The following is a 72089-nucleotide window of genomic DNA, read 5'->3' as shown; positions in this document are numbered from 1 at the left end:
TGTATCTAATCTTTTTTATTTATTACAAGAACTCACCACTGTTGGCCAAATATATAGTGAGAGAGCTAGTGCCGGAGTGTTTAGTAATATTGGATAAAAGGACACGCATTGGTAAGTAGTTTATTGTAGGAGGAGAGAATATGATATGGTGAAGCCTCTAATATTATTGACATTGCATCTTAATGGCTTAAAGGCTTGAATACAATTGCACTCATATAAGTATATTTATAGGTGCTTGTAGATGTTTTTAAAACTAGAATAATCTAGGCCTTTGTTTGCCTTATCTACACAAGATTATTATAGATGGTTCAAGGCTTTAACTTAACCTAGACATTAATAGAACAATCTCGAAACATGTAGCAACTTTATGTTATTCTAGTTTTCTCTAATGTATTCTAGAAATATCTAGAAATGTGCATCATATTTCAACACTCCTCCTTGATGCATATTTCGAAAACTTCAAATGTAGTACGTAGTTGTTCAAACATAGATTTGTGCTATCATCTCCTCCTGCATTGATACTCTTCATAGTTGATCAATTTGACAGGTGTTACCTCCACCATGATAGAAAATATTTGGCACCTCTTGTCTTAAGAGGATCGGGCTGTTAAGCTACCTGAACTCCTCTATTGCCTTCTTTGTTTTGGGTTTGAACTCAAACATAGTAGAGCCTGGTGGGGACATGTACTCCTTTTGTTTTGAGTCATAAATTGGATTTTCTAGTTTAGTTGGATAGTAGAGTTCATGTTGATGACACGAAGTCATATTTTGCTATGCCTAGTTAATGACCGAATGCAGCTCTGATACCACTATTGGAAAAATATATAGCGAGAGAGCTAGTGCTGGAGTGTTTAGTAATATTGGACAAAAGGACACGCATTGGTAAGTAGCTCATTGTAGGAGGAGAGAATATGATATGGTGAAGCCTCTAATATTATTGACATTGCATTTCAATGGCTTAAAGGCTTGAATACAATTGCACTCATATAAGTATATTTATAGGTGCTTGTAGATGTTTCTAAAACTAGAATAATCTAGGCCTTTGTTTGCCTTATCTAGACAAGATTATTATAGATGGTTCAAGGCTTTAACTTAACCTAGACATTAATAGAACAATCTCGAAACATGTAGCAACTTTATGTTATTCTAGTTTTCTCTAATGTATTCTAGAAATATCTAGAAATGTGCATCATATTTCAACACTCCTCCTTGATGCATATTTCGAAAACTTCAAATGTAGTACGTAGTTGTTCAAACATAGATTTGTGCTATCATATCCTTCTGCATTGATACTCTTCATAGTTGATCAATTTGACAGGTGTTACCTCCACCATGATAGAAAATATTTGGCACCTCATGCCTTAAGAGGATCGGGCTGTTAAGCTACCTGAACTCCTCTATTGCCTTCTTTATTTTGGGTTTGAACTCAAACATAGTAGAGCCTGGTGGGGACATGTACTCCTTTTGTTTTGAGTCATAAATTGGATTTTCTAGTTTAGTTGGATAGTAGAGTTCATGTTGATGACACGAAGTCATATTTTGCTATGCCTAGTTAATGATCGAATGCAGCTCTGATACCACTATTGGAAAAATATATAGCGAGAGAGCTAGTGCTGGAGTGTTTAGTAATATTGGACAAAAGGACACGCATTGGTAAGTAGCTCATTGTAGGAGGAGAGAATATGATATGGTGAAGCCTCTAATATTATTGACATTGCATCTCAATGGCTTAAAGGCTTGAATACAATTGCACTCATATAAGTCTATTTATAGGTGCTTGTAGATGTTTCTAAAACTAGAATAATCTAGGCCTTTGTTTGCCTTATCTACACAAGATTATTATAGATGTTTCTAGGCTTTAACTTAACCTAGACATTAATAAAACAATCTATAAACATGAAGCAACTTTATGTTATTCTAGTTTTCTCTAATGTATTCTAGAAATATCTAAAAATGTGCATCATATTTCAACAACCATTGTGGCTGGCCTAGACAGGACGTGGAGGAAACAGATATCGAGAAACTCACTTATATAAAATGCGTCGTTAAGGAAACGTTGCGTCTCCACCCTCCCACCCCCCTTCTCCACGAAACTGTGGAGGACGCGATAGTTGGTGGTTATTTTGTTCCTAAGGGCTCGCGTGTGATGATATACATGTGGGTTATAGGAAGAGACAAAGACTCATGGGAAGATTCGGAAGAGTTTAGACCTTCGCGGTTTTTAAATTCAAGTGTACCAGACTTTAAAGAAAGTCATTTTGAGTTTATTCCATTCGGGTAAGGTCGAAGGTCTTGCCTCGACATGCAATTGGCCCTTTATACTTTTGACTTAGCTTTGGTCCATTTACTTCGTTGTTTTACTTGGGAGTTGTCGAATGGGATGAAAATGCTAGTGAGATAGATACTAGTGATGTTTTTGGACTCACTACTTTGAGAACAAGTCGACTCATTGCTGTTCCAGTTAATTCCCTCTCTAAAGCAACAAAACTAAATTTGAAAAAGTCCAAAATACTCTTAGCTTCAACAAGAAATGGTGTGAAGTGTGTAAGAAGAGCTTTTGGGAGGGACTTGTTATTTTAATTTTTCTTATTAATAATTACAAAGAAGACTGAACGTCCAAAAAAAGAAAATTGCACCAAGATCAACCGTGGGATAGAAACCTCCCAACACATCAAGTGCTAACAAATGACTAATTTGAATGGAACAAGATTCATAAAAACAAATATTTGTATGCAAGGAGCAACCAAGAACAGCCAACACATCTACACACTGATTTTTTTCTGATAAGAATGACGCACAAACACCGTCCACTCCATCTGACGGATACGACAAATTTTGTCATCCAAGAAACTCCCATTCTTATTACCATTGAGAATAAATATAGATACATTGATTCTATTAGTAAATAGATGCATTGATTGCGTAGAAACCAGATCATCAGCTCACCAAAAGGTTCCCTCTCGTCACTATCACTATATACAAGTTTTAACATCCATTGTTTTTTAGAAATACATGGAAATAATCAAAAATTAACGTTGACTTCAAAACAGAAAATTGATGGTAGTTAACTACCGCTAAAATTTTTAGTCATTTCTATGTATCTCTAAGAAACAATTAATACTAAAAGAGCAATTTCCATATATAAACTATATTAATTTAACTAGGTCGGCCATGTGTAGGCCGTTTCTATTTTGCTTAGATTGGCTTATGTGATACTCTCTTCGGTCACATTTATAAGAAAAAAAATAATTTTTTAGATCTATTGATAACTAATGTATTTGGTCATAATTATAGGTTAGATACATTAACTATTTAATGTACCTAAAAAATTATATTTTTCTTATAAATGTGATTGGAGGGAGTATCATTTTAAAAATTGTAGTGACTAAATATATTAAAATACAATACGGAATTACGCACACGTACATGTTTTTGTGATGTATATATTGTTGAAATTAATTTGATGACTAATCAAACTATTACTATACATGTCGTCTAATATTGTGAAGAACATTCCTTCAGAAAGAAAAAAAAAAAAAGAAAAAAAACATAAAAACATACATTTGTCTAGAAAAAATAAAGAACATGCATAACATTTTGATAACCTTGGGATTTATGACATCTAATCTATCAAAGATACTAGGAATATCTTTTTTTTGAAGCAGATACTAGGAATATCTAGATCTAAAGTTAATAGTCTTTCCAAAACGACAACCCTATAATACAAAGAGAGAGATAATGAACACTTATTGGCTTGTGATTCTTCTTCAATTAGGACCTCCTTATACTTAGATGCTTTTCTTAAAAGGGAGAAGATGAATTATAAGTTATCTCCGATATTTTGGATATCATATCATATCCTATATATAAGATCTTCATCAATTAATTATTTATCCCTAAAAAAAATCAATTAACTATTTATTTAATTTATTATTTATATAGAAATCTAATTTGTTTTATTATTAAATTTAATCACTAATCATTGAAATCTTTTAATCGATTAATAGTTAATATAGAAACATATGTTCACGTAATAACATTTAAATATAATTATAAAAGAAGAAACTAAGATTCATAAAAAAATATTAACTAAAAAAACAATATTCATTCATTCAAATTAGTATTGTACATGAAAATAAAAAACAACATAGTAAAGATCCATTTTCGTCTCATGGAAAATTCACAAGACCCAATTTTTTTTTTGATTTAACAAGACCCAATTTAGTCCAAGAGAAAATTAAAATAAAATTTCAATTTAAAGATGTTTATTTCATTTTATTTTTTTGGCATTATGTTTATGTCATTTAATAAATACGCATATTTCTTTCTAGCATAATTTTCTATCAATTTCTCTCATAATCAAACAACTAAATAACCTCTTCTTTTTACTTTCTTTTCTCAATATTTCTTTTATCAACCAAACAAAATGTAAACAAGACAATGACTAATTTGTTCCAGTTTATTTCATCAAAACTAAAAATTGTTTTTATTTTTCTAAAGAACTAAATTAGATCTTGCGAATTTTCTCAATAACTAAAATGGTCCGCACTCTAAATTTTTAAAACCAACTAAACTTAGATCATGCAACTACTAAAAAAACCAAAAGTAACTAGGGAAATTTAGAGAGGAAAAACGCGAAATTCCCCTCTAATTCCGCCACTAAATTTTATGACGATAAAATTTGTGAGAAATTTCATTTTTTCTGTCACTAATTTTCTTTTTCTATATTTTAAAATCTAATTCCGCCTAGCATTCTTCCACCTCTATTGTTAAGAAAACAATTTCACCAAAAATCATCAATTTGTGAGAATAATATATCGTGGAAGCTCATTCACTGATTTTCAGTGAATGTCACATCTTTTTAAATCCTTTCTTAAACTATGCCACAAGATTTATCAAACCCAACCAGAAAATGAAATGTGGTTTCTGGGATCCCATGTGATTGCATAATGATAGATTGAAAGGAAAATACTGTGAGAGGGGAATGTCACTACTTTTAATAAAAGGGGCACTACGATCCCAAGATTTATGTTAAAAACCACAGCAAACGTATTTGAGGAATGAATAAAAGAAAATGGAAAATCTATTATAAAATTGACACTGAAATCAGACATATAAAATACAATAAGAATGAGTATGCGTTGGATTGTATATTAAAGGAGTAGTGATATTTGAACTATACTTTTGGGACAACCTTGTTGTTCTCTCTTCTCATTGGTCAAAAACAACAGAGAGAGAGAGAGAAAGGAAGAGAAAGAATATGAAGATAATGTGAGTATAAGAGAGAAACGTGTACATGATTGTATAAATATCATTTCTCATATCAAAGTAAAAAATACGGTGTTGATTTTTACTTTTTTGTTTAATTATCTAGCTGTAAATCCATGTCTGTTTGTGTGAGCTTGTCACTCACATCAGATATAGTAAAACTTATTCTATTTGTGGTTCTAATGCTTAATAATTGTCTTCTCATATTACATGGTAAATGATTTTTGAAAGAAAAAAAAAGTATTCAGATCTTCCGAGAGTGTGAGAGTTCTGCAATCATGTATTGAATATTGTTTAATTGAAATCAGAACTTTCAAATTAAAGTTTGATAAATAAATCAAAAGATCAAATTTTAAGTAAATTATTAATCGAAATTGAAAAATTAAGATCTTTATGCGATCATTATTTGACCACATGGAATAGAACCTTATAATATCACATATAGTCTCCAAAATGTGATGTTTCAATGTCAAGACCTATTATTGTGGTGACACATTCCATTGTCACAACTCACAAGGAAGATTATTGTACGACTCTTTTTTCTACTTTGTTTTATGAGAAGTGTTATTTGAACAATCAATTTGGTGATAACTTATTTGACAACCATATTTTACAAAGAAAAAAGTGGTATTGGCACGGAAACCATAGTAATAGAGAGATAAAGTAAAAAATAATGTGAGTATGAGAGATAAAGTTGTTGCAAAAATTGTCACTAAATGGATGTTCAAATATCATTTCTCTTGTTTTATTACTTAGCGGTTGAATTTATTATAAGACAAACCAATTGCAGAGGCGGATACACATTTTGCTATGAGATCCTTTAGTGTGTGTATATATATACTCCCTTTTGCAATTATTATTATTTTTGTACATATAATATATAGTTTTGGATTATTGTTTGGATAGAGGCTCGTCAACCAAAGGAGAGGTATTTCCCTTTTCAGGGCTCCTCCTTTTCTTGCCCATCTGCATTTTTCTCTTTTGTCTTTCTATGTTCCATCACTTCCAACATAAAAGCCTATTTTTTTTACCAATATATTGCTTCTTCCTACTTTCTATAGTGTCATTCAGTTTGTGCTATTTTGCTTCATCTTTTACAATCAGTCCCTTCACTTCTCAGATTCTCCCTTTCTTGAACACCTTTCTCTAAAGAATTCTCCCTCAAATGAGGAATGAATATCATCAGCATGTCATTTGTGGTCAAAGATTCAGTTTCATTACCATTTCTCTTCTCTTTCTGATTGTTTCAAGCTTGACACAAAAGGGACTTGTAACTGAAGGTAACATGTAAAATTTTTAGATCTTCCAAGTAGAAACTATAACTCCTACTTCAACTAACATTTTCTTTTGTTTTTCTCTTCTTCTTTTTCTCTTACAGGAAGAAAGACTTTGAACCAAAATGGTTTTCACCAGGTAAATTTTGTTTACATATGAAAAATACTTCCCTACCTCTTCTAAATTTTTTTAATTTTTTTTATTAATTAAATTGTATCACAAATTACTATTTTACAATAGTTCTCGAGGTATTTTACTATATCCCTTGAAATTGCAGTCAAACTCTTACCTCTGAGCCGACAACTTGTTTACTCGGTCTTTTCTAATTAAGACGAGTGATGTAGGAAGAATTTAATTTATGTTGATTTGTGCAGACATTAGGTGATAACAAGGTGATGGTGAGGAAGCAGATAGGATCAAGGCCACCAAAATGTGATACAAGGTGCAGATTCTGTGGTCACTGTGAGGCTATTCAAGTTCCAGAAAATCCTAGAGCAATGACTGGAAAGATCAACCCTTCAACTCTGTCTACAGTAGCTTATGCTAGGAGGCAAGATAATTCCAACTATAAACCTATGAGTTGGAAATGCAAATGTGGGGACATTATTTTCAACCCTTGATTTGATTTGTTCCATAATGTAGTTCATTTAGATAATCAAGGATGTTAATCAATTTGTTAACTCTGTATATCTATATATTTTTAGCTCTTCCCTATTTTTACCTAGCTACTAGTGTAAAGTGATGGTCATTTGATTGAAACTTTGTTTAAATTTGAAGTTATGGTGCTTAATAGACGAGTATAATGAAGATATGATTATATCTTGAAAAGGATTTCGTCTAATAATAACTATTTTCAAATGAGTGCTAAAAGCATTTATTTTAACATTTTCTTTTTCAACATTCACTTTTTTATTTTGTAAAATCACGTGAGTTCCACCATTTTAAGATCGACTTTTAAATGGTAGGACTCACAAAGAGAATGTTAGAATAAGCGTTACTAACATTGCTCATCTTTTCGGTAATTTTTGATTGAGACTTCCTGTTGACAATAATCTTTTGCTAGAGCCAAACCCTGTAACATGAAGTCAAGAGGAAACAACAAATAACTTGAAATGCTAAGTTAACCTATTCTTATTGGAGTTTTTATAATTTTATATCCTATTGGTATCCTCCAAAATATGAAAAAAGGTTGATTCTCTTCTACTTGTCCTGACTCCTGAGGGAGTATCAAGTTGCTTTCAATTAAATATTTTATATTTTATGTCCCATTCACCAAAATTATTTTAGAACAAAAGCTCAATCACTTGAACGAACTAAAATAAAAAATAAAATTCAGCCTTATTGCTACACCCATTAAGTCCAGTGTCATATATGATTAGGCTTCATAATTACTTAATTAGTGTCTAAAACAATAAGGAAAAAAAAATAACTTTTCTTTCTCACAAAAAAGAAAAGTAACTTTTCTAAATATCTATAACTACTTTCCAGTTACGCATCCAATGAAACATGAATGGTTAAAGAAATGTGAGACAAGGTTGTTGGACACCATGCATATGTGTATAATCCGGGAATGGATTGTCTCAAGCTGTTTTTCCTCATGTTTCTCATGTGGACAAATCTTCATATAATTCCACCCTTACCTTTTTTTTATCTTTAGCCAAATCAAAGGCTAAAAAAAAAAACTGGACTCTCATGTCAATTGAGACAATCCTCTCCCATTCTCCTGTCACTTCTTCTTCCTCAATTCTAAAATCTAAAAGCTTTTAAACCAAAGCATCTGATTGTTCGCAACAATGTCCTCATTTAATGGAAATGATTAAAATCTACGAATTTAAAACAATAAGTCATTTATCTCTAGCGTGAGGTGGGACAAATGGACACTTGCATGTTGTTCATTTCTTTTTCTTTTTTTTGTCAAGTAGTCTAGTGGCTAGAGAAATTTACCTTAAAGATGAATAAGTGGGGTGTCCGAAGTTCGAACCCCGGCCCTTGCACATATTGTACATTATCCTTACCAAATGAGTTAAGCTCATGGGGACGTTGTTCATTTCTAATTATGCAACAAAATGTGTGGTTTGCAATATCACAAAATATAACTTAAAGGAATATAATGCAACATAAGATAACTTAAAGCCTAATAGTGCAAACAAAATCTGTCATAAATAAGCAATTAAATTTTCTCAAAAAAATAAAAATAAAAAAGCAATTAAAAAAATAAACTTTTTTTTAAGGAAAAAAAACTTAAAGGAGAAGTCTAAAATAATAGTTAAACTTAAAGGACTATATGTGTAATTTTGCATAACTTTTTTTTATAAAAGATTTGTAAACAAATCTAGGTCATACCTTATTCTAAATTTCAAAATAGACCTGCACTATTGTAGTCTTGCTAAGTATGTGGACTTCATAAGAAAGTAACAAAATGAATATTGAAGAAACAGCTACTTTTTCATGAACTGTAATCAACAACACTGTTTTTTTGTTTGTTTACATTAATAATGTAACAATGTTCAAAATGACACTTCTGTTACAACTTTTGCGGGCAGAAAATGATTAATCATCAATGCAATGTGACTCTTTGACTCTACTGTGTGAGTATCACTGTTATGCTATATTGTGTGTTCAAATGGAGATTGGCACTGATAAGTATAACCAGTAGATGATTGATATGAACGGCATGGCTAAACTTTTACCAATGCCACTAGAAAATTGCCTTTCTCTTTTTTTCCAAAACCGTGCTAAGTAAACTACTGTATTCAAAATGACAAGACAATAAGGAGTCACATGATGTAACAATCTTTCCATTATCATACATGTTGATTGGTATACCAATAGTAAGAAAGCAGGAAATGATCAGGTGCTGTTTTGAGTATTGCAAAATGTGCGGGGGAGAGTATTACAGGACTTCCTTTCTTCATTTTAGGAGTTTGAAATGATAGAAGAGAACAGTTTTCTTTATCATCACTTTACTCATCATAGACTTCTTGAATTCCTTTCTCACATGAAATGAAAAGAAAAGAAAATTGTTTGACAAAGTCACAAAGCTGGTATATGATCAAATCATTAATCATTAATTATGAGATGTATGTATGGTTTTAAATTGCGGTCGCGTCACGTGATGCGACTGCAAATGAGCTAAACGTTCGGACCACTAAGCGACTTAGACATCATATCTCCACTTAAAATCTTAAGGTATATGAGTTCTCTCTATTATATATTCAACGTTTCCTCCATTTCTAGCTTACGTGAGACATAATTACTCACACTTGATTTCCAATAGTGTCTTACTTTGTTTTTATACTATAGATTTAGAGAGTATTTCAAAAATTACACGCATTATTTTTCTATCTTGCTTTGTTGTGGTATTATAGATTTAGAGAGTATTTTAAAAGATTGGAGATATTTTAAAGTTATAGAGAATTGATAATGAGATAGATATGAGATCCTACAAAGAAAATAGAAGATATGTAATTTATAAGATAAACAGTAAATTATATTAATATTTTATGCTATTCAAAATAAATTCACACCGCAGCAATCACAATATGCATCGCAATAGTATAGTATTGTCTAAATTGATTTCTATTCACCGGTTTTATGTGATACAATTGATAAATGGTGGGACTTTAAGCATGTGATTAGAGATTTAATTTAGCATCTAGAAAAATTAGTATTACTTTTTGTTTCAATAGAGAAAGGAATCCATGATAATTCAAAGTTTAACTAATATTCGTTTCAACCATAGTACTTCATTGGTTTGTCTTAAATTCATTGACCAATTAAGCTTAATCATTTTTGTATATAATAAATGGTTGTTATTTTGAATATATAAATGGTAGTTGGTCCATTATAGATCAAAATTATTTGTACCATACCATACATGTGTTTTTGAGTATTCGTTACAAAAAGGTCTAGTAATGTCAATTGATTTCACGACTGATTGATATGTGCAGGTATCTTTTATCTCTAAATATAAGCTGCAACATTATGGCTTTTTGAAAAATCAATTTGTCGTGAAGCAAATTAAAACAAATGTGCAAAAATATAAACATAAATTGATCTGGTTTGGCACACAACATGAGGCAAAAAAAACTAATTATTCCTTGTTCTTTTTTAGTGAATAAAGCTAATTCTATGACAGTTATTGCATGGTATTTGTACAGTTTTATAATGACAAAATCATTATAAAAGTGAATGCAGAAAGAACAGATAATTATCTCAAAGTCCAAAGAAAAAGATAACAGAAAGAACAGACCTTAAGGTTAAAACAGAATGCATAGATCTAAACAATTTTTTGTTGTCATTTTTAAGTTTAAAACTGGAAGAGATAACCATAATTTATGGTTGAGAAGTTGTTATCAAAAAAAGAAGAATATACATTGTAGCTAGCAGCACTATAGTCACGTGAGGTGTGAAGCAAGGAACCACACGAACACCATATCTTAAACTAGATATGATATGATAAAAAAGAATGTTGGTGCAAAGGTCAAGATAGACAGTACAGAACAGAACTGAAAAGCTTTGTTAGGGACCACTGGAAGAAAAGGAATTGTGATTCCAATTCCCATAACCTTTTTTCTCAACTTTTTTTGTGCTGTAAATATCAGTAACATGGTTTTGAAGTGTTACCCCATCCCTGTTGCGTAAGTGTACTGCTCTGTCTGAACTACACAGCACTCATACTCTAGTTCCTTTCTGATGTTGATGGCCCTGAAGCTCCAATAAGTCATAATTTCATAAAGCAAATGGTTTGGTTTTATAACATGTTTATGTGTGCATGGTTTTACACCAGCAATTAGCAACACTCTACTTCTTTTCTGGCATTAATCACATTCTGCAAAATTACATCTACACACTTGTGCCAGTGAATCTTGATCACCCAAATAATCCCTTTACCAAATACAGCGTTGGCTTTTATACGACAGCAACAGTGTGATGGAACTACCACCGTAGTGAAGCTCAGAAAAAGGTCGAGACCATTATTGTTCTAGATTGGACCAAGGCCCATACGAGTTGGACCTCTACGCCTCAGGTCCAACTGTGCATGGATTCTTCTAGAGGGTCATAGCGACAATATGATTTCAATCGACGATAAGTTGTGTATTACAGTGAAATCTACGTGTTTGATAATGTTCTCAAATCTCGATAGACTCTCCCACCACTATATAAGAATTTTTTTCCTCCACATACAAAGAGCGCGCTATTTCAATTTACATCTCACTAGTTTCAATCTCTCACTGGCACGAGCATCAAAGTGTTTGTAGATAGTAGGTACACAGTGGAAGGCGACTACTCAAAATCTACTGTACACCACACCACACCACTGGAGACTTCGAGTAGTCGCCTTCCACCACGCTTCAACACTTCCCACACAATTTAGATTCAGCTCGAATCAATAATGAATTTTATTGTAGACATTTGCAAAAGACTAACTCAATGAATCAAAGCTGTCATCTCCAATCACACTGAAGCTTTTGTTGACAGATGTAACTTAAACCGGCTAATTGATTGAGCCTTTATTTTATATAAAATCTTCAGTGCCTTTTATAGATCTTAGCGGTCTTGTTGGCCAGACCGTGATATTTCTTTGTATATGTTGTTTCTTTGTATATGTTGTCTGTTTTCTACTGTGCCTAATACATTCTTCTATTTCTTAGGTGGAAGTTTGCCCTGGATATCAAGCCCTGTTCACATTTTCTTTTAATTCTATATGGTTTAAGCTCAGATTTTGGAACTAAACATGATGTCATAATACTAATAGCACTAAACTGTAAAAAGGGCAATGCAACTCATTGAGAATGGGAGGTATTGCAACACTAAAAATTAGTACAGGAAAAGTCTAAACTCAATATCCATCAGACACTACCACTATTTGAAATTTTATCTTTCATAGCTAATCCCAAAACTGGCTCTAACCACAAATTTTCTATCTCCTGTAAGGTCTACCATGCTTAAATTCCTGCAATTCATTACTGGAGAATGATGCATTTCAATTTCTACATACTAGAGTTGCTGCCCTAGACTGCCTTCCATCAGCTCTTAATATTGCTTTTGGTCTTCCACTCTTACACAGAGGATATGCATTTAATCAAACGCATAGGCATGCATGCATGCCCATAAAAAAATGATTTACGTTGCAGTTCATGATGCTGCATTGGCATTTCCATGCGGAAAGCGTTCTACACTTAAACAAGCTTCCTGGATTTAAATTGTTTTTTCCTTAGTCAAGGAATTCCAAAAGGAGAGAATTCTAAATAGTTTTTCCTATAAACTACTAACAATCCATTTGGCATTCCCATCAGCATATGGGAGATATGGTATACAAACACAGAACAATCATAACCAGATTGACAATGTAAAGAAGAGAGAACAAGAAATGAACAGTGATGCCAGACTGCATTGATTTATCTTTCACCCTTCACTTTCTTAATACAGAGTCTGTTCTTATTTGATTTCATTCATAATAAAAAATGCAAATATGTGTTCACGAGTTGCTATAAGTTGCTTCATTCATTTAAAATACGGTAGACAGCTGCAGAGAACAATAAATTTTGGCCTCAGACTCACCATTACTATTTTCATCAAATCACTCAAGCTACTGATTGCACTATTTTTTTAATCCTCCTCAACAAACAAAAGAAGCTCAATGCTATTCTTGTACTTCAAGGTATATCATAGACTGAAAGCTTCGTAGAAGAAGGGATAACATTCTCTAAATTACCATATGTCCTACAACATCAATCCGAGTGAAAGCATTCCCAATTAGCTTGCACAGTTGCCAGATCTGTTGCGATATAGAATAAAGAGGAGTTAAAGTAGTTAGTGTAGTCAGTTAGAGGATTATTCATATAAACAGTGGCAAAGCTAGTCATCTTTATACGAGAGGCCCAAATATAAAGAAATAAGGTAAAATATATAGACTGTAGTCTTGATAATTTTTAGGCTTAAATGTACTTTTGGCCCCCTAAGTTTAAAAATGTTGCGATTTTGGCCCCTTCTTAAAAAAAATGACAAATTTAGTCCCCTATAAATTAGCCCCTTCGCAATAGTAGTCGTTCTGTTCAATTTTGACTCAGTCAACGCCTAATTGGCATGCCACATGTGTAATTATTGATTTTTAAAAAAATTAAAATGCCACGTGTATATTGAATCTAGCTAGATCTTTCACTTTCTTCATCCTATTCATGTTCTTAGAAAAGAAATGAAATGAAACCAAACAGCCACAGCTCATTAATGAACTTTTCTTTATAATTAAAAACATGATGCAAAAAGGGTTAAATTGTTTGATCCTATGTTATCAATTGCAAATCGTATCCAATGATTATTAAAAGAAGAAAGAAAAAAACATGGACGGAGTTTCTCCCGGTTAGTGGCACCTTCGGAACTCCGGCAGCGTTTTCCGGTGTGGAGTTCAGTACGACTCCAACTTGTTGTTTCAGACTTAGAGGGTAAAGCGATTTATTCTTCAAAAGGAAAACAAACTCATGAATTTAGAAATGTTCTTATTTAATTTTTAATATTCATATTCATGAATCTAAGTTCATGTTCCTTTTACCCTGTTAAATGAAAAGCATCATAGTTCAAAGGATAATATAGGATAGCAATTATCCTTGCTTCTGTGGGTGCTGTTAGGATGATTGCTTTTGTTTTATTGGCTTATCATCGAACGCGAATAAAAAAAAATAATTTGCGGGAGAAGTGATTTTGCTGGCCAAAACATGAATATGATGAAGAAAGTGATTTTCTGGGTTTTTCAATTTCATTTTATTTTTTATTTTTTTAATTCAATATATACACGCGTGGCATTGTAATTTTGTAAAAAATCAATAATTGCACATGTGGCATGCCAATTAGGCATTGACTGGGTCAAAATAGGCCAAAGGACTACTATTGCAAACGGGCTAATTTATAGGGGACTAAATTTGTCATTTTTTTAATAAGGGGCCAAAATCGCAACATTTTTAAACTTAGGGGGCCAAAAGTACATTTAAGCCTAATTTTTACTGTTAGTAAAGCTCTTTTTGTAGTTGTTTAAGATATCAAATGTGTCAAAATAAGATAAATACATCTATGAAACAGGTGAATATCTTATTAACATTTTAATATATACTAAATTTCGACAAATAAACTCATTTGTGGTATTTAAATATATATTATTGGGGTAGCTATTTATTAAATATACTAACCTGTTCAAATAAAACAAAAAAAGTGGGGTAGCTAAATCAACCCCATTCACACAACATAGCTTCTCCCCTGAATATAAATAGGAGGATACAAACATAGAGGGAAAGCAAAGTATTGTAAACATCTAGTAATAGAGCCGTGACTATGTTGTAGAAGGGGAAATCTTTGGAGGTAGGGGTAGGGCTGTGCATGGTTAACCGAACCACAGTAAGCAATCCACTTTTAGGTTCAGGTTTGTGATAGAATAAAATAGGGAAATCCCTTTGATTACAGAAAACATCACAGAACTTTGAGGCTCTGCACCTCCCTATGCCAAAATGGCCCCTTCCCAGTCAAATCCTCAGTGGAGTCCGTTTTACGACACTACCTTTGTTTCCAATTTCATCAACTAAACTTTACCTTCTGCCCCAACAGTTCCAGATCAACAGAACTGCATGTGTATTGGAATATCCCTCACTGGATCAGGATCTCTCAGAAGGCAAAATTGGTGTGACAGAAGGAGAGTTGCTGAAATTTACCTTCCGATTAATGTCGTTTGCGCAGGTTCCGGCATCTCAGTTATTGCCAGATGACAAGAATGACACTGGACTGTGATGTCGAATGAAACAGATAACGAAATCAAATAAAATACTGTTCATTTTCCGGCAAGTGCAGATTCCTTCTTAGAGAGAAATGACGAGAAAGGGGAACAAATTCGATGAAGTGATGGCGCTGGTGGGAATGACATGATGGCAGCAGAGAGCATATTAGGTTTGGGCAGCCCACTAGGTTTTGCCATTTTATTTAGGTATTGGATTTTAATCTGAGTACCGGTTTTTTGTGGTTTTACATAAATGGGTCCGGAACAGTTTATATGCAAAACAGTGTGGCCTTCTTAAGTATGCGCACTCGGTTTAGTAAAATGGTTCTGGCCTATTACTAAATGTTTACAGTCTACTCCAAGGGTTTCCCTTCTACAGTTCTACAACGTAGTTACTTCTCTATTACTAAATATTTACCTTACTGAATGCTTACCGTCTATCTTTGTATCCCTGTTCATACAAAATATTCCTCTAACTAACTAACTACTCTAACTAATCTTACTACTCTAAGTCTCTAATTCCCCTCTATTCTATATGATAACACGCTCTCAATCAAACTTCTGTCTGTCAATGTCCACCTATGGTTTATGACAGACAACAAATGTTTTACCAAAGCTTTTACACTACCTCTCTCGCCGTGATCTTATCAATATTGACGCCACCATTTTTTACATGTACAACAATTAGAATACTAACACTTGCCTGAGATCAGTTTTCCTAGCGCTGTATGTTCTTCTAGGAAGAAGAGAAGCAAGATGATAATTTCGGAAAAATGCACAATCTTCTCTAAAATTCTAAAAGTGTGCTTGCAGACATTAGCACTGGCCAAAACCTCTAGAAACTGTACTTTCTAACACACAGAAAACAACAGCGCAATATATTGGAAATTTAAAAAACACAATTTCGTCGATATTAACTAAAGTGAGCTAAACAGCTGTGTATTATAACTCATAACTCACTGATTTGTTCACTTATTTTAGCTGACATGAAAAACAATTAAACTGAATCAAAGGTTAAAATAACGAGAAAACAAGAATACAATATATGTAATAGGAAATGCATCTTCCAAATTCAGCAAGGCACAAAGCAAACAAAACTTGACAATAGGTTACAATTAAAAACATGAGTTTTTATTCAGTTCTGTCATCACAATCTAATATAGGCACTAGTAAATAAAATGCATATAATAATACCATATAGTGATTAACTTATTATTACACACAACCATCTCTATATGCATGCTTTATCCTAAATTACTGTCAGTAATTTCAAAACAACGCAAATAGGCTGCAAAAAAACTGACCAATAATCAGTGTTGATCCCATTTGATATCCTTGATGTTGATACCTTCCTTCATCATTTCATAAAGTGGACTCATATCCCTCAACTTCTCGACTTGTTGAACCGTGAGCTGAACTGCCCTGTCAATTTCCTCTTCGGTAGTGAACCTCCCAATACCAAACCTAATCGAAGTATGAGCCATATCCTCTTCGACTCCCAGTGCCCTCAAAACATAAGAAGGCTCTAAACTAGCGCTAGTGCAAGCACTACCACTTGATACAGCAACCTCCTTCAACCCCATAAGCAAACTCTCCCCTTCAACATACGCAAACGACAAATTAAGATTCCCAACATATCGCCTTTCCATACTCCCATTCACCACCACCCCATCAAGCTTATCCCTTATCCCATTAAGCAACCTCTGCTGCAATGCCGAAATCCTCTTCTCATCATACTCCATCTCCTTCAAAGCAACCTCACAAGCAGCCCCCATCCCAACAACCAACGGAGTAGGCAAAGTCCCACTCCGAATCCCTCTCTCTTGTCCACCACCATTCATCTGTGGCTCAACACGAATCCTCGGCCTCCTCCTCATATACAACGCCCCCACCCCTTTCGGCCCATAAACCTTATGCCCACTCAACGACATCAAACTCACATTCCACTTATCAACATCAACTGGAATCTTCCCTAAAGCTTGCGCCGCGTCAGTATGAAAAGCAACACCAAACTCCTTACAAATTTTCCCAATTTCCTCCATAGGTTGAACAACACCAATCTCATTATTCACAGCCATAACCGAAACAAGTCCCGTATCCGGCCTAATAGCACTCCTCAACTTCTCCAAATCAACCAGTCCATCACTCTCAACCGGAAGATAAGTAACATCAAAACCCTCTTGTTGAAGATGTCTACAAGAATCAAGCACACACTTATGCTCAGTTTGTGTAGTTATCACATGCTTCTTCTTCTCTTTGTAAAAATGCAACACACCCTTAATCGAAATATTATTAGACTCAGTAGCCCCTGAAGTAAAAACAATTTCTTTCGGTGAAGCGCTTATAAGCGCCGCAACCTGCGACCGGGCATGTTCGATGGCGTCATCAGACTCCCAGCCGTAGAAATGGGTACGGGAGTGAGGGTTTCCATAGCGAGAGAGATAGAAAGGGAGCATAGCGTCGAGGACACGTGGATCAACGGGTGAAGTTGCTTGAACGTCGAGGTAAAGAGGTCTGCCGGAGATTTTGACACCTTTCATAGTGATTCCGGCGGTGGTTTCTTCATGGGGTTCTGTTAAGGCGGCTGCCGCGGCGGTGGAAAAAGGGTGGCGGCGGAGATGGGGTTTTTTGGTGAGGTGGTTACGGAGGAGGGAAGCGAATAGTTTTGAGGTCATTGAGAATGTTTTGAGTTTTCTTCGTTATCGATTTGGTAGAGAAAGAGTTTAGGTTATTGGGGTTTTTTGTTTGAAGAAGAATGAGGAGAAAGGGTTTCCCAAGTTTGTGGGATTTTGATTTAATCACTTTGTGTTGTTATCGGTAGATGGAAATGAAATTGATGGATGATCTTTCGACGCGTCGTCAACACACTCAAAACCGTCAGTGAGGCTAAATGCCTTTTCTAACCTCATTTTTCTATCATTCTCAACCTAATTATTCATGATTATTGTTAAATTTAAAAAAAAAAAAAAAAATATTTTGAGAATTTTTTATTTTATTTTATAAATAGACGAAATGGCAAAATCATTATAAATTCACGTACATATAATTGGAGGTATTGGAGTTCGAACTACGATTATGACATCCGACCTAACAATTTCGGCATCTTTAAGATTTTGTTGTAGTCATAGAATGTGTACTTTTAGTTAAAAAACTATATAAAAAAATACAAATAAATAATTACACCTAAGTTTAGAGCTTGTTTGGTTATACGTTCTTAGTTCTAACTACTAATATCACGTTCCAATATCAATTTTGCTGCAATTTTAAAAAGTTTTATATCCTAACTTTACATGAAATGCACGTCTGCGTTCAATTTAACTTAGAAACAAACACACATTTAGTGACTATTTGGAATGGAGTTTGCATCATGTTTCTCAATTTCCAATACACTTTTGATGTGATTTTTACAAAGCTATGAATTCTAGCTTTTGTGTGGACGTGGGTTTGCTGGCTTTCCACCGCTATTCCAAGCACGGTATTAGTCCTTTTTTTAAAGCCAAATTCATATGTTATTAAGTTAACGTCTGTATGGGTTTAAATTGATCTTTCAATGTCAATAATAATTTGTACAATGAGTTTCTTAAATTGAAGCACAATGAACGACAAAACTCTTTGCATTCTTAAGACTGAATTTGAATTCTTAACATTTAGTTAAATTGTAAAAAACTTAAATCATCTCATTCAAATGCTTTTACTAAACAAATACAATTGATAAAAAAGATAAATATTAAGTTTATCAATACATTTATAAGATCATATTGATATACATCTCTATATTAACATAAATTTACAATAATTTTCAAAATTACAAAATCTTATTGATAATTGTAAACATTCTAATGGCAAAGGTGGACGGTCTAGAAGTCACCAAACCGTTACATCTCGTTAAAAACATTCATATTAGAAAATCTTTTAAAGTAGAGTTGGCAGTGAAACGAGCTAATTTAAACATAGTTTGGAGTTCAACTCAACAACTAACTCATTGAACTTCATTCATAAACCAAATGAGATAAATTTGAGCTGAAAATTAAGTTCATTAATTAAATAAACGAAACTTAAGTTATATATAATTCATGAATTAACTCGATAATATGTGTGTGTGAGAGAGAGAGAGAGAATGTTGACGCAATAATAATAGTGTAGCAATGAATGTTGACGCAATGACATGGTCTCTCTAGTTCAAGCTTTCAAGTTATAATAGTCCCACATCCGGGAGTTAGTAAACAATAGAGAGGAGGTGTGTATATACAACGAAAGCACATCACATCACTAAAATACGTTTCTGATGTTGAGTTCTACAACAAATATAAGAATTATGCTCTTTTCCCAATAAGTTTTGCTCACTCTCAACCAAAGTTTCAAAAATACTCATGCGTGAGTTAACACTCACGCATGTGTAAAGCGCAACGTGAGTTAACTGAAGCGGTTGATTTTTCATGTTTAACACCTACGTGAGTTAACTCAAGCGGATGTTATAGCTAGCGTGAGTTAACCCACGCATATGTATTTTCGAATTTTTGGCTGAGAGTGAACATTTTTTGTTGGGAGAAGAGCAGAATTCCAAATATAAATTGCGACTACCATTACATTTCATCTATAAATTGCCCAACCAAATTATATGGATATTGCTTACTTATATTAATTTGGCCAATCAACCTTTAAAAATAAAGTAACAATAATTTGGCCAATCAAATATGATACGTTTCATATTCAATACAAAAGACACCTATTAAATACAAAAGATATTTACCATTTTAATAATAAAATACTCTAAAATCTATGAACAAATTGAACTCTATCACTCAATTAAAATATAATAAATAATCATTTAATTCTATGAATCTGTCCACTAAAATAAAATACAAAATCTGTGTTGCCATGCCAAACACCAATCCATTTTGCCTCACGATTTTGTTCGTCTACAAAAAAGAATACCATCTCTTTTTATATTCTACCACTAGTACTAGTTTATTTAATCGACAAAACTACTAGTACTAGTTTTTTGTATTCTAAAATAAATAGCAAATATTAACAAAGAAAAAAATGTATGGTCAAAGGGACCCCTTAGTTGATTATCAACAATCAAATTCCAAATCCAACCACGAATTTCCTACATCAACCCCAAGCGAGTACACTATATCTTCCCTGCTCCATCCCGCACGCAATAACTCCAACCCCAAAACACTCACGTGCTTCTCATGCTTCTTTTCTCCTTCTTCATCTTCATTCATCATCATCATCTCTTGTATCTCTTCCTCTTTCCACCCACCTTCCCTCAACCTCCGCAGCACCCCATCCATACACCTCCCTACCACTCCTCTCCGATCATCCCACCACCATTTCCACCCTCTCTCCCCTCTCCCATCCGCCACCTCCGTCCATACCTCAATCCTCCTCGCCTCCCTCGCCGCCCAAACCGGATCATCCACCTCTTCAACCCCATCCAAAAACCCTCCATCCCTAAAAAACCCCACAATATCATAACCCACCAATCTCACATCACCACTATGATCAACGTAAAATACCGGATTCCCAGTAACAAACGGATTCATAGGTATATAACAATGCCGAAAGATCGGAACTAACTGCGGTGCAGGGTCCAAAATCCTCTGCGCCGCGGTTAGCTTATCTTTCGGGATTGGACCCCATGAAGGATGCCAGAAACTATTATTTTTAACGCGGCGGAGAATGGAAGAGACTGGAATGTTGAGAAGAATTTGAAGCTGTTGATGAGATGATGAACGCCAATTAGGAAAACCCGGTGACACTGGAAGACCTTGTTGGAGAATAGCATGAAGATCAGGTGGGAATTTAAGGTTGAATTTTGATTCGAGATGTTGAAATTCTGATTCGGTGAGTCCTTGTTCGATAATAATGTTAGAGGATTTGAGGTTTTGTATGAGATCGTTTGCATATGTTGTGAATGAGAAACATATTCTTCGTTTCTTGGGTCTAAGTGGTGGTTTTGTTTTTTCATCGTTTTTGGTCTCTTTGTTTGTGATGAAGGTGGTGGTGGTCATTGTTTGTGAAAATGGTTGAAAATGTGATGAGATGAGTGATTGAGTTACTTTACGTACGTAGTCATCACATAACTATTGTGTTTGGGAGCGAATGAGGTGTTGTGTTTGTGTACTTATAATTAAGATTTAGATTTAGAGAGAGAGTGTGTGTGTTTGACTTTGAATAGGATTGTTAGTATCTTTTTGTTTTGGAAAAAACAAAACTATTAGACGGTATTGTTTATTGGAAAATGGGCACTTGGTTTTTTTTTTCTATGGTAAAATTATAACGATATATAAAGATCCCTCTCAAAAAAAAAAAAAAGGATATATAAAGAAAAATACATGCTTTTTTGACTGAATTTTTTTATTATTTAAGTTTTACCTTTAAATATATTTGCTTTTAAAAATATTATATTATTGACGTAATTATTGGTAAAATATAAAAATAAATTGTTGTTATTATTATTACTACTAGCGAAAAGATTGACACCCACATACCCATCTTTCCGCGCTTTTTATTGCTCTAGTGTTTGAAAATTATGTATGATTTTTTTTTTTTTGAAATTTTGATTTTGATTAAAACTAAAAATATAAATGTTTGTTGCATTCAAATTATAACAAACCAAACGAATCATGATTATCTATTTTAATGACACCAATAATATAACAAAAAAATATAATCTAATTTTTTTTTTAATGACACAAACAACAATCTTTATTATAAAAAAAGTTTTTCAGGGTATATTTGAGATAATAAAAAAGTAAGTATAAATATAATTATCTAGTTTGTTACAGTTTTTAAATGATATAGGAAAAAAATCAGACATATATATATATATATTCATATCGAGGTTTGTTACATTTTTTTAATATTTAACTTTGTTCTTATTTATTTGTTACATGTGTTATTTGTATTGAAAATTGAGGATATTTTTGAAAAGAAAAATTCAGCCGCCCAAAAGAGAGGTAGTTTTCTTTATATATAGTATATATTATTTGTAAAAACAATTTTTTTATGTTTAACAATTTTATTATTATTATTATTATTATTATTATTATTATTATTATTATTATTATTATTATTATTACTACTATTATTATTATTATTATTACTACTACTACTACTAGCGAAAGATGGGCGCTCGCGTACTTGTCTTTCCGCTCTTTTTATTGCACTAATGTTTGAAAATATGAACGGTGTTTTTTTTATGAAATTTTGATTGCCATGATTATCTATTTCAGTGACACCAACAATATAACAAAAAAATATAATCTAAGTTGTTTAAGGGTATAATTGGGATAATGAAAAAGTAAGTATAAATATTCCCATCTACTTTGTTACACTTTTTAAATGATAAAGAGAAAAAAAATCAGACATATATGTATTCTTATCGTGTTTGTTACATTTTTTAAATATTTAAATTTATTCTTATCTATTTGTTACATGTGTTATTTGTATTGAACATTGATGGCTTTTTTGAAAAGAAAAAGTCAGTCTAAAAGAGCTGAAAGATGTTGTTTTCTTTATATACAGTATAGATTATTAATATTATTGAAACAATTTTTTATTATTATTTATAAGTCACAAACATACATACACACACATATAATTTGAATAAAAATCAAAATTTTATAAAAATAATTCTTATAATTTACACATGTTAGATAGTAAAAAAAGCAGAGTGTCCGTCTAGACGGTAGTTTTAAATATGTATTTTTTTAATTATCTTTATATCACCTTATTTTCGTCATTTTGATTAATTTGCATATAAACATTCAAGATTCAAATCTATAACTTTATTTCAATATAAACTCTTATTGTTCAAATTTATGTTCGTTCACTCATGACAAAAATGACAAGAAAAAAAAAAGATAAAGATAAAATCGTTATTTGAAATTAAGTTAAGGAATGATAAGTGTAATTTCTCTCTTTTTTTAAAAGGAAAAATGGACACTTATTACCGAATTAAAAAATGAAACATTTTATTAGAAATGTGTATTCTACTTTTTAAAAGTTAAAAAAGAAATATTTAAAATTTGTTTTTTTAAGAAGTTAGCATGACTCTTGTTTGTTCTTTAAAAAAGGAAAGATGACACCATTTCAAACAATTATCTAAAAGAGTCTACTGATTTATAATTATTTTCAAAACTTTTTTGACAAAAAACTATTTAAAGTAAATTCTCATTTTAATCCATAAAAAAATCGCACAAGGAAATAAAGTAATTTTTAGTCTTTGAGAGAAATAAATTGGGTCAAGTTAGTCTCCGACGCCATATTTTACTTTGTTTGATTGATGACAGATATCTAAAGGAAAGAAAGTGCACAAAGGGGTTATTTATAGGTTTGGTATGAGAGAAATTGAGAGGAAATTATGACAGAAAAAAATTATATATTACCAAAAAGATTACATAAATATCCTAAGCAAAAACTTGATACGACAATTATATTGAAATAATCATTACATTACAATCAAAGAAGTTTACACAATACAAAGATAAAAGGATTAAATATGTATTTCATCCTTGCAATTAGGGGTCGTTTAAAAATTGGTCATTGTAATCGCTAATCCTGACAATTTACCATTGCATTGTTTAATCATTTAAAATTTCGTTCCTCTCCCCACTTAATCACTGCCACATCACTAATTTGATGACGCGACAATCACTGTCACACATGAAATTCCAATTTTACCCTGGGTTTCCAATTCTTTCTTCAATATTTTGTCTTCTTCTTAACGGAAAAATTGGAATTTCACGTATGGCAGTGATTGCCACGTCATCAAATTAGTGACGTGGCAGTGATTAAGTTGGTCAAAGGACAAAATTTTAAATGATTAGTGATTGCAAGGCTAGTTTGCAAGGATTAGCGAATACATGTATCAATTTTTAAACGACCCCTAATTGCAAGGATGAAATACATATTTAAGCCAAGATAAAAATATGACATATGTTTCCATAACAGTCAAAAAGTTTTTTCGATTTAATAAATTAAAAATAATATGAAAAAGTTGCCGATGACATCTCAGGGAAGATGATGTGACACGATGAACATACCTCTTGTGATTACGGCGTGGTGCTGAGGACAAAGTTGCTGGGTGTGGATGAGACTCCAGTGATTAAGGAGACAAGAAAACAATGGGGTGATTTTATAGGTACTCCCTTTCTAAATCAATTATATGAGGAGCATCTTAGTGAGAAACTCAGTTAGAGGATGCAACTGAGGATGAGGATGAGGAGAGAGATAAACGGTGGCACACTACAAGAAATCTTGTATATTGTCAGGGAATAATGCCAAGAGCAAGAACTCCTGGAAAATTTGCCAGGAGCCATGCCAGGGAAAACTCCAGGCAAATTTTTCAGGGCCAACCCCTCACAAAAGCCGTGGCAAAATGTATGGACAGAAAAGATTCTTGTGTAGTCAGAAAAAACAGGACGGTACAACAATTTGCCAAGGGTTGTGCCTCGAAAAATCCCTGGCAAATTGCAAAGCCTGCAAATTTGGTCTGCACAGCCTGCAAAGGCTACGTGAGTAGCTGTTAAATTGAATTGATTAAAGAGCCGTTGGGCTCTGTGCGGTTTGCCAGGGGCAAGACCCTCAGATAACTCCTGGCAAATTGCATCTGTACAATTGCATCGTTCCCTTTCATTTTACTTGCAACACTCAAAAAAAATTTCTCTTCTTAACATAAAACATAAACCTCAAAAAACTACTCTCCATAATTTCCCTAAAAAAAAAAACTACTCTCCACAAAATACTCTCTTCTTCAACAACACTAATTTCTTTTACTTTGGTAAATTACTACACCTACATTTTTATGCTTCTATTTTATTTTCTTATATTGGCATATAATTTTATATATGTTGTTGTATTTAATAATAAATATGCATATTATTTTTTGATGAAGTATTAATGCATGTTGAATATATGTTTGTTTTTATCTAGATCATCTCTTAAATATATGTTTTTTTTTCTTCTTAAAATGTATATTGAATATCTGTTTTTTTTATTAGATCTATTAGTTTCTTTTTATTTGATATATATGTTAAAAAAAAGAAAAAATCAGAATCGAATTTTTTCTACAAAAAATATTTTTATTATTTAAAACCGTATTTTTTTTAAAAGTTTAATTAAAAAATATGTTATTTATTAAAATTTTAAATTTATTGGTGTAGTAAAGTATTAAACTGATGTTATTATAAGTAAATAGAATTAAAAAAAATAATTTAAATGAATAATTATAAAACTGATTTTATTATAAGTAATTAGAATTAAAAAAATAATTTCAATGAATAAGTATAAAACTGATTTTATTATAAGTAATTAGAATTAAAAAAATAACTTAAATGAAAAAGTATAAAAAGTGTTTATTTAGGAAAAATTTAAAAAAAAATAGCTTGAATGTTATTCACGTAAAAAAAATAGTCTTGTCTTACGCAAAGAAATAACTGAAGGTTATTCAAGCAAAATTTGATTATTAGTAGTGTGTAAAAAAAACTTATTCACGTAAATAATTTTTGCGCAATTTAGTTTACTTACGTAATCGGTTATTTAGCTGAAGGTGCCAAATATGGAGTATTATCAGCATTATCGTAGTTGGATGTATGACAGAACGTTTCCGGGAAGAAGAGGATTAAAACCCCATTTTGTGGAAGGAGTTCACGGATTTATTTCATGGACATGGGGACAACAAGCTTGTAAAATGAGGGAGGGATAAGATGCCCGTGTCTGAAATGTGCGTGTAGATATATAAAGACTGACCCCAATGAAGTGAAGGAACACTTGGAGAAAGTTTGATTTATGCTTGATTATTGGGTTTGGATTTATAACGGTGAACAATTTCAAATTTTTGGGGTGGGAGTCAATGCACAAGCTTCGAGTAGTGGAATGAATATGGATGACAACGAGCAATTCAACGATGAACAATTCAACATGATGAATGATATGGTCGCTGATGCTTTAGGTATGGAATTGTCTTACAATAATGACGTTGAAGATGAACAAGGCGAACAACCCCCAAATGAGCAAGCCCAAAGATTTTACGAGTTGTTGAATGAATGTAATGTCCCACTGTTTGAAGGGTGTACGCAATCAAAGTTATCAATGTGTGTCAGACTTTTAGCTCATAAGGCAAAATATGGTGTTGCTGATAAAGGCGTGGATGAAATTACGGAGATGTTATAATGCACAATTGTTATAGTATACTAATAATTTTCCTTAATATGTTATAATGCAGTGCAAGTGTTCTTGGGACGCCATTTATCAGGATATCATGCGGCGTAATTTTCACATTAGAGTTTCTGCCCGTTTTTCAGATTTGCTTAGAAGAGCCCGTTTTCGGTTTGAGGAGACAGGAAAACGGCCACATTGGATTGGCCCGCCTATCTTTGCTGACTTGGTTAAGTATTGGGCGTCTGATGAGTTCAAGAAAATATCACAGAAAGCAAAGATGAACCGGGCCTCGGAAAAGGGAGGATGCATTCACACTGGCGGTTGCTTAAGCAACGGCGAGCATGCTGATCGATTGGTAAAAATAATAAACTTTTATTTATTTTTCCATATCATATTTAAATTTGATTGTTTTAAATCAATACTACTAAATTTATGCATTTGACCATAAATTTTAATGTTTAATTAATTCATAATTTTATTATTTCTTGTGACAAATAGACTACGAGGTTACGCCGCGATCCGTTTATTAACGAGATTCACGACAAAACACACAAAAATAAGTCTGGCCAATACTGTGACGACCGTGCTAGGAGAGTGCAGGTAATCTTTGATAATTATGTCACATTTTAGGCCTTAATGTTATTATTCTGTACATGTAATGTTTATGGGTCAAAGAGCAAATTTGCAATAATGAAAGAGCATTCTGATTACTCTGTTCCTTGTAATGAGAATATTTTGTCACAATGAATGATGCATACACAATGAATAAACTAGGTGTGAATGTTGGTTTACTGGTTACTCTGATTACTCTAGTTATTGTTTACACAATGAATAAACTAGGTGTGAATGCATACACAATGAATGATGCATACACAATGAATAAACTAGGTGTGAATGTTGGTTTACTGGTTACTCTGATTACTCTAGTTATTGTTTACATAATGAATAAACTAGGTGTGAATGCATACACAATGAATGATGCATACACAATGAGTAAACTAGTTGTGTCCTTAATTATTTTGTTATTATTTGAACAGGAGGAGTATGATCGGCTGCTTGCTGAGGCTATTTCTAAAGGAGCAACTGTTGATCACTCTTTGACCTTCCGCACTTGGAAAAAAGTTGTTGGCGACAAGAAGAAAGGAAAGCTCTATGGTCTTGGTAACTTGGCCGCTAACTATCGGGCGGGTAGTGTTGCATCAACGCTCACATTTACGCTCAATCATGGTGAAGGATCTTCCCGGCAGCCAGCTGACGCCAGAGATGCGGGAGCTTATTCATAGATTGGCACAAGAGCAATTCGCGCAGCAGATGGCGACTCAAGCGGCTGTTGTGCAAGATTTGCTCAACCGCCAAAGATCTTATGAGGAGCAGCTCGCTCAATTTAGGCAAGCACAAGCTCAAGATCCCTCGCCGGTTTTAAGTCCCAATGTTGAGCCTTATCCGGTCGATAGAGATGAGGAAGAGGATGGTGTGGATGATGATGATGATTGAAGTTGGTGTGTCCTTTATGATAAATTTCTGGGTCTGTAATGTTTGGGGAAGTTTCTTATACTTCCCAGTACAATTTCTACCTATTTGATACTTATGGTGTGTAGTACTTGGTACAATTTTAAATCCACTCACTGCTGGACAATATTTTATGAGTGTTGTTGCTTTAATTTGTATTGTTAACTACTTTTAAATTGTTTGTTAAAATTATTTTAAATTCCATTAATTGTTAAAACAATTTTTATAAAAAGAAATAAAAAACAATTTAAAAACGTTTAATTAATTAATTAATTTTCGAAAAATAAAATTTAAATTCTTTTTTACAATTATTTTAATTATTAAATTTTAATATTTTGATTTTTTTTAACAAATAAAAAATGTTTTTAAAAGAAAAATCGTACACAATTTGCCAGGGGTTAACCCCTCGCACAGTCCCTGGCATATGATGCTGACACAATCTGCAAAAGTCTGTGTTGACCATAATGCATTAGAAAAGCCTGCAATCATGCAGATACACTTTGCCAGGGGTTCAGGGGTTCAGCCAGGGCCTATGCTAGGAGCGCATTTGCCAGGAGCTAAAGCCCTGGCAGAGTCATTTGCGACGAGCAGATTTGCTGGTGATTCAGCTCCTGGCAAAACCCCTGGCAAACGTCCATTTGCCACGGCTTTTGGCATTTTGCCAGGGCTTCTGCCCCTGGCAAAATGCAACATTTCTTGTAGTGGCAATGGTGCGTGATGACTTTCTTGCTCTTTCAAGTCGGCTATACTATTCTCTTCGACAAGAGAAACAAGCACATTAATGATGAGTTCATTATCGAGGATGATCATGCCAGAGACCATCCTAGCACACTAGGTATCATATGAACCCTCTACGACATGGCGGATGAGGGTTGCATAATGGTGCTTAGTGGAATACTTTTGGTGAAGAATATTGCAACGACAATACAGTTTGATGGAGTAATGATTACATCAAATTGATCTTTGATTAGTTCTTTTATTTCCAACAACAGTCATAATCAAACAATATGTATGGTTTCAAAATTTCTATGAAGCAAAGATTATGTCAAAAATAATTGTACCGAACAACATTGATCATCCAAGAGATTTTGTCAAAAAAAAAATTGATCTTCCAAGAGACATCTTCATATCCAAAAAGGTTCAAATTAGACAAATAACAATATCCAAACAAGTTGGTATAAAAAAAGATCATATGCTCAAATATTTATCACAAAAACAATGCTGCTCTAATGATCATGCCAGCATCACTTAACACAGCTAGCTCAATTACATGGCTTTACAAAAGTCCAAACACCAGACTTCAAAATAAAGTTTCCTGCAAAAATGATAGAAACAAAAGACTTAGGTCGAAAATTAAAATATACTTGTGTAAACAGAATGACAATAAATCAGAGCGATAAGAGATACTAGTATAACACATTTTATGAGTATTGAATAGATATGAAGTGGCCTTATGACCAAAGGAATTAAATTGCTTTTAGAAATATCAAAATTGGTAACCCGGTCAAGTTGAGAGTGTATTAAACTATCATTATGGAAGAATTTTTGATGAGCTGCATCTAATACATACCTTTAGAATGAAATGATATTTCTTTATTTCCACATTTTGTACGATAACTTTTTAAAAAAATAGGTGATATAGTGTCAAACTGAAGCTTACTATCTGCAGGTTTTCTCCCACGACGGCGTTCAGCCTCTTGAAAAGCGTCAGCCTCTTGAAATGCTTCCCATAACCCCCCACTCTTTCCTGGTTGTCTTGCTTCTATCGGAACAGTTATTATTAGGTCAGACTTCCTTCTCTTTCCTTGTTGTCTTGTTCCTACCGGAATAGTCCTCGCAGTTTCATTGGTAGATTTTTTCATTTTATCTTTGAGTGATGGCTCAACCTCAGGCCTCCCTCTCTTTCCTGGTTGTCTTATTCCTACTGGAATAGTCCTCACAAATTCATTGGTAGAATTTTTCCTTTTATCTTTGAGTGATGAAACCTCTTCTTCAAGCTTAGTTAACTTAGCATTGTAATCAAAAACTTTAGTTTGCAACTTATTTACCATACTCCAGAGCTTAGCATTCTCCATTGACTGCAAAAATTAATAAACTTGTTGATAATTCTAATCATAATTTCACTAGAAACCATAATGATGAGCATAATTTGATTGTGAGGCATGGCAAGATGTATTAACCTGAGCTTCCTGAAATTGTTGTAATTGGTGCATCTGAACCAAATAAGCAGATGGATCCCAAGGAGCTGTAAGCATTGTCTCAAATATTACATCTTTTTTAAAGCACAAAAAAGAACATGTATTGATGAAAAAATAGAATATAACATGAAGAAAGGTAAAAAGGAAATCATAAACAAAAGTATGATTGGACAACCAAATTTCATGTTAAGCAAATTTAAGACAATCTCTAATTTGAAAGTTGTAATTTTCTGCCTTTAGAGACAGTTTCATGTCTTTCTTCAATTTATACTTGCCAAGTTTTTTGAAGATAGAGATAAAGTTGATTTAACTAGGTTGAAAAAAATAATACTAAAAATGAGTTTTAAGAGTTTATACAAAATGATATATCAATCAGTATAGATCATTATGTTCAATCCTGGAAATCCCAGTAAGGACAAGTCATCTGAAGAGAAAAAGTTGCATACAAACCTGGAAATCCGGGAAATGTGTATCCAGCATGGTAGAACATATTAGGAACTAAGTTATGTGTTGCTGTGGTAGTAGCTTCCGATGCAACAGGAAATGCTTGCCAGCCATTACCATTGAATGTCTGAAAAATGGGAGGGATGTTTGCTCCGAACAGCTGAGTCGGCTGAAATACCTGCGCCCCTTGTTGAGGATATGGTAACTGCTGCTGCCATGGTGCTTGAGTGGCAGTCTGAGGAAAACAAGGCCAATGAAACATTGATGGTTGTTGAGGATTTGAGTTAGGCACATTGTCAGGCGAATAATTACTACTACTGTTGCTGTCAAGAGCCATATCTGGTTCAACTTTGTCTTGCTTGTTCTGTTAATCATATTCATCTTAATAAAATGAAAATGGGGCGAATTGAAATAGACAAAACTGTAATGCTTTCTCATTTAGAATGTATTCAAGCTCAACCCTCACATATTATATTATAGCAAACTTCCAAGAAAGATAAAACATTCAGGTCAACAACGAGTCAAGGAAATGTGTTAACCGAAAATCATACATAAACCCGATATCATTGAATAAGGGAAAGGAGAATATGGAAGAAAATAAGAAGTGAAGAATATCTCCTTTAGACCGATATAATAATATTGGGCCGGAGATACCGCCCTATAAAGACCGGTTTGACCCAACAAGTGATTCAACCCAGGTTGCCAACTACTCTCCAACTCCCCACAACTCCGATAACCAACTCTATAACTAGAGGTTAAGGCCTTCACAAGAAAGGAGACAAATTACTACTTTTAAGCCTTTGCTTGGTACATCGCCCGCAAGTACTTTTTTTTATAAATTTATATTAATTTTAGTTAACAAATAGATAATTTACTTGTAAGTATACAATTGTCTCAATTTGTTAGAAATAATAAAAATGTTAAAAGTTATTTTAATAAATACATCATTAGCATTTCATCTTCAAATGCAAATGTCTCAAATCTCGTCATTAACAAGCTAAAACGAAGGAGAAAGCGAAGAAATAGAAAATTGAACATATTGGTAGAAATAACACAAAAATAAAATAAAATACCAGGGGTTCGTGATTCTTATCCTTGTTCTTGGTTTCCATAGTGAGGGATATTCGTATAAGGTACGAGTGTTACAACTATAACCTAGAGTGAAGTATAGCCAATTGGTGGCAAACTGTGAATTCAAGCATAAGGGTTTTGACCAAAGTCCAAACGGCACATATGAAAGTAGGAAATGGATTTGGTGTGACTACTTGGTTGGATACTCAAGTGTTGTTTTAGATTTTGTCTCTGGTGCTTGTATTGTAAGTTGTAACTTCACATGGGGAATGGCTACTTATGTGCATTGCATTTCCATCTTTATCAATTACTCCCATTTAAGACTAAGTAGTAAGTGTATATATTCATTATAGGCCACATTGGTAATTTTCAATAATTTTTTTTTTTTTAAATTGATTTGAAAATATGCACGTTCTTTTCTTTTTTAACTGCTCCAGGAAATTCGCTCCTTTTTCAGAACCCCCACCAAAAAAAATATCATTTATCAATTAATTTGGTGTCCAACCCTTGTAACCATTTAGCAAAGGCAACGAATTAGCGTCCTTGTGAGTAAAATATCATTATCCACATAAGCAGTAAAATATCATTTATCAATTAATTTAGTATGGACGATGCATAAAATAGGTAAGATTTGGGGTTCGAATTCCGACCACCGCAAAAAAAAGACAACAAATTAGCCTCTCAAATGTTTATAAAATGTACCATTATCCACTCTCCATTTGCAGCCTCACAATGCTTCATAAGCACTTTTCCAAGTGTAGCTAGGTAAGTATCCTAGTCAAGCTTTAAGAACATCAGCACGAGGTAAATAATGTGATTTCAGACATCCAGAGAGCATAGAATCAAGTTTATATAAAATGAGCCACCCAAGTATGGCGAGCAACACCGTGTGAAAGACTTTGATATTTCTAAACCTCATTCCTCATATACGTTAAGGTTTACAACATTTGTTTCAGTTGAGCTAGCGTAATTTTATTGTAACTATAACCACATCAAAATTGCTTTATCATTGCTTCAATATCATCAAATAATCATATCTGGATAAGAGGAAACGATCCATGATATGTGTTTGTAAGAATGGACTACGCAAGAGATTTAATGAGCACCTCGCGACCTGCTGAAGATATAAGAATTTATCCTGCCAACCTTTCTTCTTCTCTTCTTTCAAATACGAGTTTGAGCATGATAATAATATTTTTTTTTGTTGGTGGTTGGGGTTTGAACTCCGAACCTTGCATATATTATTCATTGTCCTACCAACTGAGCTAAACTCACGAGGACATGATAATAATATTTGAAAACATGAAAAGAGTTCAAATCTTTTTAATAATCGATGTAGTAGTAATTACTCTCATATCTTATTAAAATATTGGCTTAAACTCACTTTTTAACCCTTAAGTTTGTAAAAGTTGCAATTTTGGCCCCTATTAAAAAAAATGGCAAAAGTGGCCCTTCATGTTTAGTTTCTTTTGCAAAACCTCAATTTTGACCTGGTCAACCATAGGTGTCATGCCACATCACTTAAAAAAGTGTCTGCTAGATATTTTTTAATTAAAAAAAAAAAGGAAAAGCCACATGTACTTATGGAATTAAAAAAATGAACGGATTAAAGAGGGGAGTCACGTGAGGTGTGAAACGATTCTTCTTCTTCTTCTTTAATTTTTTTTCCATCTCCTCTGAAATTCATCACTTCAATTTTAAATTCAAAGTCATATGTAACCTAAAAATCCAGAAATTCATAATCCCAAAATCTGGTTGAAATCTCTTTCATATTGTTCACCCTAAACCTTCACTAATACCATACACCTTAACTGACTTGTAAAATGGATTCATGAACATAATTCAATCCCTTTAATATTGTTAACCATTAAAATCCAACAAACCTCAGATCTAGAATGATATTGGAATAATGTTTGCTATTTTGGGGTTTTCAGTTTCGAAATTGAACGGTTCCATTTCTGGATTTCGTTTTAAGCAAGAGTGGAATCCATGAATAAGGAATGTTGTGAAGGGGTTTTTGGGTTTTGTTTCAAAGAAGAGTGGAACCCATGAATGTTGAAAATGAATTGATGAATGTTGAAGATGATTCGATGAAAGTTTGGAGCATGTGAATAAGAATCTCGCCTCAAATTCATGTGGAGGGATTAATGAAAAGAAGACGAAGGCCATCTCTGTGGGCCAGATTCATCAGTTTTTTTGGAGAGGGAGGTGGCAAACTGGTAGCAAGACAGCGGCCAGGGGAGGAGGGGGTGGTGTGGATTCGGATTTGTTTGGGAGAGGTGGTGGTGTGTGTTTCAGTCATGTGCTCTTCATTATTTCTTTTTTTTAATTTGTTTAATTATACGCGTGGAATTAACAATTTTAAAAATAAAAAAAATCAAAAAATTTACAGGTGGCATGACACGTAACGTTGACCAGGTCAAAATTGAGGTTTTGCAAAAGGGGCTAAACATGAGGGGTCACTTTTGCCATTTTTTTTAATAGGAGACCAAAATTACAACTTTTGCAAACTTAAAGGGTAAAAAGTAGGTTTAAGCCTAAAATATTTTTGAAAACAATAATTACTTTTTGAAAAGGTATTTGAAAACAATCTTTTTGCAAGAGGTCTTGTATTTAAGAATCGATGTAGTAGTAATTAATTACTTTCAAATCTTATTTATTTTTTTAATTTTGTGAGCAATTATTTTTAATACTACTATTTGTTCTGAATTTAAACAATAAAAAAAATCACGTTTGGTGATACAAAGTATAAAAAAAATCTTAACTAATTCTACCGCATTTAAAATATGAAAAATGCTATTTAAAGCGAAATAACACTATCCCAAATATTTCACCACACATGTGGCATGTATGCCACTCATCCACTAGTCTATGATTTCCACCTTTTTCTCCCCACCTCCCATGATTTCCGCTCAAAACTGCTTTCTATTGGCTTGTTTTCATTCGTGATCGAGTCGGGATAATTCTTCTCGCTGTTAAAATATTATTAACAAAATATCTTGCGATTAATTTACATTTTGTCTTTCAAATGATTCCTTTTTAATAAGAGGAGAGGTCCTTAGGCCAAATTACAAACACGACGATTAAAATAAACACTAACAAAATAACAAGATCTTACCGTAAGAGGTTTATCCAAGTTAATAAAACACGATTTAAGTAATGTGTACATGTAGGTAGATAGAGGGAATAACCTACAAGTCGGTTATCAACCTAGTTTTCTATATATATAGAAAGTGATAGAAACTTGTTAGTCTTCTTAAGGCGATTCATGAGAGACATTAAAGACAATGATGACATAAATGTTGAAAGTTGAAGAATTGCAAGTTCGAACTCGCATCCCAACATATCAAATGTTCGTGTAGCTTTTTACCTCTCCTCGTCTATATGCACGAGACAAAATTAATAATGCTCACACTAATATCATTTTTCAACTATCTCAAATAAATTTGAATTCGGTTTTTGAGGTTATAAAATCAAGTACTTATCACTGAACCGACCTCTCTTAGATATAACAATTGATTTTCATTAGATTAAAAAATAAAGTAAAATTCATTAATTTTCTTATGGAGTGTGATGTGATTTTAGCTTTGTTTATTATATACGAGATTGGATAGAACAGAACATATTTATAATTGTATAATCATAATTTTTCTTTCTTTCAATACCTTCCAAAGCTTCAAACAAACAGTGGTCTTGGTGTTTGCATAGATTCTTAATATTATAGAGAATTGTTGATAAATGCAGCCTTAATCATGATCACAAACATAATAGTTTGTTTATATTGTGACCCAAATGGCCTTTTAAAAGACCTGGAAGCATAATTGAGTAATTCAAACCATAACATGCATATAATAAAATCCCTTGATTGATATGGCAAAATGTTAACATAAATTTACCAAAATTCTGGACTTTTCAACTAGCTAGAAGATTGTCACAACTAACAATTAAGTAGAGTAGTCCCTTAATCCAGCAAATCTATCGTCAAGGAAACTAGATGCAAGAAACTTTTACAAAAAGTAGGTACTAACATATAGTTAAAGGGAGGCAAACCTTTTGAAAACTGAAATAGTTGATTAGACATTACTTAGTGCACCCCTCAATCTTTTGTTACAAAAATATCATCTCAGGTAGAAAAACCAGTATCATCATCATCATCTACCATTTCATCTTCAATTGATCCTAAGGTACCATTTTCCTCCTCTTCGGAAGGATCCTTTTCATCTGCAAAATTACTTCCAGGAGTTACGTTCCCTCCTTGTTGATGTGTTGCATCTAACACATGCCTCGCGGGGTATTGAGAAGGTGTTCCAGCAGTATTCCCAATATATCTAGCATAACGAACTGGTATTTCTTTGTGATCTACCTTTTTGAGGATAACTTTTTCAAAGATGGGTGATTTACTCTCAAACTGAGTCTTAATCGGTGCAGGTTTTTTGCCGTGAGCTAGCGGTTGAGACACCCATAATGAATTGATCGGTGATAGCTTAGCAGGCCTCCCTCTCTTTCGTGGTTGTCCTTCCATTTTATCTTTTTTGAGTGACGAAACTTCTTGTTCAAGTATAGTTAGCCTAGCCTTGTAATCAGAAACTTCAGCTTGTAATTTATTTACCATACTCCATAGCTTAGCATTCTCCTTTGACTGCAATAACTAATAATTTTGTTCATAATTCAAATCATAATTTTACGAGAAACCGTAACAATGAGCATAATTTGATTGTGAGACTTGTTAAGAGGTGTTCACCTGAGCTTCAACAGAATTGAGAACATGAGAATGTTGCAATTGGTGCATCTGAGCCAAGTTAGAAGATGGATCCCAAGGACCTGTAAACAATATATCAAACTTTATATTAAGTTCAACAATTATTTTACACACTTGAGTAGCTAATGTATAAAAACATATTTAAAATGATAAACCACATGTGTTTAATTCAATTACTCTCTAGTTGGAAAGGGAAAAGTGTAGGACACACGGACTCATACACCGACATGCTGACATAAATAATTAGTTGAAAAAATAGAATAATTGGATGTAAACCGCATGTGTCAGTGTCGTGGTGTTCCAATGCCGAACACTAGATACGTATTTAATCTGAAGTGTCAATGCAATATATTTGAAATGACTCCTACTTATATAATATTTGGTAAAATAGGTATCAAAATGTATTAAAAAATTCTGAAATAAATGCAAGTCATATGAAAATCAAAAGTTGCATGCATACCTGAAAAGCTAGGAAATGGATATCCAACACTGTAATACATATTGGGAACTAAATTTTGGTTTGTTGCAGAAGTTGCTCCAGGTACAGGAGGAGGAGCTTGCCAACCAAGCATCTGAGGTGGCCAAAAAACCTGAGTCCCTTGTTGTGGATGCGGTAACTGCTGCCATGGTGCTTGTGGGGCATTTTGAATAGGATAAGGCCATTGAAACATTGATGGCTGTTGTTGTTGATTTGAACTAGGCACATTACCAGGCAAAGGACTACCATGACCAAGAGTCGTATTTGGCTCAGCTTTGTCTTTGTCTTGATTGCTCTGTTAAGCATCTTAATCAAATGAAAAAGGGGGAAAATTGCAATATACACAAAACTTTGATACTTTCACAATTAGAATGTACTATTCAAGTTGAACCCTATGGTGGGTGACAATTAGGGACGTAGTCAGGAATTTAGCTTAGTGGGGACCAAATTTAAGAGTATAACATAGTAAAGAAAAAACAAATTTTTATATACATTTATAATAAATTAAAGAAACTATGTGACAATAAGAAACATATGCAAAGGTATAAGGAGTCATTTCGATCTAACCTTGAGTATGACGAGACTAAAAAAGATTTCTTAATAGTAGAGAAAGAAAATAAGAAACAATAAAAATGCAAAGGTATAAGGAGAAATTCAAGATTATATCCAAAGCAGTGAATCGTTGGTAGTGACTGAGAGTGTGCAAACAACATTGCATGCAACAAGTCAAATTTTTTTGAATAAAATCGTAACAAGTAATCATAAATTGATGTTCTAGTTAAGGTTCTTATATAAATTGTAGAAAAAAATCACTTTATTTTTCAATGTTATTCATTTTATTTAAGGATTCGTGCAATTAAAGTTTGAAAGTTATGTGTACAATGCTAAATATATTGAATAAAAAAAATTCATTTTATAAAGTTTATAGAAAATAAATATAAAAAATAACTATCGTGACACAAAAATATAATAACATACTGATATGAAGAAAAAAAATTTATAAAAAACTAGGGGGATATTGGTCCCCCTTCTAGCTCCATCCTTGGTGACACATCCACCACAACGACAATTATTGCATCGAGATCGGAAGATGAATATTTGAAGGTTGGATTTTGATTTAAAAAAGACAAAAACATATGGTTGAAATCTGCACTGTCTGTCCGTGCAGATCCAACGGTCACCGATGTGTGAATGCTTGACTATGGTCACTACAGACAATCCGATTTTGAAAATAAAATAGTCGTTCTAGGTTATGTAACTATTGGTTTTGATGAGAGAAAAACATGCAATATTCAACGAGTCAAGGGAGAAACCAAATATTACCACGCCATAAGAATAACGAGTGGAAAAAATGAAAAAGGCTTTACGAGAGATTGAATCAATAAGAAAGATCAAGCAAATAAATAAAAATATTGATAGAAATAACAAAAGACAAGAAATGAGTATTTTATACCTGGGGTTCAAAAGATGAATGTTGCTTATCCTTTCCCATGGAATATAGTGCAGAAAAATTTACTACTTTGCTTGAACAATATTGATCACGTTAGGAGAAGAAAGCGTTGTCTTGTCTCTTCTCTTTTCTGTTCGTGTGCTGTGCTGTGACTACTGACTAGTAAAGGGTTGATTTGGACTTTGTGTGACAACGGATGAGATTGTAACGTCACAAGGCTAACCTATTTGTATTTTGTACAGTGCTCAAGTCCTCCTCGATCCAAATTAAAATAAAATTATTTTTTTAATTAAATGTATTTAACTATCCCCTTCACGTGTAACAAAGAAAAAACTAACGAGCCCCGTTAGTGTCTTTGGAGAGAGATAAATGTAAATATTTTTGTAAATGTTCTTTGAATCCGAAGGTCTTCCATGCCTTGAACTGGTGCATCATCCCCCACCCTAAAATTTTGTAACAAAAAAAAATTACTCTTAAATCCGATTGTTTTTTAATTAATTTTTCAAAACCAAACATAATCAATCGCACACATAAATTTTAATATTTATATATTTTAACACATTTTTATTCTTTACAAAATTTGCAAGACTAAATTTAGTCATTGCAAAAAATAAACTAGAACAAGTTAGTTTTGCTCTTTTTGCACTTTGGTTGATTGAGAAAATATATACAAAAGAAATGAAAGTGTAAATAAAATATTATTTACTAGTCTAATATGTGATAAATTGAAAGTAAGATATGCTTATTTATATACTCATATAAATAGATCACCAAAAATAAAATAAAATGACCTAAATATCATTAAACAAAGGATATTACTATTCTAAGGGACACTTCTTAAAGATTTAAAAATGTAAATAATTTTTTAAGTTTTATATAGAAAAAGCTACTCCCTTTGTCCATAATGTTCCTTAATCCTTAAATATCAAATTAAATGTGTAGAGCACAAACGAAGTAGTAACCAATATCAAAGTAGATTCAAGAAACAACAATAGTAATCAAGGTGAGGATGATTGGGTTTGGAAGTTGGAGGATGGAGGAGCTTTTACGGTGAGATAGAGTTACAAGAAGTTGGAGGCTTTGTTGGGACAAGATGAGGTGACGGGAGAAGAAGAAAAGCGGGTCTTTACGCAACTTTGGAAGAATCCGGCTCCTTTGAAGGTGGTGGCACTCTCTTGGAAGGTTTTGCTCAATAGAATTCCTACAAGGTTGAATTTAGTTCGGAGGAATGTAATCCCAACAAATGCTAGCGTGCTTTGTGTGTGTTGTAACTTGGTTAAGGAGTCCGCAAATCACCTTTTTCTTCATTGCTTTGAGACTTGGAAGATTTGGCTTTATCTTCAACGGTGGCTAGAGATGAGTTTTATAACCCCTCCAAATTTATCATGTCATTGGATGTGTTGGAATGGTGTGTCTTCACACAGGAACGAGTTAAATAGGGGCTTGCCGCTTATATGGCACACAACCATTTGGGTGATTTGGAAGGCTCGAAATAATGTCATCTTTAATGATGGGGTGTTTAGGGTGGACGAGATTGTGGAGGAAATAATTATGTTGTCCTGGAGATGGTGTTTAGCAAGATTAAAAATTCCGGCGTGTTTGTTCTGAGTGGTGGTGGAATCCGATAAGCTGTCTTTGTAGATGAGGATAGGTGTTTTGAGGTGCTGATGGTTGTTTCTGCTTTCCACTGTTGGGGGTCCTCTCCTTTCGCTGATACAAGGTTTTTATAATTTGTCCCTTTGCAAGCTTCCGTGTATTGTCATCACAGGGTGCTTGTTATTGGTGACAGACCTAATTTTTATGTTATTAGGATTAGGGGTTTTTTTATTGAGTTGTTATTGGTGGTTAGGTGCCTTCCTTTTTTAAGGCATCCGGTGTACTCTTTTTCCTCCTTTTGCCGGTTAATTGCATCTTGTGCTAGCCGTGCTTAATAATATTTGCTGATTAAAAAAAAAAAACACTAAAGAATTGTTTATCCAATTTTGTCACATAATGACCTACTACAGGGGGAGAGAGAGATCTTCACTTCACTATCAATGAGTTCTTTACAAAGAGATAGAAAAAAGGTTATAAAAAAGAGAAATGATATTTGAACAACAATTTTGTGACAATTTTCTCTTTCATACACATATTGTGTTTTTATTTTATTTCTCCATTGCTTTGGTTTTGTGCTAATACTTATTTCTTTGTCAATTTTGGTTGTCCCACAAGTTGTCTAAAAAAATGGTTGTTTAAATAACACTCTTCTACAAGAAATTAGCTTTAACAAGCTCTCCAAGAATAAAACCTAATTTCTATCCTTTTAACATTCACTTCCGAATAACAATAGACTCAAAGCTTTCACTCACCTAAGGTGTTTACAAATATGTTTCAACTCAAGAGAACCTCACCAAAGATACTCAACCCTAAAGTTACCTCCTTTGATTTTCTAAGTTTTTCTCTCTTAAAGCCCTACCTTAAAAATGAACAATGAAGCCTTAAATAATGCGCATACTAGTGCAAACATAAGCCTTAAATATAGCTCATACTAGTGCAAAATCGTGTCGCGATTTTCCTAATTTAAGCCTCTAAACCTCTAGTACACAATACAATACTACATCCTTATCATGCTGCGATTTTTACCGTCTTGTCACAATTTTGCTTCTAGTATCACACTTGCATTATGTCTAAAAAATCGCACCAAAATTTTGAAATCGTGTCACGGTTTCAACTCTACCAGAATCCATCAATTTTGAGGCAATTCAACATGTAATAGTTTATTTTGATCCCTTTTTTTTAGGGAGTTTATTTAACGAATAGTCACAATAATTCTTTAATGCAATTCGTTTGTCAAACTAGTTCATACATTAAAATAGTCCCTGAATAATTCTTGCGCCTCCTCACTATATAAAGGGACTTTTCACAGTCCCCTAAAACTAGAGACAGGTGCAATTCATGGCTAGGTGTGGCTATAGCCACACCAAAATTCTCTCAGTTGTTTTTTACACACGGAGAATGTGTAGAAAAATGAAGTGTTGGAGAAAGTTGACGGTTTATTTTGTCTTAAATCAACAATTGTTAGAGTTATAATAAATAGACATAGACCAATAAAATTTGCTCAAATAAAACTACTAAAACTGTTATTTTGAAATAAATAGTAGTCTTTAATTTCATTGAGCAATTTTTTTTATTACTTTATTGTTTTAGCCACACCAAAAATTAATCATGGGTCCACCTAAAACCCTCACACCTCTGCTCTTTATCGACTTGAGTGTCAGAGTGTCCGCATGTATAAATCCACACCGTTCCAGAGCTTTCAAACACTAGAACAACCGCGCTGAACATTATTTATCTGATCAGGTACAATCACACTAGTGTCGTCCTTATTATCTCCAATTTCTTCCTCATTTTCCTCTTTAGCTGATCCTTTAGCACCATCTTCCTGCTCTATTCCTACCAGACTAGTCCTCACAATTTCATTAGTAGATTTTTCCACTTTATGCTTTTTGAGTGATGAAACTTCCTCTTCAAGCCTAGTTAACCGTTCCTTGTATTCAGAAAGCTCAACTTGCAATTTATTTACCATACTCCAGAGCTGATTATTTATCATAAACTGCAAGAATTAATAAACATGCTCATAACTCTAATCATAATTTAACTAGAAAACATAATTATGAGCATAATTTGATTGTGAGATTTGGGAAGAGGTATTCACCTGAGGTTCCCAAGATTGTTGTAATTGGTGAATCCCAACATGAGGCAAACAAGAAGATGAATCCCAAGGAGCTGTAAACAAGGTCTCAAACTTTATTTCTTATAAGTTACATGTACATTTTACACACTTGAATAGCTGACAATAATGTCTAAAAATACAAGATAATATCAAAGTCACGCACATAGTTAAAATGGCAAAAGTAGAACATTGACATGGACACTAACATGTCCATACCAATAATGATGATATGAGAAAATAGAATAATCGAATGTAAACTATATTTGTAGGTGTTTGCATTATATTTTTCTTTTGAAGAAGCCAAACTAGACTATCATAATTGATACCAGAAATAATTGAACCTGAGACCTTGAGAGAACACACTCCAAGATCTCAAGCTAACACCATCAGATTAACCCAAGTGGGTTTTGCATTATCTAAAATAACTTCTGCTTCCATAATATCTGGTAAAATAGGTTCAAAGAGTAATCATAATAGTTTAATATAGCTGCAAGAAAGTCATATGAAGAGAAAAAGTTCCATACATACCTGGAAAGCCAGGAATAGGATTAGCTTGCCAGCCATTAACATTGAATGTCTGAAAAATGGGAGGGATATTTGCTCCAAACTGTTGAGGTGGCCAAAAGGGCAATGTTGGGTGTCCTTGCTGTGGATGCGGTAACTGTGTCCATGATGTTTGTGTGGCATATTGAGGGTTATAAGGCCATTGAAACATTGATGGTTATTGGTGGTGCTGATTTGAGTTAGGCATATTGTCATATGAAGGACTATTACTGCCGCTGCTGGTAATATGGCTCATAGTCATATTTGTCTCAGTTTTGTCCTGCGTGTTCTGCTAATCATATTCATCTTAATCAAATGAAAAAGTGGTTTTTTACGACCATTTTGGTACAACTTTTGAGACAACTTTGTTGTTCTCTCTTATCATTGGTCAAAAACAATAGAGAGAGAAAAAGGAAGAGAGAGAGAGAGAGAGAATTAAAACATAATATAAGTATGAGAGAGAAAGTTGTACAAATGTTGTACCAAAATGGTTTGTGCAAATATCATTTTTTTTAATGGTAAAAACATATATTAAAACCAAAAACGGCTTAACACCGAAAGGGAACAACACGAGAATCAGCTGATATCACCAATACTCCAAAACAAAAATAAAAATACACCACAAACTACAACAAAAAAGGCTAGGGGTCAAGAAAGACCCTCGAAGCTCCAAAGAGACCCACTCCCACCTAGCACCAAAAAGGTAGCAAAGCGAAGAGGACTCTCCCCACCAGAGAGAAAATGAAAGCCTAGCCCCACCCACAACACATGTCAGATCCATCTCTGACCTCCACTTCGCACACTATTGGCGCCAACAAAAGAGGGGTTCCACCTTCCACTCATAATAGGAATAGTGGCACAAAGGGTGTCTCCCAAGGAACCACTTCTAAGACATGATTTGGATCTTATCCACCAATTGCTCGAGCTCGGGAATCCTACCAGAAAAAATAAGGTTGTTCCAAGCTTTTCAGATAGACCACATAGATGTATGCTAGACCAAAATACACCCTAGCCTAGTCTTTCTATCACACCCTAAAGCTACGAACATCTGAAACAATCCGACCAAATTCCCCGGCAAAACCCACTCAAACCCTAGCCACTTACACACCAAGTACCAAACCCTAGACACCACCCAACAAGTAACAAAAAGATGATCCGCAAATTCGACACTACTCCCACATAATTGACATTAAGCACTCGTAAGATCCACTAAACCCCCCGCTTTAAAAGATTCTCACGCGACGGGAACCTATCCAAAATAATGGTGGTGGTTAAACAATCAAAATTGCAATATACTAAACTTTAACGCCTAGTCTATTCAAACTGAACCCTTACATTACCTATGTTGACAACACTCTGAAGCGCAAATGCATCACATGATAAAAGCAAGACATCTCAACTATATTGTCACCCTTTGACTGCCATTTAAACTGAGCATTTTTTTATTTTTATCTTGAACGACTAACATTAGTAAATATTGCTTCCTATGTGTCCAAACAAATATTACTCCCTCTAATCTTAAATATAAGCAAATATTTTTTCTTCAGATTTGTTGAATAATTAATGTATCTAATTTATAATATAGACTAAATACATCAGTTATTCAATGAAATTGAAAAAACAATTTTTGCTTATATTTGAAATTGAAAGAATAGTCTTTAGGTTAGTTTTACTCTCTAATTGATCATTATTAATTCGCTTGATTGCAGTTTTGGCCCCCTAAGTATCACAATGTTGTGATTTTGGTCCCCTATAAAATAATAACAAACCAGCTCTCTGAGTTTGCCCTCTATTGCATTTTTGGCCCCCAGGTTAATTTTGACCAAGTCAATACATACGTGGCACCCACACCACTTAAAGTGAGGTGCCACGTGTGACTTTCTATTTTTTTAGGGGGCCAAAATCGCAAGATTATGATACTTAGGGGGCTAAGACTGCAATTAAGCCTAATAAATAAAGTGATATCGGTGCCACATATGCATTGACCTAGTCAAAATTGGTCCGGGAGGCCAAAAGTGCAAAAGGGGATAAACTTAGAGGGTTGATTTGTTATTGTTTTTTATAAGGGATCAAAATCGCAAGATTGTGATACTTAGAGGACCAAAACTGCAATTAAGCTTTATTAATTTGATATACATCTCTAAACTTCATATATAAATATAATATGTCTATGACTATGAAATATGTCTAAGCAAAGAAGAAATAAGGGATTCTTGAGATACTTGTTAGAGTTATTCGTCAGATGTTGTATACCATGAATGCTAGACAACAATAGATGTGGTATACTAGGCATGTTAGACAAGTACACATGTTAGACAAAAACAATCTTTGCTTATATTTGAAATGGAAAGAGTAGTCTTTAGGTTAGTTTAACTCTCTAATCGATCATTATTAATTTGATATACATCTTTAAGCTTCATATATAATATGTCTATAAATATGCCGAAGTAAAGAAGAAATATGGGATTCTTGAGACACTTGTCTTAGTTATTCGTCAGATGTTGTATAGTACGAATGTTAGACAACGATATATGTCGTATACTAAGCATGTTAGACATCGACACATGTTGGACAACACGAGACAAGTCAGACACCGACATCGAGACGTATGAAAGGAGAAAATAAAATATAAATAGATTTGTCTTGAAAATAAAAGTTTTAACTTTTGATTAAGTAATAACTACACAACTTTTTTATTTTGTGGTTGATTAACCAATGCTCCGGAGACATTGTTTAACATTCTCCTAAAATAGTATATTCATTCATGTCCAACAAGGTGCCCGTGCTATATAGAATTAGAAAACACTCGAAGAAAACAAATATCCATTCTCCTCAACTAGTCAAGGAATTGTGTTAGGCGAAAGCATGCATTAACCAATAACCATTAAAACAAATAAAGAACGAAAAAGGAGGGGGAAAAGTGAAAAAAGACTTTACAAGAAGCTGGGTTTTTATGAGAAACAAAAGATTGAGCACGTTCAAAGGAAAAAATCAAAAGTAATTAGGAAAAGAAGCTGAGTATTTCATACCTGGCTGGAACTGGGAAAACGTTTCGATGTTCTTCTAGGAGTTTTACAGGTTTCTCTCTTCTCCGTTCGCTGAACAAAATTAGTTAGGGTTTCAATAGTACGATCGATATTAATTCGGCTTAAATATCCATTTGGTAGTTTCTCCTAAAAAAAACTCCATTTGGTGTTTAACCAATTTTAAAACTTGAGGTTCCTTAACTTTAAAACCGGTTAATTCGATGGATCTTTAATTATTATTTTGACAAAATTTTGATCTTTAATTTGTCAAGGTCAATGCAACTTTGTCCTTCAATATAACTTTCTCCGCTCCTATTTATAAGAAAATTTTTACTTTTTAGATTTATTGAGTAATTGATGTATCTTGTCTAAAATATAGATCAAATACATCATTTATGCAATTAATCAAAAAAGTCAAATGTTTCTTATAAATAGGACCGGAGGGAATAGCATATATGGATATGAATTATATTTTCTTAAGTTAAAAAACTAATTTTCAATTATATGCAGGGAGAGTTTGAACCCCGATTCTACACACTTCTCCATACACAATGTGTGTGAATTTAGCCACTAAACTACCTGATAAAAAAAACAAATTTTCATTAAATTGTATAAGTTAAAGGACTAAATTGGTCGGTTTTAAAGAAAAGGGACGAAACTGAACTTTTAAAATAAATTAAAAGACTAATTTGATTGACTTTAAAGTTAAGAAACCAAACCAAAATTTTAAAATAAGTTAAGGAATCAAAGAGTGATTTAAGCCTATAAATTCCTATTTATAGATGGGAGCTGAAGAGTTGCTACTATTCAATCGCTTATGTTCCAGTTCAGTTCAGTTTTTCTTCAAAAACAAAACTTAAAACATCATACTTTGCTGTTGAAGGAACATTGTTTTAAATATTAAAATACTTCTGAATTCTAACAACCTTTTAGAACTCTTGAAATTGCGTTTTTTTTTTTTTTTTTGTGGTGGTTGGGGTTTGAACACCTTGCATATATTATGTATTGTCCTTATCAACCGAGTTAAGCTCAAGAGGACAAAATTTTAGAACCCTTAAAATCAAGTTTAAATATTTGTTTTGAATTTTCTAAAAAAATAATTTAATAGATAAAACCTAATTTTGAACAAAAATCACCTTAAACTTAAAAAGAAATATGAAACGCGATTTCAAGACGCGAAAAAAGACGGTTAAATGGAGGGGACTTTTCTCTTAGTTTTATATAAAAGAATTTGAAAAAAAAAATATATATTTTAAGTATGCTTTTGAACAAATCGGAAGCTTAAGAGAACCGAACCATAAACTTAAAAGTCAAACCAATCCAAACTAAACTTATTTTCACTTTTATTGATAATGAACGATAAAATGGTAAAAATTCATTTGAATCGGTCTGACATTTTTTTTTTTATTGAAAATCAATCTAAACTATACTGTTACAACCCTAGAAATAGGACACATATTTATAATTCATTATTAAATAAATTTATATCAATTAAATAAATTTTTAAGAGTTTTAAAAGTTTTTTTTTTTTTTTTTGATAATTTTTTCTTGTATTTTGAACTATCCAATTTATTTATTTATTACCATCTAAATGGTGAACAAAAACATTTGCAGAACAATCCGTTTGGTGCACATGATAGGATAGAGATATGATATGATAAAAAAATTGGATAGTAATAGCATATGATAGTGATAGGATAAACATTTATCATATCATATGATCAATGCTTTTCGGACAATTTTATCAATAAATCAAAACAAATTTGTTACGAGCATAAAAAATGCAAAAACACAATGATAAAACATAAACAATTCCTTAGGGGAATGAGTCATGAGCGATGATGTTATTAGAATCTGCATGGCATCAATTGCAAGTAGCATAAAAATGTCATTCATCAATTTAGTGTTCCTAGTTCTAATATCATGCAAGATAAGTTGATCAGACACTTGAGAAAGATCATATCTTTGTGGTTTGGGTGTCCAAGCCTAGTAACCATTTTTCAAAGGCAACCGATTTAAACATCTTTTACTCATATGGGTGAAAACTTTTTTGTTCACACCTTTTTAACTTTGACCAAGACAAGATTCACATGCACCATCATCTATACAAGAAGATTTAGATACACTGAGTGAGTAAACAATCTCTCACAATAGCTATTAAATCCTTAATAAATATCTATTGAAAACTTTCCTCTTCAAAATTTGAAAATTTTCCAGCATACAAAGACATCAGTTGCTTTCATAGATGCCTAGAGATCTTGAAAAGTCCAACGAAAATTCATGGCTTGGGGAGAGCCCATTTCTGGTCCTTGAGCAATTCAACCACTTTTCTCATTGAGGGCCTACTAATTGGAAATGCTGAGGTACAAAGTAGAGCCACATTTAACACCTTCTCAACCTCTTCGTAATCACAAGTGTCTAAGTTCAATCTTGGGTCCACAATCTGTGTTATAACACAATCGTAGCCTCTTCCAATGTTGCCACTTCCTCCTCCTTCATGAGTTGTTGATAAAGCAATCTCAGTGACCCACTTCACAATATCTTTGTTCTCACCAAAGCAAGAATCATTTGGTCTCTTCCCAGTGATCAATTCCATCAACACCACACCATAACTATACACATCACTCTTCTCAGTCACTTTCAGTGTATAACCATATTCTGCAATTAAATTATTATGAATTAGATATCAATCAGCACTCAAGTTTCCTAAAATTGAACATATATAGTTACAATTATGAAGCACTTATGCAAACACAAACACCGGATACAACATTGACACATTAACATAAATAATTCCAAATCACCGGTAATCACATGTATCGAACACTAGATACACATTCAATCAGACGTTTCGGTACTATATATACAAAAAGCTATGAAGCACAAACTCAGACACACACACCAAATACGACACAGATACATCGACACAAATAATAATATAAGAAAGTAACATAACTCAATGTAATCATATAATCCGTTCGGTGTCTGACACGATACGTATCCGCGACATCGTGACACGCCTAAAAGTATATGTGCTTCGCTTCATAGACAAAAACATAATTAATAAACAAGTAATTAAAACATACCAGGAGCAATGTAACCATATGAACCAGCAACTCTAGACATAGCACCTTCATTTCCCTCATGCTGCAATGTCTTAGCAAGTCCAAAATCAGCAACACGAGGAACAAAATCATGATCAAGCAATATGTTATTACTCTTCACATCCCTATGAACAATAGCAGGAACACAATCATGGTGTAAATAAGCCAACCCTTTAGCAGCACCTAAAGCAATTCCAAATCTCTTAGACCAATCCAACTCCACAAACTTCCCCTCATGCAAAACATCACCTAAACTCCCATTTTCCATAAACTCATACACCAATATTCTGAAATCATCACAACTACAACAAAACAACAGTTTCACTATATTAGCATGTCTAATTCTACCCAATGTTTCAATCTCTGACTTAAACTCAGATTCTGTATCAGGTTTATGTGTTCCACCACCCCAAAGCTTTTTCACTGCAACTATTTGACCTGTTTTCACCTTCACCTTATAAACCTGACCTGACCCACCTCTTCCAATCAAATTCTCATTGGTTAAAAAAGGTACTATATCTTCCTCATTGAACCCAACTCTCTGAAAAGCTGTTGTCATAAAAGCCCGTTTGGATTTTCCAACAAAAGATTTCGACTTTTTCTTCAAGAACCACAAAACAGACAGAAAAATCAACACAAGAATAGCAGATAAAACAACTATTGCCACAACAGAAAACCGTCTGTGTTTTGAACAAGGATTTAAGGTTTTCATAACATTGCTACATAAACCTGGATTTCCCATTAGACCTGACAAATAAACTTCGTGGTTAAAACCGGAAGGAACCTCACCGGATAATTTGTTATCAGAAACATCGAACTGATTCAACTTTAAGTTTGTTAACTCCACCGGAATCTTCCCCGTTAAAGAATTAACGGAGAGATCAAGGTAAATTAAGTCAGGTAATTTACCAAGTTCCGGTGGAATTGAACTGGATAACAGGTTATGCGACAAGTTTAACTCCGTTAATTCAGTCCATGAAGTAACATTACCGGGAATTTTTCCAGTGAACATGTTTTCTTGCATTTTAAGCTTCTGCAACTTTTTCAAACCGGTTATGCAGGTAGGGACCTCACCAGTAAACCGGTTATTTCCAATGTCAATTAGCACTAGCTCAACATGTTCACAGACTCCTGCCGGAAACTCACCGGAAAACCTGTTACCGGCTAAAACCAGTTTCTCGATTCCCTTTGCTCTTGAGATTGAACTAGAAACTGAACCTTCGAACTTGTTGTGATCCATTATCACTGTATTAAGCTTCGGAAGGTTCCAAAACCTCGGTGGAACTGAGCCGGAGAATTCATTGTTCTCGATTCTTACATAATGAAGAGAATCACACTCGCCATACTCATTAGGCATAGGCCCAGAAAATCGATTTTTGAATGTGACGAGTCTTTGAAGTTTTTTCTTTTGACAGAGAAACTTTGGTAACTCTCCAATGAAGTTATTGGTTGAAACATCAAGTTCTTGAATGGAAGAGTTTTTTCCAAGATCCTTTGGAAGTTTTCCAGAAAAACTATTGTTGAAAAGCTTCAGATCCTTTAAGTTTGAATTTGAAGCTAAACTTTCTGGAACTTCTCCACTGAGAAAATTGTCGTTCAAGTGAAGTATAGAAAGATTCATTGCAGCAATTTCTTCAGACAATTTCCCGGTGAGAGCGTTCTGAGAAAGGTCTAAGAGAAACAAATTTGGAAGGTTTGTTAAACCTTGTGGAATTTCACCTGAAAGATTGTTATTATATAGTTCAATCTGTTCCAAATCTTTCATACAAGAAATGGTTTCTGGGATTTTACCAGACAAAGAATTCTGTGACAAATCGAAGTTTTTGATGGAAATAAGGTTCCCAATAGAATCTGGTATGCTACCTATGAGGTTAATATTTGCAAGGTAGAGAAATTCTAGCTTTGTAAGATTTCCTAGTTCAGAAGGTAAAGGACCTGGTTTCATTGATTCTGTATGAGCAAGTTCAAAATAAGTTAATTCACTGAGATTACCTAAGAACGAAGGAATCGTTCCGGTGAAAAGGTTTCCAGATAAAATGAGAACCTTCAGTTGTGGAAACTGGCCTAAACTCACTGGAATGTCACCTGTGAAAAGGTTATTAGACAAATTGAGCACATTCAGTTTTGGTAATCGGCCAAAACTCGCTGGAATGTCACCGGAGAAGTTGTTTCCTGTGGCGTCAAGTACTCTTAGTTCAAAGATTTCTGAGTTGAAATCTGGTAAGGCTCCAACGAATAAGTTGTCGGAGATGTTCAAGAAATGAAGGTGGGAGCAGGGTAGCATGGAATGTGAGGAAATAGCATTACCAAGAAAATTCGTAGCAAGTGAAAGATTTTGGAGTGTTGGAATATGACAGAAATTAGATGGAAAATCACCATAAATACCGGTTTCTGTGAGGTCGATTGATACAACGGATTTATTCCGCGAATCGCAGGTTATGCCTCTCCAGTTACAAGGATTATGATCTGTGTTTGGAAGCCAATCATTGAGACTTTTGTTTTTGTCATCAATTTGTGTGTTCTTTACATGAAGAAGAATTTCATAGTCTCTTGAGAGTGAAAAGGTGGTTCCATTTGAACATACTAGTGAAAAGAGAAGAATGAAAATGAGTTTTTTCATGTTGTGAATTTTTTTGGTAGTGTGTGTGAGAGGATGAGAATGATCGTGTTTTTTTGAAGGGGTGTTAATTTGTATTTGTATAGTTGAAGATGCTAAAGTTTGGTAGTATGAGTCACACACTTCTTAGTGATTTTCCTCGTGAATAAGTAGAAGCTCCTCTTATTCATGCATGAAGATAGAGACAGTTCACAAGATTCACTTTAGTTGTTGAACTTGAAGATAGTAACAAAAAAGGTCTTGATTTTTTGGGATTATTATGGAGAAAAGTGTGCAATCAATGATGAACGGTTGGAAAAAGGTTTGAAAGTGGAGGGGGAAACGTGATTAAGATTTGGATTCTTTTGAAAAGTTGAAAAAGTGATTACTTGAAATCAATAAGAATTTTGCATGAGAAACCATAAGTGAAGAACAAGACACAGCCAAAGGTAGAGTGTAAGGGGTAAAGCATTATTACTTCCAGAAGAAGAATCATTCTTGGGGATAGGATAAGGTTAAGAAATTTGGACAACCTATGAAATTTGTATAGTACTAGAGAGAGATGTGAAACATTTTGGAGATGATTTGATGAACATGTTGACTATGTTATTGTCTCTTTGTTTGTGATTTTTGTAATAGAGCTATAGTATAGGTGGCTACAGTAAGAATATTTTGCTTAGGAGAATAAGGAATGGTGCATTCTAAAGAAAGGAAAATGACATTTAATTTATGTACTCTAATCTATTTCAATTTCCAACCACTAATGCAGCATGGTAGATTTTGAAAGAAAAGAAACAAAAGTTAATGGTTGGAAAGAATCTGTTCCCTTTGGCTCTACGTCGCCGTGAAGAATCAACTATCTATATGTTTACGATAGTTAAACTAAACCTTACTAACATTCCGTGAACTTAGCTCAGTAGTTGATAAGGATAATGCATGAACAACACCAAAAAAATCTTATCAATTGAGTTAAGCTCACACGGACAAGAAGGGAAACTGATAGTATACTAACTTGTGCCTTTAGAATGCAAATTAAGAAAATAAATACATCATCTACTCACTATTATAAGAAGAAAAAAAATACATTTTAAATTTATTAAATAAATGATTTATCTAGTTTATATTATAGATTAGATACATCATGTGTATATGAGTTTTCTTTAAAATTTGTGTATTCATTATTTTAAAAATTTATATTTTCGATACACAATTTGTTTTTTTTTTTTTAGTGCACAAGTTCACATGATCTAAGAAAATGCCAACAAATGCATTAAAAGATTTTTGTTAAGAAAACCAATTTGTTTGACCAAAAAACCAATAGTGTTATTCTACTTGAAAGTGCGTACTTAATTTTTGAAAATTTTAAAATTGTGTTTCAAATAAAAAGTTTCAATTTTTAGTTTCTTTGACAAATGTTTTCATGACATTTGTTTGCATAACCCACTTTTTTAATACCTGTAAATTTGTGAAATAATTGATTGTCTCAATTGATGAACTGTCGGTAGGCATGGCAATGGGGTAGAGCGGGAATGAGTTTTGCCTTCACTGCCACCATATTCGATGGAGTTCGGGTATCCTTGTATTCTTCCCCGATTCTAAGAGAGGTAAAAAATAAAACCTCAATCCATACTTAATGAGGTTCAAGTATCTCTGCATTGTCCGATCTCCGCATGATCTTGAACCACATTAAAAAGCTTGAAACTATGTTAGTTTCAACAATTTAACTTTTTTTTAACAAAAATACTAAATGAAAGGATTTGTCAAAGGCTCAACGTAAAAATAATCATATGAATATGATTTAAGAGTTTGTTTAAGCGTTTCCAAAGTAAGAGATGTACAAATGTAACTTTGATATAAGTGGACGAGTCTAGGGTGAGTATCACTAACCCCATTACCCAACATGCCCCATATTTTAAAATCGAAGAAAATCCAAACTCAAATCCAGCCAATTTGAATTTTCCCCGTCAAAGTTGCTAATTCGGGCAGATACCAGTTCTATTTTTATATGCCTAATTGCTGGTCTGGATTTATGAAATGATTGTTATAATGATGTAGTACAAGATTTAAAGCATCAACTGAGTGATTTTTAATTTTTAAACGTGACATGATTCTGTAATTTTTAATGGAAATAGTTGTGTTGGTGATGATGCAATGAAGTCCTATCGAGAGATAAATTTAAAGACTAGGATTCAATGTGACATTGTTCCTAGGAAGTCCTTTTTTTTTATTTTTTTGACAAAGTTACTAGTAAGTCCTTTGAAACAACAATGAAACTATGCAAATGAAGCTCATACAAATTTAACCGGTCTTTCATCGTGGACCCTTTAGCAACAAATAATTACAGAATCTACAAAAGAATGAACAGCATAGAAAATAATGTATTTGTTGACTTTAATGTTGTACTACTACTGAATACCACTACTACCAAATACCCTTTGCACTTTGTCGGTGACCTTAAGACCTTAATTTCCCATTAAAGTTGATAAAGTCGGGTATTGGCAAGTCATGATAGTTTCATCATTTGGTCATTGAACCAAGTAAACGACATCCCTGTTGTTACACGTCATGAAGCAGTGGTTTTTTATAGTTTTCTACACTTCTATAGTTAAATTTATCATAATATAACTTTTACTCAGAATAAAAAGGAAGGATTAGTTGAACTAATTCAGCCATTTGGTTTATGATGTGATTCCTAATTGTGACTGCTAGTAGTTTAAAAATGAGTATTATAAGTTATCACATCCCCTGTTACCAATCAATAAAGAGCTAAAAACATACTAGTCTAATAATAGTTTTAACATCCGTCGTAAACTTGAGAATTTAAAATATGCTCCTTTTTAGATTTTTGGTTCAAATTTTCTAGATGCTAACAATTCATGCGTTATCCTCTCAAAAAAAAAAAAAAATTCATGCGTTACATAAATCCATACATGACCTTATTTTAACTTTAATTAGACCTGTTAATAGACAATGTAATTGAGTTTTTCAAATTAACTGATCATTGAACTGGATTTATAATAAAAAACTAAAATAGAGACAAGCTAGTATTCTATTTAAGGCATTACTTTTTTGACTTGGATATAAGAGATTTGAGAATATTATGGTCATTTAGTCATTGGATTGGACTCCTTAGTCAGTTAATCGTCCAAAATTCATGAATGTTTTGTAGCACTTTGTCTTATCTAGAGTTATGTTGGTGCTATAGTAATAGTAGTATAAAACTAGCAGCACAGTGGTATCTATGTACGTCATGTCTATCTATATGCTAAAATGAAACAAATACTACAAATTTTGATTTGTTTTTTATATGTGTCCTCTACTTCTCTTCGAATTAATTGGAATGATCTGCACCCAACCTTATCTTGAGATTCTAACTAACAATAGTTAAACATCCCAAAGAGCAGTTAAAACCAATTACTAGAATATACTAATAAAGACTTCCTACCAACCCTACCAACAAACCATCCGAAAACATCAAAAAGTATAGTAGTGCATGTTGTTGTCTGTTTGCCTTTTATTCATGTGTAATTAATTATTAATTTATATATAAAAAATTGAAAGATTATCGAATTACAATCCACTGTCTCATTTTGAAGAAATTTTTTTGTAATTTGTCCACGTCGACCAATGACACCAAACAACATCCATTCAAATAAGAAAGCAAGCTCTCTTCAGGCGTTTTCCCAAGACCAAGCTCTCATGCATAAGAAAATATTGAACACATATTAACACGTTGTATACCTATCCAATTGTTTATGGCAAGCAGGGCGTCCCGGTGAAATCGATGGCCCGGTCTCTTAGTAAAAATAGGCCCTTAAAAAAATACAATTATACGACAAGTATATGCCAAAATTACAATTATACCACTGAATTATAAGAGGGGGTAAATTGATCAACGTTGTGCAATTTCAGGGGGATAATTAAAGTTTTGTTAATTTCAGAAGGATAATTGACGAAACTTACAATTTCAGAGGGGTAATTGACTATTTACTCATTCTTCATGTGTTCTCTCTCCCTTGGATTCTTTTTTTCTATCTCCCTCATTATTTCTTCTTCTTCTTTGGTTATGACGTCGACATTGTAATAAGAACCTTTTGTGACCAACACTAGTCACTCCACCACCACCATTGAACTTATTTCTTCATCTTCTATAAAATCCACCTATATATTTTTAGATTGGAGTAGTTTGAATTTTTAGATCACAGAGGGTGTTTTTAGATGGTAAACGTTAAACATTATATATGATAGAGTTAAATATTACTCTGAAGTGAATAAGTGAAAATTGACTAAACTAAACATATTAAAAAAATGTAGTTAAATCATATTTCATGCGTACAATTTTAATAAAAGAAGTTGAGTCAATTGTCTAAGTTACTCTCCATGACTAATAAATTAATTTGTTGATAAGGAAAAATATTAAATTAAAGAGTTAAATATGTTTTTGGTCCCTATAATTATATTTAGTCCCTCTAACATTTTCATTCAACTTTTAGTCCTTATAAATTTTCAATCACTACTTTTAGTCCTTAGTTTTAAGTTAATTTATGTATTTTTTTTTAATGAAATCGTACATAAATATGTAGAATATTGTAAAACAAATCTAAAAAGAAAATTATATTAAATATAATTGATTCTGCATCCAGAATTGATTATACTTAAAGTTAGAATTTGTAGCATTCTAGAATTGATTTTTACACAAATTTATATAGTCCAATTCACTTTTATATAAATGTATCAAAACACAAATTACTTTTCATAATGACTTTTAGCCAATATCAATTTTACAAAACAAATTTTATCAAAATCAATGAAAGTGTACACTCCAAAACAAAAATATTTAAAATATTTATAGGAAATAGGAAAATACGAGAATTTTGATAAGGTCAAATTTCACGCTTCCCAATTCGAAACATAACACACATTACACCGATCAAAATTTTCTCCACACGCTAACCTTCTTACACAGAGATCAACAACAACAACAACCAAAAATTGTATATATACATTGAAATCAATAAGTTAATATTGATCACTAAATTATGGAGCCAAATTCATATGCAAATTCACGAATCACAAGAATCGCCAGCCACCTCAATCCTCCCAATCTCAAGGTACGTTTTTCATCATCTTTCTCCTTCCAATTGGATCAACAATAACATGATCTATAACTATGTATTATGTTATGCAGATGAATGAACATGGTGGTTCTTCTTTGACCAATGTTCATTGCCGTGCCAAAGGTGGATCACCAGGATTCAAAGTTGCGATTTTGGGTGCTGCAGGGGGAATAGGACAACCTCTTTCTATGTTGATGAAGATCAATCCATTGGTTTCTGTTCTTCATCTTTATGATGTTGTTAATACTCCTGGTGTTACTTCTGATATCAGTCACATGGATACTTCTGCTGTTGTATGTTTCTAATTCTTTCTTCTTTCGTCATTTATAATTTGGTTCTGATAGTAATTTGAGAAAATGACATAAATCATGTAATTAGATGTGTCGGTGTCGTGTCGTTGTTGGACACAATATGTATCCGCGACGCTCCTAATCCAAGGAGTATCTGTGCTTACATTGTAAGGTTCTGTTTGGGTACACAACTTAGTTAAGAGCTTATAGTATATGAACTATGAAGCATTGACACAAAGTAGACACCGAACACAACACCGACACAGTAATGTCGACCACCGATAAAAATTTGAAAAATGAATTAATTGAATGTAATCACATGTGTCATTGTCATGCCTGGTGTCCTTACATCGGAAGTGTCGGAATTACAAAGCTTATAGCATAAGCGATTATCATATAAGTGTTTGTGTATAAGCTATTTTTATAACAAAAGATAACATAAGATCAATTTATTTTCATATAAGTTATAAGCTTTTTTTTTTTTTTTTTTTTTATGCTGATATGACCAAGAAGATTTTGATATTTAGGTTCGAGGATTTTTGGGGCAAAATCAGCTTGAGGATGCACTAACAGGTATGGATTTGGTAATCATTCCTGCTGGTGTTCCCCGTAAACCTGGAATGACAAGAGATGATCTCTTCAATATTAATGCTGGGATCGTTAAGACGCTTTGTGAAGCAATTGCAAAGCAATGTCCTAAGGCGATTGTAAACTTGATAAGCAATCCAGTTAACTCCACTGTTCCTATTGCGGCTGAGGTTTTCAAAAGAGCTGGTACTTATGATCCCAAGAGACTGTTGGGAGTGACAATGCTTGACGTGGTTAGGGCCAATACGTTTGTGGTATGTATGTCCTACTAATTACTATGTCCAGCTTTTTATGTTACACTTACATCATAACTAGGACAGTGAAATGAATTTTTTAAATTAAACTGATAAAATCTCCAATGCAAACTTCCTTTTGCTTCAAGCGTGACCAGCTATGTGTATCACTTAATTACAACAACCCATGATACTTTAAGTAAGAAATTAAATCTTTGGGCAAGTTTTGGACTTCCAATTTATGATGATCTTTGAATATGGAAAAAACAAGTATGCACCGCAGTTACACGTATAAAGTGAGCATATTTGTGAGAAGGTATCGTGAGCTAAGTGTCATGGTCGTATAACCACACGTTGGTGATCAAGGTTGGTTTTACTAAATTGCTTACATGCTTAGGTATGTTTCTGTGGCGAAGATTAAATCATCCCATTGGATAAAGCTTTCACTTGAAACACTTGCTACACACAGAGAGTGGTATCGTGCTTTCTCATTCATACTCTATATGAAGAGCAATAGTTTCTTTTGGACTCAAGTAATTAATATTGTTGGTTTATCAAAATTAATACAATCTTTAAAATACTTTAGCTGGTATTGTCATCTTGATTTTTTATAGACCCCTAATACTAAGGACATTGTTGGGAATAGAGGATCAATAGACATGGGTAAGGAGGGAATAATGGTAAAAGGGGATATTAATGCTGATAGCTTAGAACAATGCTGAGCTGCCAAGGAGTTGTGGATGGAGTGATATCAGTTATGTTAAATGATACTATTAACGTAATGACAGGAAGGGTGAGGCTGGGCAGAAACTGGGTAGGAAAGAATGGGAAGTTTGCAGATCCCTTGAAAAAACTGCAGTATTTTCTTTTGTGTTAATTTTTTTTTCAGTTACAATATCAGTTCAGAAGTTGGAATTCTGGTTTTGTGAATAAAGTAATACTCATACGTCCATCTAATCATCTAGTTTTTGTAGATTTTATTCTATGACATTGCTTGTTGAGGTCTCAAGTGAATATCATAGAATACGTATGTGTGCTTGTAGCTATCACATATTGTATCGTAGTGTGGTCTGCTATTATTTGATCTAATGTTGAATTGCACTTCATTTATTCTCCTTGTTGGACCTAAAATTCAGGCTGAAGTTATGGGTCTTGATCCAAGGGATGTGGATGTTCCTGTTGTCGGGGGACATGCCGGAATCACGATTTTACCTCTTCTTTCTCAGGTCTGCACTATAACTATTTCTAATTCTTAGTTGTTACCATGTTTGATTTTAGGTCTGCATTATTACTATTTCTACTGCTTACCTCTGCCACTCAAATTTCAGGTTAAACCTCCTTCCTCTTTCACCCCAAAGGAAATTGAGTACTTGACAGATCGCATACAAAACGGGGGAACAGAAGTTGTTGAGGTGAAAATTTACAGTCTACTTCAAAAGTCTTTGTTTACTTCAATGCCGATATCTAATATTCCAATGTTCAATCATTACTAATCTGTTCTTTACCTATCAACTATGGCGGTCTTAATGATCAATGTATTAAATATGTTGACTTAAATTATATGGTGGTGAGAGACAGCAGAGAGGCTGGAGTAACAGGCAACTCTGCACTCCTCCTTTGTTTGTAGGAAAAGTTTTGAGACTCGAGAGGCTAATTGAATGTGAGTTGGCTCAAGCATAAAATGCTTTGAATTTTGTAGAGGCTTGCATGGGAAAAAATTTAGGCTTTAATTTTTCTATATGCAGGGATGCATACACTTGATTAATATAAGTTTGAAAATACTAATCTGTCTTGGTGGAATGTATCGATTATTTATTTTTTAGAAGTAACCTATGCTATACAAGTATATATGAAAAAAAAAAGTATACATGATTCCTTCATTACTATGGATTATCTATACATTTGGATTCTAACTTGCACAATGTTGTAATTTTCTCTAGGCCAAAGCTGGAGCTGGATCTGCAACACTATCAATGGTTAGTGTTTATTTTGAATATAAATAGATGGGAAAATGAGAGCCTATACTTATTAATGGAATTAATCTTGACCAAAAAAGTAATAAATGAATGGTCATGATTACATTTAAGAAAAACAATTGTGGTCATTCATATATAGTTGTATGGTTAAAGATAGATCTCAATTGCTTACTTTTTTGAAATTTCGTTCTTGTTTGACCCTGTTTGCATAACTTTCATGACTTCTTAACAATATTGGTTCAAGTAAATTTAATGCCAACTGTTTAATAAAGTGCAGGCATACGCTGCTGTTAAGTTTGCAGATGCGTGTCTTCGTGCATTGAAAGGAGAGGCTGATATTGTTCAATGTGCATACGTTGATTCGCAGGTAGGTATAGAAGTCCTGCTTTCCATAAAAGAATGTCTTAGATCCTCTTCCTTGTCATAGTTTTAACAGATTCTCATAGTATTTGGTTTTTCTGCTCGAAGTCGAAGCTTGAACAAGTACTTTTTCTTAAGGACTAACAAAGTCTGTCGTAGGTAACTGAATTGCCATTCTTTGCATCAAAAGTACGACTTGGCCGTAACGGAGTTGAGGAATTTCTTCCTCTTGGTCCCCTAAGTGATTATGAGAGGTATGCAGCCAGTAACTTGTTGAACAAACAAATTTTCTATCGATATAGGTAAAAATGAAGCATTAGACTTATATACATGTATCTACTTATATTTCAATAGGGCAAGTTTGGAAAAGGCTAAGAAAGAGTTAGCAACAAGCGTGGAGAAGGGAGTTTCTTTCATCAGAAAATAAGTTGATGTCACATCCTGAAAATAAGTGGTGGGATTGAGCCCTGTCAGTTGTGAGATCAAAATTTACAAATAAGTTATGTGGTTGACGAATCAATAATATATCATCAAATACCGAACCCGCACTAGAAAAGTGAAATAGTTATTCATTTTCATTACAATAATAAAAGTGTTTATTTCATTTAATTTTGTATCTATAGATTCTATATATCTTCATTTTTTTTCCCTGGCAATATATATCTTTAATTTTTTATTTTATGGAGTATAACATGCTCATTTAAGCTTTGTTTGAAAGAAATATTCAAGTATTAAAAAATGATTCATTTCCCTTTTCATTTTTATAACTTATAAGTATTGCTTGCACGTTCGTTTGAAAATCAAGTCTTTAATGAGTTTCAGTTAATGATAATTGTTCGAAAAAATCCGAATTTGAGTCATGGTTGAAACAATCTTTAATAAGATTTTTCCGTACCTTTTGATATAATTTTGGATTATCATTTATCAGGACCTTATTTTTCATTAGAATATAGGGTTAAAAGACGATAAAACTAGTTTAATGATTTATTTCAACCAATTTTATTAGAGTGCAATGCTCTTGGTGTGTGACAATTTTCCCAGTCCATAACACAGTATAATCCCAAAATGAGGTCCTATTAAGCAACCTTCTAATAGAATTCTAATAGAAGTTGAATCTCTATCTATAGATAAATGCTGTTTAGCCCTCCAAAATTGCTAGAAAAGCCCTTCCTTCATACTGGAAGATAGTTTTCAATGGAACAAATGTATCGGAACGTAAGTTTCAATCGACGTTTTTTCCTAATAAAATATCGCAGGATCCTAGATTCTGATTTTTCTTTTTATTGGGCTTTGAGCAACCTGGTATAAATAGCATTCATCATACCCATAAGTTCACATACTTACTAAAATTTGCATAGGAATGTCCGTCTTCATTATGAACATTTAGAGGACAATGTTTTTTGTATATATCACATGACAAGAATTGGTTTAAGTTAGCTCATGCATACATACATTATTTTCATAAGAAAATCATTTAATACAAATAGGGAAATATTGGAGACTTCATAGTTCCTAGACCTCAACTAGTCAAGTTTCTTTGTTTGAGAATAAAAGGGCCAAAGTCAAAGAAACTGCAAAGGAATCAATAAAGGAGTTAGGAACTCACAACTGATTAAGATCGTCCATTTAACTCGCAAGTCATATTACTAGACCTACCGCAGCTTTGTTGGCCTCACGATAGATAGGGGTGGTGTTTGTGGTGCGGTTTGAATCGATTTTGAGCTAAAATGTCATTCGATCTAAAATAAAAATTACATGCGGTTTGGTTCGGTTTGAATGATTATTCTAAAAAAATTTGAACCAATCAAATCCAAATATATGTGGTTTAATTTGGATCGATTTTACTTTTTTTTAAGAGTATATTTTTTTATTAACATTAATATTACACAAACACGGTAAAATAATAGGTTTGATACAAAATATATTAAAAAATTAAAATTATCGATTATTTTAAAATGCAATATATAAAATTAAAAACCAACAAGCAACACAATAATGCTAATAATAATAAAAAAAAAAAAGTATTAATATTTCCTTTTGCAATTCAGTTCAATTTGGTTCGGTTTTGAAAAAGTGATCCTAAATCTGATTTGATCCTAGTGGTTTATACAAAACAACATCCAAACGCATCAAAAAATATTCGATTTTTTGCAATTTTCAATTTTTTTGGATTAGTTTGCGATTTTATTTTGGATCGGGTTGAATTCAAACACCCCTACAGATGACAAACACACCCTGAAGCAACCTCTTAATCCTCATGACAAGACCCCAACAAAGTGGTGTATCAAGGATACAAAGTAGGCTCTCTCCTCCCAACAATTTTTTTTTTTTCATTCGCATGTCGCAGAAATCGAACCTCATTTCAAATGTTTAAAATGTCAAATTTCCCTTGTCACTTGAATGAACAAGTCTCTTGTTAGTATTTAATTGACACTATTTTTTGGAGTCAAGTAGTCTAATGGATAGAATTCACTTTTTAAGATGAATAAGTAGGGTGTCCAGGGTTCGAACCCCGACCCCTATATATAACAATGCATGTCTCTACAAACTGAGTTATACTTACGGGGACATATTTTATGGACGAGTAATGATATATGAACAACCATTGGTGACAACTTTCATTTTCTCCAGTTCTATTGGTCAAAAATAATATAGAAAGAAAAAGGAAGAGAGAGAATAAAAACATAATATGAGTATGAGAGAGAAAATTGTTAAAAAGTTGTTGCAAATTGATTGTACAACTATATAGTATAACTTATATGATAATTTTCTTTTTCTCTTTTCTTATTAGTACAACTATATAGTATAACTTATATGATAATTTTCTTTTTCTCTCTTCTTATTGGATAAAAACAATAGAGAGAGAAAAAGAAAATTATCATATAAGTTATACTCCCTCCGTTCCTTTTTAAGTGTCTCTTTTGGAGATTTTTTTGTTTCTATTTAACTGTCACTTTCAAAGTTCAATGCAACATTAAATAATGTTTTATCAATATTACCCTTAATTATTTATTGAGGAGAGAGAAATATATGAAATAAGATATTAAATGAATAAGGTCATTATAGTAAAAATATAACTTATTGCATCAAAAGTAGTAACAACTATTGATTGTCTTGGTATGTGTAAAATGTCAAAATGTGACAATTAAAAAGGAACGGAGGTAGTACTATTCCCTCCGTCCCTAATTATAAAACCTTTTTGAGAATTTTTTTTGTCCCTTTTTATAAGACCCTTTTGTTATTTCCAACTACATTAATTATTTCTTTACATACATGCCCCTATTTATTATAGATCTTTTTCTTCAATCAATAATAAATAACATGTTGAAAACATAAACTAACCTTCTTTCTTAAAGGATAAAATTGTAAAAACAATAGTGATTACAAACAACTATAATACAAATATCCACTATCTTAATTCCCGTGATTTTGGCAAAATAGTCTTATATACAGGACGGGAGTATATAATTGTACAAATATCACTCTTTATCTCTAATCTTTAAAGTTTTTTTAATATATGTAAAATAACCAAGTGGAGTATATCAGATAATTTGCGACCAAGGAGTGATTATTTTTGACAGAGGAGTATAATAAATACAGAAGTTATGAACTTAATACTAGTACTAGTAGTAATTGCTGCAGTGTCTGCGATAGTAAATGAAGTCAAAGGAGAGCAATGATGATGTGGAACAATTACAAAGGCCGATCTTGTGGGCAACTACACAGAACAAATAATTAATCACTGAGCTACTATTTGGACTTGTCAGATATCTTCTGCTATGACCTCTTTAATTGCATATAGTACTACTTGAAAAGTCTTTTTTTCTTCTTCAAAATAATGTACACCAAGAGCAGTTAGAACTAAAAACAGGGGTGACCCGAGCATGGACCAAGAGGGTGGCATCCAGGGTATCAAAATTTTGACTTGTCATATTATTTTACTTGAGTTTATGTGTACTTTTTCTTTTCAATTCTCAATCTCTGATCTTTCCATCTCAATTTTGTTAATACAAATCATTCACATTCATCAACGGTTAAAAACATAAGTGTCAGAGTCGTATAGATGTAATATAGTCTCTTAAAAGTAGGTACTAAACGATTCATTAATCTATTTAACAATCTTACAATCTTTTTATAAATACAATAATAAAAATCAAACGATTTCTTGGAGGAGGATGAGGAAGTAGAAGTATCTTTATAGTGGTTTATGAATATAAACATTAGGGCTGGAAATAAGTCGAGTTGAACTTGTCTGAGCTCGGCTCGACTCGATAAGAATTGGTTCAGCTTGAAACTCGACTCGAGTTCAAAACGAACCTTTTTTTGGGCTCGAGTTCGGCTCGTTTAAAGTTCACGAGCAACTCGGTTCGGCTCGTTAGGTTCATTTACTCGAATCACATAATTTTAAAATTTATTCTTTTATTTAAAAATTGCATATTTTAAACCTATTAATATTTTAAAAAAAATTATAAAAAAAATAAAAATAAAAAAAACTAAAGCAAAGAGGGCTACAGCCATTTCACAACCGTGAAATAATAGATTGCCCACCTTCATATCAAAGAGTAGCAAAGCCACTTCTTTTATAGATAAATATTGTTATATCTATCTCAAATACTTTCGATGTGGGACAAAAACAAAGTAGTGCAGCTTTGCTAAAACACCATGGCACTACAAGCAACATATTTCCATTGCTAAAAACTATCCAGGTCCACTCTGTTATCATTGTTGTTTTATATTGCTTCTATTATATTTTACTATTAGTTAAATACTATTACCTAGTTTTGTGTGTGTGTGTGTGTGTATATATATATATATATATATATATATATATAATCGAGTCAGTTCGTGAACCAAACGAATTGAACTACATATAACTCAAGTTCAACTCCTTTAGTTAACGAACTTAATCTTTAGCTCAAGAACCAAGTTCAACGAACTAATTACCGAGTCGAGTCCGAACTTTATTCGAGTTGTATCGGTTCATTGCCAGCCCTAATAAACATTGAGTTATGATTCATATGTGCTAATGTGTAAAACATGCTCTCTTTAATTAATAAATTCTTAAGTGTCGAGTGTAGACTTTGGAGCTTGAATCCTAATTTAGAGTTAATTGGTTCACATTTCAAAGATCCATACTCGTGTTTCATTTTTTCAGAATGTCAAATGAAAATGTACAATAATCTTTCTAGTTCAATTTTTTTTATCCTTGTGTATTTTTTGTTAAAAAATTTATAGAAGCACTATCTCATGTTTCGCGCCCAAGGCATCCAAATTGAACGACCGGCCCCGACTAAAAATACACCCTTTTATATTACTTTTTGGTTAAACTCCTGAGTATGGAGCCAACCTTGCTTCCACTAATGCATATGCAATGCATACATTTAAATTGGATAGAAAACTTGTGAATATATAATCATATATTTATCCATTTGATTTAACCCACTAAAAAACTCTTGTGAAAAGTTCCAAATGCAAATGTCTAACCAAGAATCCTAGGAAGGAAGAGCTAATGCAATTACAAATTGCAAAGGACAAGATACACAAGGATACAAAAATTGCCAATTCACCATCTGATGTTCTATGTATAGTGCTCTATCTTTCAATCTATAGTCACAAAATTGTCAAATTCTCTCACACCTTCTTACCATTATTTTTGTGTATAGTCTATGGTCACTATTTCTACAAAGGATCTTATTAACTTGTACTCTAAGAACATAAGTTAAAGAGCTATAAAAGGAAGTAAACAATTAATTTTGTATTGAAAGTATAAATGTTTAAACTTTTATGATGTTGAATGCACAATTTCCAAAAAAATATTCTATCTTTAGCTTTTTAACTTGTGCTTTAAGGGCACAAGTTAACATTTCCCTTCTACAAAATATTACTATACTAAAGAAATTTCATGGCTTACACTTCATTTTGGTCATCCCCTTTTTTTTGGTTGAAAAGATTGGCCATCTATGCTAACTACTACTATATAAGTAGGTTTTCATTGTCTCATAACTATAAATTTCAAATTCATAAGACCCTCACGATGCAATTACTAATATTTATTTGATTGATAGACACCTTTTTTAACCATATTGTCAATACAAATACAAACCACTAAAGTACTATATATATATATAGTTATTATTTAATATCCACCATAACTGAGATGCACTGGACCACATTTGTTGTGACATAAAATTGTGACCATGCTAGATGGAACCTACAATTAGAAAGGTTACAAAATAGAAAACCAGAGAAAATTGAGTCGGTAGTGTGATATTAAATATAGATATTTAATTGAGCAGTGCCAGTAGGTGAAAGCAAGTAGTAGTAGAGAAGACATGTATGGACCCAAATACAATGCCCTACACACACTGCCTCTAATTGGAAAAGTTGTTTGTCGTTTTGGGACCGATTAATTTCTCCTATCATGTCTATCCATTTTCAACCTTCACGTTTCATTACTTTCCTTCATTTGTTTGTTTCTGTATACACAAATTATTTGAACCTCAAAAGCCGCATCCATGGGCTTATTTTGCGCTTGAAAAAAACAATATAGACATTGTACTATGCTTATTATTGTGTTATGTTGTCTCCATTGTGGAGACTGAAGAGCTTCTTTGATTCAATTTCATGTTCCAATTTTCAATTTCTCAATCATAGAGTAACATTTAATAAATCATAAAAAAGATGATGACATTAATGTTCATAGAAATGTCAAATTAATGAAAGTCATTCCGTCCCATCATAGCTGTTGTAGCATGCAAAATCAATCTGTCCTTTTGGCATGCAGTTTTGGATTTAGAATCAAATACATACACACTACTACTAGTACAACCAATCAATCGGGCAATTGGAGGAGGGAAAATGCTGGTAATAGATTCCTTGACATAGTAACAGATCTTAGCCGTTCGATCCAAAAGTGCATACAATTTATTGTATAATAATGTAAACGGTTCAATCTCAAATTAATGGTCGATAACAATTGATTTGTGAACATGCAAATGTAAGAAATTATCAAGACCACATTTATATAAAACCCTAAACCCTATCATAAAACATGCCTAACTTTGTTCTGGTAACTCTAACCAGTAACTATAATACCACCTTTGCGTATGAAAATGTGGGGTACAGAGAAACTGTAAAACAACAGTATTATTGTGGTATCCAACAAGACTTGTGAGGCAATACTATGTGGACACAAAATGACATAATATAAAGATGAATATCATGCAACAAACCACTGGTTAAAACATTATCGTCTGGGGTGAAATATAATGTAATATGACATTTCAGAATAAATGCATACAGTGCTTGATATTAACATGACTTCGGCACACAGTTTCATTTACATTTTCTCAGATTATTGTTGGTATGTATGAGTGCATGTTAGTATTGTGTCCAATACACGTGTTCAGGATAAAATGTGAGAACTTAACTCATAACAAATTAATGGCTTTTGTTGCATGTGTCACGTGTATACTTCTCACCTAGCACTTTCTTTAAAGTTCAAATTAATTTATTTTTTTTACCCTTTGTTTATTTGTCTACTAAAAAAAGTAATACTTCTAAACTCCATAAAGGCATAAAGCCACATTTCATTTCATTTCATTTTCATACTAATGAATGACTCAACTAATATATCTTCAACATGAGCCTCTATGCAATGATCACAGGCTCACAGCTCATTCTGCACCTACCCACTCAGTTTTTACCAGTCACATTACCCAACCTCAATTTGTGTGTTATTGTGTGTCCCTCTCACTATACCTGTCACTGATCCCATAGGAAACCAAGGCTATCCTTGATGTTTACATTGCTCCTCTGTGTAGCCTCAGTCTCAGAATAACAACAGCCATATTACAATAATTAAAAGCAGTGCTAGATGTAGATAACGACTTCATAATAAAAAAAACACCCCCCTTTTTCCTACAACCAATCCAACTGTACAAAACCCTTTTGAAAAATCCAAACATTAAAGTTAGAAACCCCAACCCCAAATAAAAAAGGAGAAAAGTAAATGCATAAGCTATAAGCTATCACAAACAAAGGAAATTAAGTTGAAAACACCCCAAACTAAACCGACACATCACTTCAAATGCTTAGGAGATCCGGCGGTGGTGATTGAGGAGGATGTTGATGATCCTTAGAGGCTGCAGTTGGAGATTCTAAAGCATTTGATGATGACAAAGACGATTCTGTAATTGTTGAGTCTCCTAGTTTAGACTCGGTTGACTTCGGAAGCTCAGTCAGAATTTGAACAACTTCGCGCATAGTTGGCCTTTCTACTGCTTGTTCTTCAACACACAGAATGGCTACATAGAAAACATGCATGACCTCCTGGAGAGGAACTGAGGAAAGTCTTGGATCAAGAACTTTTAGAACTCCTTCCTTGTTGGAATCTGTCATTTTTCTGACCCATTGCACAATGTCCACCCCGTCGCCAAATTCTCCAACTGGTTTCCTTCCAGTTACAAGCTCTAAAAGAACAACACCGAAGCTGTATACATCGCTTTTCTCATCAACTTTCAATGTATAGGCATACTCTGCAATCAAATATTAAATTTATAAATTAAAAAATAAAACTATTAAACTCAAATGTAGTATAGTAGCCATGCTAATCAGAAAAAATGTGCAAAACAAAATAGTGAACAGGTAATACAGTAGACATTTTGCCGTTGTGAATGAATGTCTCTATAGCTATGACAATGGAATTCTAACTAACCATAGGTGGGGGCTATGATAAAAATTAAACAATGCAATGCTACCTAACATTTACTTTCGGCACTTAGATTTGATTTGTGCATAAGGATAAACCAAAATCAAGATAAGCTACATGCAATCAATGTTAATTAAAGGCATTACTTCAATATCTACAGTCTATACCTAAACCATTATGTTGGGTCAAATAGTCAAAATACCTGGAGCTATGTATCCATATGAACCAGCAATAGCAGACATGCATTCAGATGTTCCAGAATCTTGCAAGAACTTGGCAAGTCCAAAATCAGCAACATGGGCTTCATAATTAGAATCAAGAAGGATGTTGTTTGATTTCACATCTCGATGAACAATAAGCGGGGAACAATCATGGTGTAGATAGCAAAGTCCCTTTGCAGCCTCCACAGCAATTTTATACCTTGTATCCCAATACAAATGACCGCCTTTCTTTCCATGGAGAACTTCGCCTAAACTTCCATTAGGCATGTACTCATAAACCAAAAGATTTGTCTCATGGTTTGAACAGAAACCCAACAACCTAACAATGTGCCTATGTCTAATTCTCCCCAGTGTCTGAATCTCAGCATTGAATCCATGATCATGAGAAGAGCCTCTGCTCATAACCGGAAGCCTTTTAACAGCAACAAGTTCCCCATTCGGCATTGCCCCTTTGTAGACAATGCCAGCACCTCCTTTTCCTATGATGTTATCCTCCTTCAAGGAATCTAAAACATCGTCAGCAGTGAATTCCAAACGTTGGAATGAAGTCAATTTCCATGCACGAGCCTCACTAGCCTTCTTCAAAGACCGAGCCTTGATTATTGCTGCAATAGCAAACACAATCGAACATGCAAGCAACCCAATAACAAGCAACAGCTTCACAGTAGAAGAAAGATGACCCTTAACATGATGAAGTTGGTTAGGACCATCAAGAACACCATCTTTACAAGCACCCAAATAAGGTCCACATAGATCAGGGTTTCCCAAGAAAGACGTATAGTTAAAGTAACTAAATTGACCAGTGCCAGGAACCAAACCAGATAGATTATTATACGAAAAATCAACAGAAGTTAAACTCTGCATCGACGCTATAGAACCCGGAATACTACCAACCAAATGATTTCTAGAAATATTGAAGTAATTCAATATCTTCATATGAGTTATCTCATTAGGGATAATCCCAGATAACTCATTTCGACTAAGATCAACAAAAGTTAACAGCTTGCATTTACTAATCTCCGGTGCAATCGGACCAGAAAACCTGTTATGACTAAAATCAATCTTTGAAAGCTGTTGCAACCTTCCAATCTGAGATGGAATTTTACCCTCAAACATGTTACCATCAAGCAGAAGCTTCTGCACGCCCGAAAAATTCCCAATAGAAGGAGGCAAAGGACCTGAGAGTTGATTATTCGACAAAGTAATCTGACCAAGATTAACAGAAACAGAATGAGTCTCAGGAAAATTTCCAGATAAATAATTATCTTGAAGCTCAACCTGACTCAATTTTGGTAATCCAAACAAACCCTTAGGAATTGAACCATTGAAAAAATTTTCACCCATTCGAATCCGAGTCAATGATTCACAACCACCAAGAGATTCAGGAATTGGACCGAACAAAAAATTCCCAAGAGTTATCAAAGTTTGAAGCATATTCCCAGAACACAAATAAGGTGGAAGTGTTCCAGTTAACTTGTTTGATGAAATGTCCAAAAGAGACAATTTTCCATTTGTTCCCAAACTCATCGGAATATTACCGGTGAAGTTATTCTCCCATAACTGAATAACCTCCAACGCCGGCATATCACCGATAAACTCCGGTATAGCACCATGAAGCTTGTTTCTGAACAAATTCAAAAGTGTTAAATTCTTCAGTTCACCGAAACTCGTCGGAATCTCACCGGTTAACATGTTATTAGACAAATCCATTGATTTTAAGCTCTTCAAATTTCCAAGTTCCCATGTTAAAGAGCCTGAAAGTGCATTCACCTGAAGAAACAGTGTATCTAGGTTTTGAAGTTTACCGATTTCATGTGGTATCTCACCGGATAAACCACAGTACGCCGCGTCGAGACGGATGAGTTCTGTTAAGTTTCCGATTTGCGGCGGAATGCCGCCGGTGTACTCGTTGAAGTATCCGATGTAAAGCTCCCGGAGACTTGTTAAGTTTCCGATCTCCGGTGGAATTGTTCCGTCGAGTTCGTTACCGGAAACTGCTAAGTACTGTAAATGCTGCCATGAACCATACTCCGGCGGGATCTGGCCGGTTAAGTAGTTACCTCCGAGATGAAGATGACGGAGATTTGGTAACTCCGTTACGGCGAGAGGAAGAGTTCCGGTCATGTTGTTGTTGTAGAGATCAAGAACTTCAAGGTTTTTGAGAAGAGAAAGCTCGGAAGGGAAAGTTCCGTTGAAGACATTGTTGGAGAGGTTGAGGAGACGGAGGTTAGTGACGGCGGAGAGCGACGGCGGGATTTGGCCGGAGAATTTGTTGTCAGCTAACGAGAGGTTAGTGAGAAATGGGAGATGAGAGAGCTCGTCAGAGAGTGTGCCGGAGAGGTCAAGTCCGGTGAGGTTAACGGCGGTGACATGGCGGCGCGTGTTGCATGTAACACCGAACCACGTGCAGTGTGTGGTGTTAGTGTTCCATGAAGAGAGTGAAGGAGGGGTAGAATCGGTAATTGATTGACGGAAAGAGAGAAGTGCACGGTATTCTGAGATTGGTGCAGATGCAGAGAGAACATGGTGGTAGTGGAAATGGAAGAGAAAGAAAAGGAGAAGAAGGAAACGCATTTTTAGGGTAATGGAAGAAAAATGAGTAAAGAGTGTGAAGAATGAAAGTATATGAAATGAAAGAAAACAACACACGATTAGTGTGTATGGGTAGAGAGGGTAGGAAGAACCACCCACTGAGGTTGGGGACAGAAACTATTTTAGAAAGTGAGAGTGAGGCCTTTTTTAATTTCTTTTATAACTTTATTAAAAACTTTATGGTTGAATATTTGGACAATGTCTCCTTAAAATAGAGGGAATTTTGTGAATATGATTTGAACTTTATGCCTTTTTTATTTTCCTTTTAATTTTGAAAAAGAAATATGGGAGAAAATGAAAAGAAAAGGAAGGATTGGGATCAATCATTTGACTGGACTTGCTGTCGTTTTGATTTCTGAAGGTTGGGTTTGGTGTGAATTATTCGTTCACCCATTTACCAATACCAAAATGACAATGAAATTTTCCTTAATAAAAAGAAAGATGATTATGTTAAATTTTTAGTTTATTTAGTACTACCTCCGTCCCTAATTATAAGACCCTTTTGAAAAATATTTTTGTCCCCTTTTATAAGATCTCTTTGCTATTTCCAGCTACATTAATTATTTCTTTACATACATGCCTCTATTTATTATACATCTTTTTTTCAATCAACAATAAATAACATGTTGAAAACAT

At 33.4% G+C, this 72089-nt stretch overlaps 8 protein-coding genes across 8 annotated transcripts; 3 read left to right on the top strand and 5 right to left on the bottom strand.

Moving 5' to 3' along the window:
• Positions 1–6135: 6135 nt before the first annotated feature.
• Positions 6136–7333, top strand: LOC11428448 (EPIDERMAL PATTERNING FACTOR-like protein 2). The gene is made up of 3 exons (XM_003611471.4): positions 6136–6548; positions 6647–6681; positions 6918–7333. The coding sequence occupies exons 1-3, from the start codon at positions 6434–6436 to the stop codon at positions 7161–7163; spliced, it is 396 nt and encodes a 131-aa protein (XP_003611519.1). The 5' UTR covers positions 6136–6433; the 3' UTR covers positions 7164–7333.
• Positions 7334–12914: 5581 nt separating this feature from the next.
• LOC11419692 (cysteine desulfurase, mitochondrial) lies at positions 12915–18160 on the bottom strand. Its single transcript, XM_003611469.4, has 2 exons — positions 16609–18160; positions 12915–13324 (listed from the first exon to the last, which is right to left on the bottom strand). Exon 1 carries the CDS (start codon positions 17977–17979, stop codon positions 16615–16617), a length of 1365 nt encoding a protein of 454 aa, XP_003611517.1. The 5' UTR covers positions 17980–18160; the 3' UTR covers positions 12915–13324; positions 16609–16614.
• A 2219-nt stretch (positions 18161–20379) lies between these two features.
• Positions 20380–21521, bottom strand: LOC11424110 (uncharacterized). Its single transcript, XM_003611468.4, has one exon. It carries the CDS (start codon positions 21322–21324, stop codon positions 20380–20382), a length of 945 nt encoding a protein of 314 aa, XP_003611516.1. The 5' UTR covers positions 21325–21521.
• A 4676-nt stretch (positions 21522–26197) lies between these two features.
• On the top strand, positions 26198–27970 carry LOC112421945 (uncharacterized). Its single transcript, XM_024784155.1, has 5 exons — positions 26198–26434; positions 26541–26831; positions 26975–27076; positions 27514–27660; positions 27710–27970. Exons 1-5 carry the CDS (start codon positions 26198–26200, stop codon positions 27968–27970), a joined length of 1038 nt encoding a protein of 345 aa, XP_024639923.1.
• A 7690-nt stretch (positions 27971–35660) lies between these two features.
• Positions 35661–38518, bottom strand: LOC120580562 (uncharacterized). Its single transcript, XM_039834386.1, has 4 exons — positions 38389–38518; positions 36918–37230; positions 36440–36579; positions 35661–36337 (listed from the first exon to the last, which is right to left on the bottom strand). The coding sequence occupies exons 1-4, from the start codon at positions 38425–38427 to the stop codon at positions 35822–35824; spliced, it is 1008 nt and encodes a 335-aa protein (XP_039690320.1). The 5' UTR covers positions 38428–38518; the 3' UTR covers positions 35661–35821.
• An 8995-nt stretch (positions 38519–47513) lies between these two features.
• Positions 47514–52004, bottom strand: LOC11425336 (LRR receptor-like serine/threonine-protein kinase HSL2). Its single transcript, XM_003611461.4, has 2 exons — positions 48753–52004; positions 47514–48324 (listed from the first exon to the last, which is right to left on the bottom strand). Exons 1-2 carry the CDS (start codon positions 51388–51390, stop codon positions 47945–47947), a joined length of 3018 nt encoding a protein of 1005 aa, XP_003611509.2. The 5' UTR covers positions 51391–52004; the 3' UTR covers positions 47514–47944.
• A 4259-nt stretch (positions 52005–56263) lies between these two features.
• LOC11420535 (malate dehydrogenase, glyoxysomal) lies at positions 56264–60586 on the top strand. The gene is made up of 9 exons (XM_003611460.4): positions 56264–56477; positions 56555–56776; positions 57301–57615; positions 58731–58820; positions 58923–59006; positions 59535–59570; positions 59848–59937; positions 60090–60184; positions 60285–60586. The coding sequence occupies exons 1-9, from the start codon at positions 56406–56408 to the stop codon at positions 60355–60357; spliced, it is 1077 nt and encodes a 358-aa protein (XP_003611508.1). The 5' UTR covers positions 56264–56405; the 3' UTR covers positions 60358–60586.
• A 6909-nt stretch (positions 60587–67495) lies between these two features.
• On the bottom strand, positions 67496–71632 carry LOC11424811 (leucine-rich repeat receptor-like serine/threonine-protein kinase BAM1). Its single transcript, XM_003611459.4, has 2 exons — positions 68843–71632; positions 67496–68467 (listed from the first exon to the last, which is right to left on the bottom strand). The coding sequence occupies exons 1-2, from the start codon at positions 71433–71435 to the stop codon at positions 68016–68018; spliced, it is 3045 nt and encodes a 1014-aa protein (XP_003611507.2). The 5' UTR covers positions 71436–71632; the 3' UTR covers positions 67496–68015.
• Positions 71633–72089: the final 457 nt, after the last annotated feature.

The sequence above is a fragment of the Medicago truncatula genome, chromosome 5 (genome assembly GCF_003473485.1).
Source record: "Medicago truncatula cultivar Jemalong A17 chromosome 5, MtrunA17r5.0-ANR, whole genome shotgun sequence".
In the NCBI taxonomy this organism is placed as follows: domain Eukaryota; kingdom Viridiplantae; phylum Streptophyta; class Magnoliopsida; order Fabales; family Fabaceae; genus Medicago; species Medicago truncatula.
The sequence above is the reverse complement of the archived record's forward strand: the minus strand, read 5'-3'. Positions and strand labels throughout refer to the sequence as shown.

Coding starts and splice junctions, on each gene's coding strand:
- LOC11428448 (XM_003611471.4), top strand. CDS start 6,434: ATGAGGAATGAATATCATCAGCATGTCATTTGTGGTCAAAGATTCAGT. Junction 6,549..6,646: donor AAAGGGACTTGTAACTGAAG/GTAACATGTAAA, acceptor TTTCTCTTACAG/GAAGAAAGACTTTGAACCAA. Junction 6,682..6,917: donor ACCAAAATGGTTTTCACCAG/GTAAATTTTGTT, acceptor TGATTTGTGCAG/ACATTAGGTGATAACAAGGT.
- LOC11419692 (XM_003611469.4), bottom strand. CDS start 17,979: ATGACCTCAAAACTATTCGCTTCCCTCCTCCGTAACCACCTCACCAAA.
- LOC11424110 (XM_003611468.4), bottom strand. CDS start 21,324: ATGACCACCACCACCTTCATCACAAACAAAGAGACCAAAAACGATGAA.
- LOC112421945 (XM_024784155.1), top strand. CDS start 26,198: ATGGATGACAACGAGCAATTCAACGATGAACAATTCAACATGATGAAT. Junction 27,077..27,513: donor ACCGTGCTAGGAGAGTGCAG/GTAATCTTTGAT, acceptor TTATTTGAACAG/GAGGAGTATGATCGGCTGCT. Junction 27,661..27,709: donor ACTTGGCCGCTAACTATCGG/GCGGGTAGTGTT, acceptor ATCATGGTGAAG/GATCTTCCCGGCAGCCAGCT.
- LOC120580562 (XM_039834386.1), bottom strand. CDS start 38,427: ATGGGAAAGGATAAGCAACATTCATCTTTTGAACCCCAG. Junction 36,580..36,917: donor TCCATTTCCTAGCTTTTCAG/GTATGCATGCAA, acceptor TTTATACATTAG/CTACTCAAGTGTGTAAAATA. Junction 36,338..36,439: donor TCAATTCTGTTGAAGCTCAG/GTGAACACCTCT, acceptor TAGTTATTGCAG/TCAAAGGAGAATGCTAAGCT.
- LOC11425336 (XM_003611461.4), bottom strand. CDS start 51,390: ATGAAAAAACTCATTTTCATTCTTCTCTTTTCACTAGTATGTTCAAAT. Junction 48,325..48,752: donor ATATGGTTACATTGCTCCTG/GTATGTTTTAAT, acceptor ATTTAATTGCAG/AATATGGTTATACACTGAAA.
- LOC11420535 (XM_003611460.4), top strand. CDS start 56,406: ATGGAGCCAAATTCATATGCAAATTCACGAATCACAAGAATCGCCAGC. Junction 56,478..56,554: donor TCAATCCTCCCAATCTCAAG/GTACGTTTTTCA, acceptor TATGTTATGCAG/ATGAATGAACATGGTGGTTC. Junction 58,821..58,922: donor TTTTACCTCTTCTTTCTCAG/GTCTGCACTATA, acceptor CTCAAATTTCAG/GTTAAACCTCCTTCCTCTTT.
- LOC11424811 (XM_003611459.4), bottom strand. CDS start 71,435: ATGCGTTTCCTTCTTCTCCTTTTCTTTCTCTTCCATTTCCACTACCAC. Junction 68,468..68,842: donor ATATGGATACATAGCTCCAG/GTATTTTGACTA, acceptor ATTTGATTGCAG/AGTATGCCTATACATTGAAA.